This window comes from Pinus tabuliformis, chromosome 1_1, assembly GCF_031772625.1.
Source record: "Pinus tabuliformis cultivar Carrire ecotype Pingquan chromosome 1_1, CPIR1, whole genome shotgun sequence".
NCBI lineage: Eukaryota > Viridiplantae > Streptophyta > Pinopsida > Pinales > Pinaceae > Pinus > Pinus tabuliformis.
The window spans coordinates 846,867,538-846,939,626 of record NC_142297.1 but is presented as its reverse complement, the minus strand read 5'-3'; the positions used below and the strand labels follow the sequence as shown (position 1 = coordinate 846,939,626).

General features: G+C 35.2%; 2 protein-coding genes and 3 pseudogenes across 2 annotated transcripts; all 5 read right to left on the bottom strand.

The window, feature by feature from the left end:
* Nucleotides 1-1,233: 1,233 nt before the first annotated feature.
* On the bottom strand, nucleotides 1,234-2,654 carry LOC149216914 (protein LATERAL BRANCHING OXIDOREDUCTASE 1-like). Its single transcript, XM_089390080.1, has 4 exons — nucleotides 2,556-2,654; nucleotides 2,222-2,469; nucleotides 1,587-1,911; nucleotides 1,234-1,494 (listed from the first exon to the last, which is right to left on the bottom strand). Exons 1-4 carry the CDS (start codon nucleotides 2,637-2,639, stop codon nucleotides 1,234-1,236), a joined length of 918 nt encoding a protein of 305 aa, XP_089246206.1. The 5' UTR covers nucleotides 2,640-2,654.
* A 34,778-nt stretch (nucleotides 2,655-37,432) lies between these two features.
* LOC149216913 (ABC transporter B family member 25 pseudogene) lies at nucleotides 37,433-38,488 on the bottom strand (annotated as a pseudogene).
* Nucleotides 38,489-39,781: 1,293 nt separating this feature from the next.
* Nucleotides 39,782-41,510, bottom strand: LOC149216912 (ABC transporter B family member 25-like). The gene is made up of 5 exons (XM_089390079.1): nucleotides 41,493-41,510; nucleotides 41,304-41,409; nucleotides 40,331-40,509; nucleotides 39,960-40,157; nucleotides 39,782-39,850 (listed from the first exon to the last, which is right to left on the bottom strand). Exons 1-5 carry the CDS (start codon nucleotides 41,508-41,510, stop codon nucleotides 39,782-39,784), a joined length of 570 nt encoding a protein of 189 aa, XP_089246205.1.
* Nucleotides 41,511-43,149: 1,639 nt separating this feature from the next.
* Nucleotides 43,150-45,102, bottom strand: LOC149216911 (ABC transporter B family member 25-like; annotated as a pseudogene).
* Nucleotides 45,103-50,423: 5,321 nt separating this feature from the next.
* Nucleotides 50,424-51,768, bottom strand: LOC149216910 (protein LATERAL BRANCHING OXIDOREDUCTASE 1 pseudogene; annotated as a pseudogene).
* Nucleotides 51,769-72,089: the final 20,321 nt, after the last annotated feature.

The following is a 72,089-nucleotide window of genomic DNA, read 5'->3' as shown; positions in this document are numbered from 1 at the left end:
ATCGGCCATCATTAGAACTCATGTTCTCAAAAAACAGTCAAACAAAAGCCCACATCTAAAGCATGGAAGCCATGCAACCTGCCTCCTTGAGAAGAGGAAGATTCCTGATCCTCAGATCAGGAAGAGGACGAGTCTGAAGATGACATGCTCCCATGAGACAAGGCCCAAAATGTATATCTTCAAAATCCCTATGAATAAGGAAAGGAGTTCTGAGTTTTGCTAGTAAGAAGAGAAGAATTTTGTAAGAATGTTTCGGCGGGTGCCATGAAGAGTGCCGATGAATCAGCCTCCTCAGACTCTGACAAGTATGCCTCCTTATATTGTCATAACAATCTTAAGGTAGCTTTAGCAACCCCACCTTCAAAAGGTTGGGTCAAAGTAGCAAAAAGGAAAGGCAAGAAAAGACGTACCGGATGATTAGCCCCAAGTTGTGTGATTACAATGTCTTGATCTCTTAGTTTCAGTATGTGTTTTCAATTTTTGTTTGAGATATGTTTACATATGGAAAGATTCTGAATATGTCATACTTCGTTAGAGGTATATTCTTCCATGTCAAGTATTTTGGTTTGATGTTAAGTATATGTATTCAATCTCATCCTTTTTTGCTATTAATAAAAAAAATTTGTCTCCACCTTTAAAAAAGCATTTCTCATATTCATAAAAACTATAACAATATGTAATAGCTATGTTTAATATTTTTCGTAAGCTTTCCTTCACTCATACATTGCAGTTTATTTGACATTAGAATGGTAAAAAAAAAATTAAAATTTCCCCTTATATATTTCAATAAACTAATTTGATTATAATAAACTAATTTCATTATAAAATTCATGAAGATCATATTTTTATTTACCAATATTAATGTTAAACTAATTAGAATACAAAATACTATTAATCCGCTAACTTCATTAATTTTCTTTATTCCTTATTTCTCCAGGGTCTTTATTGGACCGAATTTATTTTCAAGTTTTGCCATGATACCAATAAGATATAATATTGAAATCTCAATATTACACCAACCGGTAAGAAGACTCGTTCTTCCCAATCTCGAAATTTTCATGAATAAAATTGTAATATCAGAAGCAATGATAAAATATTCAAAGATAACAAAACATTTTAGCGGTCGATGGACCCGTCATCAAGTACGATGAATAGGGACTTCAAAGTTCCCAAATACAACCCCCCATGGACATGGAAAACTACTGAAAAAAAACCTAAACTGCTCTTCTTTGATTATCCGTGTGAGCTTTTGATACCGGAAAACTCATATAATGAGTGCTTCCCCTCCACTTCGCGAGAGCAATACCATTTCATGTAATCTTCATGAATAAAATTTCTGAACAAGCGTGGATGAGTTTCATCAATCAGTTCTTGCGCTGGACCGATCTCTGCTTCGAATGCAGGAGCATAAAACGCTCCAATAGACATCCTAGACCTGTGACGGTCTGTCATTGCTCGATGCTCTATGCTCTTGTATCTTCCATTACTCATTACCTAGAAAACCAGCCACATAGTATTTCAGTGAAACGTTTATTAAACGAAGTTAGGATAACAGGCCGATCAATCTGTAAGGATCATAAGTTTACCTCTATCAAGTTTCCAACGTTGATGACCAGAGCATGAGGAATTGGTTGCACAGGTATCCATTGGTCATCCTTGCGAACATTTAATCCTACTACATCATCATCCTGCAACAAGAGTGTAATGGCAGTCATGTCTGCATGTGGGCTCAGCCCAAAAACATGGTCTGGAGTGGGGCACTGAGGATAGTAATTCATTCTCATTCTTTGGTATGGCTTTCCAAACTTCTTCTCAAAGAAATTGAGCTTCAACTGTAATGTCTCCGCAATTAAACTCAACAGCTTCCCAGCAAGCCTTTTAATTTCAGTATTGTATGAATCCGCAATTTCCCTGCCAAAAAAACCCACAATACCATCAGTACACTGAGCCTAGCTTACATTTTCAAAAATTCTTCTTGTTCGGTATTTTTATTTTATTTGATCGTCATTATTTTTTAGGTAACTTATATAATTACCTCCACGCAAGTTAATTTTCTTTTCAATATTTTTTAGATTTTTAATTGTAAAATAAGAATCTACACGCAGTAATAATAGATAATCTACACATGTATTAGAAATTGTATGAAAGAAAAAACCAAAGGTATTATAGAATTTAAGAAAAAATCAAAGGTATTATAGAATTTATTATGTTTGAAGTTGACCTGAAATCAGGAGGTTGAAGTGGCCACACATTCAAATCTCTATTGTCGGAAGGAAACATTAGCAACACCAATAAGTCACCCCAATCTAGTTTTTGATCTTCAGACACAACAAATCTTTGGCCATAGCCTTCAAGGGATCCTGCCTTCACTGCATACTTCTGTTTTTCCTCCAGAGGTAGCTGGAAAAACTCCTTTCCAACTCTCTTAACACCATCTATTAAGGAGTTTGGTATACCGTGATTCACAACCTATAAAACGCCCACCACAATATGTTTAGTTGTTTGTTCCAAAACAGATCATGAGACCAAGAAATAAGGGATTGACAAGATGATACCTGGAAGAAGCCCCAGTCTTCACAAGCCTTGGCAAGCTTCTTAATCTCTCTTTCTCTCTGCTGTCCTTCTGAAAGCTTGGCCATGTCAGTGATGGGGACGTCCACCTGATGATCAGACAATGAAGTTGGTGTTGGTTGTTCATCGTCTCTTCTAATATATCTCTCTGGCATTGTCTCCTGTCTTTTCACTAGTTCTTGAACGCTCTCGACTGTAAGAAAACACTTGCCACATTTGGGAAGGCTCCTGTCCTGAATCTCATAAACTGAAGCCATTCTTCCAAACATTCAAATGACAAATAAATTCAAACCTATTTGATGAAACGATAACGCAGCTTGCTGCAGTCAACATTGATTGAATGATGAACCTACAACATTTTCAATATATTTATAATGTGGTAGGAACTCAATCGGAGATGAACTCGTCCATAACCTGGAATTTGCGACGAAGCAATACAGTTGATCACAATCCATAACCTGGAATTTGCGATGAAGCACAACAGTTGATCACAATCTTATTTTACGTGTTAAAATTGGCTAATTTATCGCAATCTGTGCGCCTCGTGATCTGACCATATACATAAGACAAACAAAAGCGTGCTGCAGTACATTGGTCGCCGTGAGGGATGGACCGTTTCTTAAGACATGTTTGGAACCGTTCAAAACGTATTTTTGACGGTTAATATTTTGCTGAAAACGTCGTCAATACCCCTTCAAGAAAGCAGAAGCGAAGGTAGTAGACTAAGTTGCCAGGCGCTTGTTCTCCTCGATATGGCCACTTGTCCGCCTCCAGCAAGCCATCCTGTGTCTAGGAACATTGGTATGTTTTTGTCATAGTACTGTTGTAAGTGATAATTCTTATGTGTGGATAATTTTACATCCACCCCATGCTTCATTTTATGTTCACAACAATGAAATTTTGAAATCCTGGGAAAGGCATCCAGGAAAACCTGAAGTAAATCCGGCGTTTGCTTTTATCTTTGATTCTGCACATTATTTTGTTAGCCAAATCGCAGAACGGACTTTTGGTGGATGTTTGGTTGCAGATTCTCTGCCATTTTTGAGGGTGTAAACTCCGAGTTGAACCAAATAAATGATTCGCTGCCGTCGGTTAATTTAGTGGATCACTTGCAAAATTAAAGCGATGATATTGCTCTGTTTTGTGGAGACAGACAGAAGTATCCACCCTCTGTTTTGTGGAGACGGACAGAAGTAACCACCCTCTGGATTCATCTTGAACTTTATGGGAAGTGAATTCCAAGAGGCAATGCACTACCAACAATAGCACCAGTGACGGGTTTGAAGAAATCTTTCCTCTGCTGAAATGAATGGGGGCTTCAAAGGAGCACTGCTTCAGGAGACCCGGCGATAATTTTCAAGAGGTTTATGGGAAGTGAATTCCAGGAGACAATGCACTACCAACAACAGCACCAGTGACGGGTTTGAAGAAATCTTTCCTGTGCTGAAATGAATGGGGGCTTCAAAGGAGCACTGCTTCAGGAGACACGGGGATAATTTTCAAGAGGTCATTGCAAAATGCATTGAGGTTCAGGGGAGGAAGGAGAGTGATGCCAAAGTAGAGTGGTCAGACTTTTTCAAGCAGTGGGAATAGAACCTGTTACACCCATTGGAAGGCCAACGACAAACTCGAGGGAAAAAAGTAGGAGCAACTCTGACTAATAAAGAAGGCTATGGTCGGAGTTAACATCGCTGTGATTACTTACAATAAGTTTTAGTGGCTTAAAAAAAGTGTCGTGCCTAAACTGGAAGACTCACACATATTTTATTTATATATATATATATATATATATTCACCAGATAAATACAACTTTACAGTGGTCAATGTAAACAATTCACCTGAGCAATTCATTGAAAAAAAATTTAATGGGGGTGTTATTTTTTTTAAATGGTGTATCTTGGGTTTAAGATGAATGTGATTTATTTTAACAGTGTTATTTGCAAGTAGTAATGAATAATTGATTGTGTGGAGATGCATCTAAAGAAAGATTTTCATGTTTTTGTTACTATGGAAAATTTGGAGCATAACTTCAATGTTTAATACATTTAAACTAAAACATTTATATAAATAATGATGAAAATTAGTGTTTTTTAATTGCTATTATAAGGTTTATTTGTTTTAATTTGAAAATTTTAATATTTATATTAAAAAATTATGATTTTGATTGAATTTAATATAAGAGAAATTATTTTCTTTTAAATTGTAGATAAAAAAGCGCATTCTAATTTATATACAAAATAGTCTTTTTCACCATGTCATATAATTTCAAGCAAGGAATTGGTACTAAATGGTCAGTTGAATTTACTTTTGCCCAGATTCATGGATTTGCCAATGCGAGAGATGTACTCGAATTGGTTACTCAACCTCTTTGTTATTTAAAATAAATTTTGAATGCATAAGTAGATTTAGCACTCTAAAAATTAAAAATCCCTGCCATATTTTGATTAAAATTAACCCAAAAAACCATACAAAAAAATGTCATTTCATGAAAAAGAAATAATTTAATTAGTAATCACAATCATCTTAATATATTTAGATATACTTACCTAAATTAAATAATCAATAAAAAACACACATCAACAAAATAGGATTTTTTTTTTTAATATTGTATTTGAGTAATGATTTTTTCATTTAATAAATTTGTTTTGATGTAAATACTACTTTTTTGTTACAATGTATATTTTAAGATAATGAGGATTTCCTTCTTTTCTAAAATATTTGTAAGCAAACTACTCTCCAATATCATAGGGATGTTGTAATTTCTTTTATAACATTTGACTCAGTCAAAATAAAATTAGAAAAATAAATAAATAAAATCAAAAATCAAAAATCAAAAAAACAAAGTTAATAATTATAATGATAATGATAATTATAATTAATAATTAAGCTAACTTAGATCCATATTAAATGTGGATCTACCAAGTGGCCAGAAAGATCCAATCTTAAAAATTCCTTATTAAAATATTTGAAAAGAAGATTATTCAATTATAAAAACAATAATTACTTGTTATTTCGATATATTTATTTTTAAAGTAAATATTTATTTTAATCCCAAACCTATTAAACATAGATAAGGATTAAAAATATAAAGAATCCAAAGCATAAATATGTTTATGAAAAAACAAAATTGAACTCCAACATGATATATTTTTATCTAGTATAATTAAGGTCAAAGTATTGCATTTGTATGTCAAATTAATCTTAAAAGAATAAAGTTCTATAATATTGAAGGCCCCACTACACTACATATTGGAGAATGAGATGTTTATTATATTTTTTTGTCTATTTGAATTTCATATACCAAGGTGTCCCACATCTTACCAAATTTTTTTAAAAATGTAGTAAAATATGTGACACATTTAGATTGGGGCATTTTTCTACTATGGCATAGCATCTTTCTTTTTATGTTTCTCAAGATGCATTTAAATATGAGGAGATTCTTTTGCACATATATTCAATCTCCATCTATATTTGTATTTAATCAATAGCTTCCATGCAACTTTGACTCTTTTCTTTGCTTACATTATCATTGGAGCAATGAAATTTGGAAACTTGTAAGTTGTGACATCACTTTGAAACAACTAATAATTTGTTGTAAAATGAATTTCTCTTACTAGATGGATATGAAAACTAGACATTGATGGTATGTTCTTGTGCCCTTTTAGGGTGTCATATATTTATGTTTCGTATCAAATCTTATATTAGATAATGTAAATAACTATCTCTTAATTTGCATGGAACTTTGTCTTATTGGGAATCGAAACTTTCTGGTGGTATATTATAAATTGTTGTTTTTAAATGACACTTGAAATATATGCAATGGATAACCATGAAGTACTCTACCTAGGATTGATTATATACTTTCAATAAGAAAAATAAACATGTTTCAAATGTTCAATATTTTCTTTTGTTGAAATCTCCACAATTGTAGTTGTCAAAGTATTATAATTTAAATATATTTAATTTTTAGTTGATATGTATACAAGTTATATTAAAGGGTATAGTCTTTGAATAATACATCAAGGTGAAAATTATTTTGTCTAAAAAATAAACTAACTAGTTAGTTAGAGTGAGTTTTTTATCATTTTATTTAATGTTACTTTAATACACAATGGTTTTTTGTTTATATATATTGATTTTACTACAATTTGATGATAAAGAGAAGGAACGATTTTATGAGAGCATGTTTTTACCACATTTAGTATTATAAGTGTTTGTTCTCTAAGAATGTAATAGTGGAAGAAATCATAACATAATCCTATTACATGATGTTAAGAGATCTATAATGTCCATTTATTATAATTTTTATCTATTAATTTTTAAAAGGTTCAAATACTATACATTCATTGTTGTTAAAATTAGTGTATATCTCATTATCCAAAACAATGCTAAATAAGAACATAAACCATATTAATTAATCTACTTTTGAGTTATTGATAACATTCAATAGTCTTACTATGTTGGTCATCTTATATGTCCTATAAGATATCCTTAGTCATATCTGATATATACAAACTCTATGGCATATATGGGGCAAGGACAATTGATTTCAAATTCCAAAGACTTTATTGTGAGGTTCCATGCAATTTCAAACCAAGATTCGAGATTTAATAGGTCATTTGTGTGTTTTGGTCATTTGGTTTTTTTCCTTATGATAAATATGTGAAAATTTAACATAAGTATGTTATTGAAAAGTAATTTTATAACCAAACATTTATTGGTGAAAGCTTAATTTATTGTATAAATATTACTCTAGATTCGAGATTCAATAAGTCATTTGTGTGTTTTGGTCATTTGGTTTTTTTCCTTATGATAAATATGCAAAAATTTAATATAATTATGTTATTGAAAAGTAATTTTATGATCAAACATTTATTGGTGAATGGTTAATTTATTGTAAGAGCATTACTCTTGGTGTGTTTTGGTCATTTGGTTTTTTTCCTTATGATAAATATGAAAAAATTTAATATAATTATGTTATTGAAAAGTAATTTTATGATCAAACATTTATTGGTGAATGGTTAATTTATTGTAAGAACATTACTCTTGAAAGACAAAATTTTAAACATAACATTTTTTGACGGGGAATATAAAAACCCAAAACATCAAAAAAAAATATATGATAGGTAAAGAAAAATCCAAATTCCAACCGTGGTTCCATGACTAAATTTGAAATTCGGAATAAACCACCAAGAGAAAAAGACCATGACCAACAATTACGTGGGTAACACTTGAACGTGAAACTTTCCATTTATGCTGTTCGTGGTGTTCGAGATAAAGTGGTTTCATGGAGGACCGATGGCAAAGGATGATTGAGTCTTCGGAAAAGGTAATGTTCACACCGAGGACAATACGAGGGAATCTCAACTTTAGTGGATGACTTGTAATGTTTTTATTTTACTAATTTATAAGTGTAATTGTTATAAACATTATAATATCAACAATGACATAAATAAACTCTTGTACTGTGTGTTTGAAAAGATTGACAAGACAATTTGCATGCGACGGGAATTAGACAACTTTGTTAATGAATATGTACCACTACAAGCTCTCTTCATTACCCTCCATTCTATATATCATTTTAGTATTCTATTCTCAGGCTTAGGTCATAATTTAGATTAGCAAAGTAGGGAGCTTTAGTTTAATTGATGTAGGAGCATCTGGTTAACAGGGCAGAGATAGAAAGAAGGTTGGCATGGTTTCTGAGAAGGACAGGGAACATAGCTCGCAGAACGAACAACATGTCTATTTTGTCTTTACTTTTAATTATTTTTATTATTTGTTGTTTTTGGTTACTGTTTAAAAATGCCTAGAATACTGTAACGAGTTCTAATTAGGAACAGTAATATTAGTTAGAATCATTAGTTGCTGAACAGTTATATACTATTGTAAAAACAAACAAAGGGAAACAAGCTAGCCATGGATAAATGTCAAATATGAAATAACTGATGTAACTGATAATTGAACAACTGACAGCAGTTATCTAACTGCTTGAGAACGAAGTTACAAAAACGAGGGAAAGCAAGCCCATAGGGGTTCAGCAGTGAAAAGTGAAAAGAAAGAACAGAAATAAAGATATACATCTTGTTTTTTTCCCAGTGCACAAACAACTCTTACGTGCGTCCTCAAAAAGAAATAGAGACTGTACAATTCCATGCTGTGCCTACATTTTATTTTTCTTTCATGTACAAAACCTATTACATGTTCTTGACAGACTTCGAACCAGCAGAAGGACAAACAACCAAACGGGAGGTGACACCAACCAGCATCGGTCACGAGTTACAGCGCCCAGACAAACACACTTACAAGGTATGCAAACGAAACTGAAGGCGAAACAAGTTTTCTTTCCACATATAATTAACAATTCATCTCAGCATAAATACAATTATTAATAGTCCATCTCAGCATACAAATTAGTGTTCAACGCCGTTTCAAACCCTATCCACTTCCCAAGCCTAGGGTTTGACAGGGTCATGAGTAAAAGCCACGGCGAGAACTACTCACTACAGTAGCCAACAACCAAACCAACGACCCATACAAGAATCCATTACAGACAAGAAAAAAAACAAATCTACCCGGAAGATATCCAGAATGGCCGGAAGCCCAATGCATTCGACCCAGTGAACGGCTCCACCTGCATAGAGACGAAAGGAGGAAGGGTTAATTACCAACCCTTGAAGAAAAGCGGGAAACAGAGAAATTGAAAGGGAAAATGCAGAGAGCATGAACAAGAAATCATACCTGAAGGTGAGCCACGACTGCAAAGCAAAACCCTCGAACGGACAACCCCTGCTCACAGAGGAGCCGAGCTATTAGAGTCTAAATAAGCAGTGGAAAAGAAATCTGGCAGGGAACGAGAGCTTACCAGTTGAAATAGCCGAGAGCCGAACAGGGCAAGCCGCGAAATCCATCAAACTTGGAGGCTGACGAACCGAGAATGCAACCAGAATGCCATTAACTTATAATGCTCAAATAACCATGGACTCTTGAGAGAAACGAACAGACAACACCGTGACAAACAACAACACCAGTGGGAAGCGCCAAACGACAGAGGAACAAACATACAAACGATACAGTAGCGAACTTACCAAAGCGACACCAGACCGTCGAGGCATACAAGCCGGACCTGGAGCAACAGAACCGCAACCAAACGTTTGCCATATAGTTAACCGAGCAGGCAGAGACCGCATTGTGTTTTCACCGCAGACAATACAATGAATACAAAGGAAAAATCGCAAAGACTGTAGAGCTAAACTACCAAGTAACAATAATAACCCAAAGGGCGCGAACAGGGTAAAACCCAAGCGAGAACTTTCCAGGATCCCGAGGAGGGACAGTTGTCCACCGATAAGACCACCCCAGTACATGCCAAGTTGATTGTAAATCAAACTGAAATTAATACCAAATCAATCATATATTGTCTGGTTCATAGAAGTGTTACACATTATCTTAGGAGTGGCGGGACCACGTGGGCTGGCCCCATCAAGTCGTATCAGAGCAGCGTTTTGAGGAAGTAGAGGAAGATGGAAGTACAAAGACGAGGACGTGGAAGAGGTGCACGTAGAGGAGCAGATGAAGGATTGAGAGAACAGCTGAGAATCCTTACAGCTCGCTTAGAAGCAGTAGAGGCGGGTAGGCGACAAGACCCGGAACTTGGGGATGACAGTGAAGACGAGGCAGCAACTATTACAGATGGGTCATAGGAAGAAGCCCCAGAGTTGAGGCTGTTGCGTTCAGTTCTGTTAGCTAGCAGCAAGCCCAAACCGGAGATTCCTAACTATGATGGTAGTCTGTCCGCGGATGTCTTGCTGGATTGGGTGAGTGAATTAGACAAATATTTTGAAAATGAGGAGATCAGTGAGGACAAAAGAGTTAGATTTGTTGCGACCAAGTTAAAAGGACACGCTGCCCTATGGTGGGATAGTGTCCAAGCGGACAGAAGGCGAATGAACAAACTGCCGATAAGAAAATGGCCAAGGATGGTGGCAAAACTGAAGGGTAGATTTTTGCCTAAAGACTACCAGGTTGAACTTTATCGGCGAGTACAAAATTTAAGGCAGAAAGGTATGACTGTACAAGAATACACAGAAGAATTTTATCGTGTAAATTTACGTGCTGGTTATACAGAGGATACTCCCGAAAAAACAGCAAGGTACATGAATGGCTTGAGAATGGAAATATTGGACGAGATTAGCATTCTCTCTCCTCGAAGTGTTGAGGAAGCCTTCAAAGTGTTGTAAAGGCGGAGGAAAAAATCAACAGGAGACAGAACAACAGGAGAGGGAGAGGAAATGACAGAGGACGAGGACAGTCCTATGGCAGAGGGAGAACAGCCGCAAACAGCGAGGAAGGCAGCAGTTCCAGAGCTTCAGGGATAGCAGAGAAAGGAGAAAGCATCAGAGGAGGTCAGCCATACCAGCGGTGACGAGGAAATGGCCCCGGAAGAGGGATCAATATCCAGTGCTACAGGTGCCATAAGTGGGGGCATCGATCCTTCGAATGCCCGGAAGCTGAGCATGTGGGTCAGAGGGGAACACTTGTTGCACAGCCTGAGGAAGCTGAAGCACAACCCCGGGAGGTAGAAAACATGGCAGAAATAGGGGAAGCTTTGATTTTAAATAAAGTATTGTTAAAACCAGCCAAGGAGGTGGCTGAACAGACCCAGCGAAAAGCACTGTTCCGAACAGTTTGCAAATCACTTGGAAAGTGTTGTAAATTGATAATAGACAGCGGAAGTACAGACAATTTGGTTGCCACCGAAATGGTGGAAAAGCTGGGACTGAAGCGACTTAAACACCCCACACCTTACAGGGTGTCGTGGCTACAGAAAGGCCACCAGTTATTAGTTGATGAACAGTGTGAAGTTGAATTTCGCATTGGCAAATATCACGACACGGTGGTCTGTGATATTATGCCAATGGACGTGTGCCATATACTGTTGGGGAGACCGTGGCAGTATGATCGGAAGGTGACACATGATGGGAAGACAAATTGTTATAAATTTGTGAAAGATGGGATCAAACATACACTTGTACCCATCAGGGAAGAGGATGCAGTGGAACCAAGTGGAACAAAGGCACTATTAATTGGAGGAAAACAGTTTGTGAAGCAGATTGAAGAAAATGAGGTCAATTATGCAATTGTGAGGAGGACGAAACCGATGTTGCTGAACACAGAAAAATCAGAACTGCCTAAAGAAATTCAGGAGCTGTTGAAAGAATTCCAAGACATTATGGTTGATGATTTACCTGATAAATTGCCTCCCAAGAGGAGTATCAACCATCACATTGACTTTATACCGGGAGCAAGCTTGCCAAACAAGGCAGCGTACAGGATGACTCCGAAAGACAATGAAGAAGTTCGCAAACAAGTGCAGGAGTTGCTGGATAAGGGACTGATCAGAGAAAGTTTGAGCCCCTGTGCAGTACCAACAGTACTTGCACCTAAGAAGGGTGGAGAATGGAGAATGTGTACATATTCATGGGCTATTAACAAAATCACGATTCGATACAAATTTCCTTGCCCAGGATGGACGACATGATGGACTGTCTTAGTGGGGCAGCTTATTTTACAAAAATAGATCTCAAGAGTGGTTATCATCAGATCAGGATTAGGGAAGGAGATGAGTGGAAGGCAACATTTAAAACCAATGAGGGACTGTACGAATGGCTGGTCATTCCATTTGGATTAAGCAACACTCCTAGTACCTTCATGAGATTGATGAATGAGATGTTAAAGGAATTTATTGGCAAGTTCGTGATAGTTTATCTTGATGATATCTTGATTTTCAGCAAAACAAAGGGAGAACATCTTCAACATGTTCAAAGGGTGTTAGAGAAGCTACAACAGAACAAACTGCTGATAAACTTGAAGAAATGCACTTTCCTGCAGAAGGAGCTGGTCTATTTGGGATTTGTGGTTGCAGAAAATGAACTGAAAATGGACCCAGAAAAGATTGCAGCAATTATAAATTGGCCGTCACCAAAAAGCTTATTTGAGGTACGTAGTTTTCATGGACTGGCAAGTTTTTATCGGAAATTTATTAAAAATTTCAGTGAAATCTGCACACCAATGTTAGAGACCATCAAAAAGGCAAGTCAACCTTTTTGCTGGACCAAGGCGGCAGAAGACAGTTTTCAGCTTTTGAAGCGGAAGATCACAGAGAGGCCAATCTTGAGACTACCCGACTTTAATAAAATTTTTGAGGTTCGATGTGATGCAAGTGGAACAGCTATTGGCGCTGTGCTCAGTCAAGAAGACAGACCAATGGCGTTTTTTAGTGAAAAACTAAATGAGAGTCGACAGAAATATTCCTCATATGACAAGGAATTTTATGCAGTGGTCCAAGCTTTGAAACATTGGAGACACTACCTACTGGGCAATGAATTCATTTTGTTCTCTGATAATTTGGCATTACAATATGTAATGCAGCAGCACAAGTTAAACCATAAGCACGCCAAGTGGGTAGAATATTTGCAGAGTTTTACTTTTGTGTTAAAACACATAAGTGGGCAAGCCAACAAAGTGGCAGATGCTTTGAGCAGGAGAGCCTTGCTCCTACAGGAAAGCAGCATACAGGTGATGGGATTCGAACATCTAAAAGATTTGTATCAGACGGACACAGATTTCAAGGAAGCTTTTGAAGCCTGCCAAAATCCCGTATTGAGAAACGCAAGCCCATGGTTAGACTATAATTTACAGGAAGGATTATTGTTCCGAGGTGGGCAGTTATGTATCCCGGACTGTTCAATGAGGGAGAATATAGTACGGGAGAAGCATAGTGGTGGATTAGCGGGACATTTCGGGATCAACAAAACTTTGGAGCAACTCGGACATTTTTACTATTGGCCTAAAATGAGCAGGGATGTACAAAGATTGGTAAACAGGTGTAAAGTCTGCCAACTGTCAAAGGGATACAGTCAGAATACTGGACTTTACACACCACTACCCGTTCCAAGCAGGCCATGGGATTCGGTCAGCATTGACTTTGTTCTCGGACTGCCTAGAACACAGCGGGGGTATGATTCGGTAATGGTGGTGGTAGACAGATTTTCAAAAATGGCTCATTTTATTCCTTGCCGGAAAACTAGTGACGCCACGTATGTGGCACACCTGTTTTTCACGGAAGTTGTTAGATTACATGGCCTACCCAAAACTATCATTTCAGACAGGGACGTGAAGTTCACAGGACACTTTTGGTGCACCTTGTGGAAAAAGTTGGGCACGCAATTGAATTTCAGCTCTGCGTATCATCCACAGACTGATGGACAAACGGAGGTGGTGAACAGGAGCTTGGGGAATTTATTACGGAGTTTGACTGGAGAAAATTCACAATTATGGGATCGAGCTCTTGCCCAGGTGGAATTCGCTTATAACGATTCACCCAATCGTAGCACCGGACTTAGCCCATTCCAGATTTTGTATGGCATGCATCCTCGAGGAATACATGAACTGCGAGATTTGGGAAAGCTGGAACGGAGAAGCGCCGATGAGGAAGATTTTGCAGAAGCAATGAGCGAGCTTCACGAAAAAGTCAAACTAAGGTTGCAGGATAGCGTACAGAAATACAAATAGCAAGCAGATTCAAAACGATGAGAGGTGCATTTTAATGTTGGAGACAAGGTCCTTGCGCATCTGCGCCGGGAACGGTTTCCTAAAGGCACCTATAACAAGTTAAAATATAAGAAAATTGGTCCATGCAAGATCCTACGGAAATTTTCAGCCAATTCTTACGAGATTCAGCTGCCACCGGACATAGGCATATCACCTATTTTTAATGTGGAGGATCTGTTCCCATATAATGCCCAAGCAGAGGATGATAGTGCGGTACAGCCAGAACGGGACACCCAATTAGAAAGCAGTTCTTGGAAGAAACAGTTACCTTCGGCCCGGACCCATGAGATTGAAGGGATCCTCAGCACCCAGGTAGCCAAGAAGACACGCAGGAAGGAATATCTGCGTTACCTCGTCAAGTGGAGAGACCGTCCAATGGAGGACAGCTCGTGGCTCGACACGGCACAGATTCAGAAGGCTAGTTATTCGGTGGAGGAACTCATGGAACGGAGCCATGAAATTTCTTTTACCCTGGAAGCCTGATGCAGGAGCATCTGGTTAACAGGGCAGAGATAGAAAGAAGGTTGGCATGGTTTCTGAGAAGGACAGGGAACATAGCTCGCAGAACGGACAGCATGTCTGTTTCGTCTTTACTTTTAATTATTTTTATTATTTGTTGTTTTTGGTTACTGTTTAAAAATGCCTAGAATACTGTAACGAGTTCTAATTAGGAACAGTAATATTAGTTAGAAACATTAGTTGCTGAACAGTTATATACTATTGTAAAAACAAACAAAGGGAAACAAGCTAGCTACGGATAAATGTCAAATATGAAATAACTGATGTAACTGATAATTGAACAACTGACAGCAGTTATGTAACTGCTTGAGAACGAAGTTACAAAAATGAGGGAAAGCAAGCCCATAGGGGTTCAACAGTGAAAAGTGAAAAGAAAGAACAGAAATAAAGATATACATCTTGTTTTTTTCCCAGTGCACAAACAACTCTTACGTGCGTCCTCAAAAAGAAATAAAGACTGTACAATTCCATGCTATGCCTACATTTTATTTTTCTTTCATGTACAAAACCTATTACATGTTCTTGACAGACTTCGAACCAGCAGAAGAACAAACAACCAAGCGGGAGGTGACACCAACCAGCATCGGTCACGAGTTACAGCACCCAGACAAACACACTTACAAGGTATGCAAACGAAACTGAAGGCGAAACAAGTTTTCTTTCCACATATAATTAACAACTCATCTCAGCATAAATACAATTATTAATAGTCCATCTCAGCATACAAATTAGTGTTCAACGTCGTTTCAAACCCTATCCACTTCCCAAGCCTAGGGTTTGACAGGGTCATGAGTAAAAGCCACAGCGAGAACTACTCACTACAGTAGCCAACAACCAAACCAACGACCCATACAATAATCCATTACAGACAAGAAAAAAAACCAAATCTACCCGGAAGATATCCAGAATGGCCGGAAGCCCAATGCATTCGACCCAGTGAATGGCACCACCTGCATAGAGACGAAAGGAGGAAGGGTTAATTACCAACCCTTGAAGAAAAGCGAGAAACAGAGAAATTGAAAGGGAAAATGCAGAGAGCATGAACAAGAAATCATACCTGAAGGTGAGCCACGACTGCAAAGAAAAACCCTCGAACGGACAACCCCTGCTCATAGAGGAGCCGAGCTATTAGAGTCTAAATAAGTAGTGGAAAAGAAATCTGGCAGGGAACGAGAGCTTACTAGTTGAAATAGCCGAGAGCTGAACAGGGCAAGCCGCAAAATCCATCAAACTTGGAGGCTGACGAACCGAGAATGCAACCAGAATGCCATTAACTTATAATGCTCAAATAACCATGGACTCTTGAGAGAAACGAACAGACAACACCGTGACAAACAACAGCACCAGTGGGAAGCGCCAAACGACAGAGGAACAAACATACAAATGATACAGTAGCGAACTTACCAAAGTGACACCAGACCGTCGAGGCATACAAGCTGGACCTGGAGCAACAGAACCGCAACCAAACGTTTGCCATACAGTTAACCGAGCAGGCAGAGACCGCATTGTGTTTTCACCGCAGACAATACAACGAATACAAAGGAAAAATCGCAGAGACTGTAGAGCTAAACTACCAAGTAACAATAATAACCCAAAGGGCGCGAACAGGGTAAAACCCAAGCGAGAACTTTCCAGGATCCCGAGGAGGGACAGTTGTCCACCGATAAGACCACCCCAGTACATGCCAAGTTGATTGTAAATCAAACTGAAATTAATACCAAATCAATTGTATATTGTCCGGTTCATAGAAGTGTTACACATCAGCTTAGGAGTGGCGGGACCACGTGGGCTGGCCCCATCAGTAATGACGGAAGTTAGTGATATCATTAATTCACCCCCAAATCGAATGTGTATCTTTATCTCTATTGTTAAATCCGGTGGATTATTTGAGCCATTCTTTATCTATATTATGATTTATTATTTCCATTCTAGATCATTGTAATAATCTTATTCTATGTCTTCTTTTTGGTTATAGGTTTTATAGGTTGTTATGGCTCTATGGTCTTGTAACAATAGGAAGGTTCAATGTGTAAAACCAAGGGGGAGCTGGTAGACCACGATGTAATAAGGTCTTTATTTTCCTTTCCACCAACAATGAAATATCACTTTCTAGATTTGAGTGATGAAGTTAAAAGGGAGAGGGCTTATCAGTCTAAAAAGGAATCAATCTCATGGTCATAAATTTCATTATGAACCCAAAAATTCATTGTTGGGATACCAAGTCTTAGTGTGCATTGGAGCTCTACTACACATGGGCTCCATTTAGGGAGTAGCACCATACCACATGAGTTCATATTGGAGGATATATATTGAGGAAAAAATGACATAATATATTGAGTATATAATAGGGGGTATATGGTTTTTATATTGTTAGGTATAAAAAATGAAGATCAAAGTTATTGAATTTTTTTTAAAAAGTATACACAATGTTTGTTATTTGGAGAATTTTGTGGTTGAGATTTGAAGAGTGAGATTTCCGAATTGAATCCACATGTGTCACTTTTAAGGTCTATGTTTCGAATCATCAACTCGACTCATCATCAAGAGAGTCATGCAAATAGAAGAAGAGAAAAATGATGAGGGTATAAATAGGATAAGGTGTTGGCATTATGATACATATGTTGCACTTGATGGCAACCCACTCATCTCAGATAATAAATTATAGTGTAGAGAAAAGTTCACGCACTTATATGCAGAGAAAAGTTTATTTCATGTAGAGAAAAGTTCACGCACTTTTATGCAGAGAAAAGCTTATTACATGTAGAGAAAAGTTCACGCACTTTTATGCAGAGAAAAGTTTATTTCATGTAGAGAAAAGTTCACGCACTTTTATGCAGAGAAAAGTTTATTTCATGTAGAGAAAAATTTCACGCACTTTCATGCAAGGAAAAGTGCGTCTATGTTGGAGAACTTACCTTTGGTCCATGGTAGTTAGTCCTTGGTATTTGAACCTATGAGGAAAAGTGCGTATATGTTGGAGAACTTACCTTTGGTCCATGGTAGTTAGTCCTTGGTATTTGAACCTATGAGGAAAAGCGCGTATATGTTGGAGAACTTACCTTTGGTCCATGGTAGTTAGTCCTTGTTATTTGAACCTATGGTTTTGGACCATGGTACCTCGCCAAAAGTGTTGATCTCACGCAATTTCATGGTTGGTTCATGGTATTAGTCCGACAGTTTTTGATCCTATGGTTTTGGCCCATGGTATTGCATCCAAAAGTGTTGATCTCACGTACTTTCATGGTTGGTTCATGGTATTAGTCCAACAATTTTTTTATCCTATGGTTTTGGCTCGTGGTATTGATCCTTGATTTGAGGAAGAGCTTGCCTATATAAAGCAAAGGAGATCATTTGGCTTGTGTAGTTTTTGGGTTGAACATCTTATGGGAGCTAGATCTGAAATACTATGATCTCTTGGGAGTAATGTCTAGATCTAAATAAGGCGAATCTACTGATGGATTGAGATCACTTCGGCGCATGATCAGATCTGTAGATCTGATAGTTTGGGTTATTCTTGAAGTCTTGAAATTATCTATATCCACAGAAGGCGTAGTGTGGAGGCGCCACAGAAGGCGCAGTGCGGAGACGCCACAGAGGCGCCACAGAAGGCGCAGTGCGGAGGCGCCACAGAAGGCGCAGTGCGGAGACCTCACAGAGGCGCCACAGAAGGTGCAGTGCGGAGACGCCACAGAGGCACCACAGAAGGCGCAATGTAGAGACGCCACAGAAGGCGCAGTGCGGAGACGCCACAGAGGCGCCACAGAAGGCACAGTGCGGAGATGCCACAGAGGCGCCACAGAAGGCGCAGTGCAGAGGCGCCACAGAAGGCGCAGTGCGGAGGCGCCACAGAAGGTGTAGTGCGGAGACGCCATAGAGGCGCCATAGAAGGCGCAGTGCGCAGGCGCCACAGAAGGCGCAGTGCAGAGGCGCCACAGAAGGCGCAGTGCGGAGGCGCCACAGAAGGCGCAGTGCGGAGGCGCCACAGAAGGCGTAGGTGCGGTGGTCGCGGCGCCACAGAAGGCGCAAGTGCGGAGGTAGTACAGATATCCGCAGATCTATACCAGTGAAGTTGCGGTCCCTACTTGAAATTTGTTTTAACTGCCTTTGACTATTCTGCAGGGTTTTGGGTGCATAACTAATGTTTGGTTACTGGTGCTGAGTTCAGATAGTAGCATGATTAATGACTTATCTTTATGTACTAGATCTGGTTGATAACTCTCATAATATCATTGTATGTGTATGGATCTGGTGATTGGGTGATTCAGAAGATTGTTTGATTATGTGCTTCAATGTTGTTGTTGGGTCTAGTATGAAAATTGGATGAAACGTAGCCTTTCAGATTATGTGTTGTGCTTCAGTGTATCCAGTATGAAAATTGATGAAACGTGGTACCTGGAGGAGAGAAGATTGTAGGCCGGCGCCTACGTACTAGTATCTAAGCTAGTACAAGAGCTAAAGGAAATCTTTGGAGCATTGTAGCAGGTAGTAGCCTGCGTACTAGTAAATGGATCGGCTAGTACAAGAGCAAAGGGGGTTGTAGCTCCTGTACTGGTATAAGACTGCACCAGTACAAATATTGTAAAAGGATTTTCTTATTAAGAAGAAGATTGAGATGACTTGCATCAGGTGGTTTTCCCCGCATTGGGTTTCCACCTTATATCATGGTGTTCATGTGTGTGCCTTATGTGTGATGATCTATTCTATGTTACTGCATCTGTTAATTGATAATATGGTTGATAATGTTCTAATGCACTCATTGAAGATCAATTAACTTAATCATAAGAATTTGTGGAAGTAGCATGTATGAATCTAATTATGGAAATGGAAAAAGTTTTATTAATGTGATAATACTGATTCACCCCCCCCTCTCAGTATTATTTCCAACAATTGGTATCAGAGCAGGTCCTTTGATAGAAGCTTGATCGCTTGAAGGAGATCCGTGGAACAATGGGAAAGAAGCTTTAGAAGAAAGCATCTAGGAAAAAGAAGTCATCTCAGAAGAACTATGACAGTGGAAGAATCGATTGGGGATTAGGCATAAGAAGCTCTTCAGATTCAAAATCAGATTCAAAATCATTATCAGGTATGAATGTGTTATCCTCTGATGTTCCAGCTATATTTCCTTGTGAAAGAGATGGAAGTGATAATGAAACTACTGAACTTGCTCTTATGGGTGAACAAGAAAGATATCAAATAGAGGCAGAATTTAAAAGGCTGACAGACAAAATTAGAGATCAACAAGATCTATTGAACAAAAGGGAATGTGACTTCAAAGAAGAAGCTACCAAACTAAAGGCCCAACTAGAAGAAGGAAACAAGGTAAGAAAACTACTCAAGGACAAGGAAGACCAATGTCAAAAATTGCAGCATGAAGTGACATCATTAAGAAAAGAAGTCAACGAAAGAAGCACAACCATCAAGAAACTCAAAGATAGATCCAGCTACTATGAAACTCTTGAAGCTACATTCCTCTCACTAAAGGGAGATCTTGAAGAATCAAAGAAGCAGAATGAAGATCTACATCAAGCAATTGAAAAACAAGACAACGAAGTCATCAGCTTAAAATCCCAGCTGGAATATGCCTTCCAAGTTCGTCAAATGCAACAGGATCTGAATGAAGAACAAGAAAAGGAGATTCTCAATCTAAGGGAACAAATGGAAGAAGGAAGAAAAGCTGAAGAAGATTTGAAAAAGCAATCTCTTGAAAAGGAAGAACAGCTTCAGGTTGAGGTAAATATCTTGAAAGGTAAAATAGAAGAAAAGGATAAGATTTTACAATTTCAAGATAGCTCTAAAGTCTTGGATGATATTCTTAGTAGTCAAAGGTCTCCTGCTATAAAGACTGGTCTTGGTTTCCATGAATCGGTTGAAGGTGAATCTAGTTCACAAGGTGAAGCAAGGAACTCTAAAGAGAAATCTAAAGTGATCAACGAAGAAATGAAAGATCCATCTCATCATCAACCAAGGAAAGAGATTCCTCAAAGAAAATCCTTTACTCCTCCTATGAATAATGTTGAATGTTATATATGTCATAATCTTGGACATGTTGCAACTAGATGTAGAAGAAGAAGAGTTAAAGACCATTATGCAGAAAGGTCATCTCAATCAAGGTACTTTTATGGATATTGCTTTTCTTGCAATATGCTTGGTCACAAAGCTGCTGATTGTTACAGGAGGAATATGAAACATGTAAGATGTTATGCATGTGACAAGCTTGGACATATAGCTAAGGAATGCAGCAACAAAGTGTGGGCACCATATCAAAAGGAGAAAATGTCATCATCACGCTTGAAGATATGGAGGAAAAAGGAAGTACAGTCAGAAAAAGGCATCACAGCACAACGTACAGACAAACTAGAATCAGAGGGAGCTGAAAGTACGAAACTTCAGTGTCCTGAATCTCATATGCAAACTCCATGAAGGAAAGTCGCGTATATACGCGAGTTGGATACTGCACAATCGCGTATATGATTGTTTGAAGAAAGGCAGTAAGAAAAGTGAAGTTGATCTATGAAGTATGATCTCTCGAGCATAAAATCAGATCTGAGTATCTGATAGATGGCACCAGTTTAGGGGGAGCATATGTTCTTAATGCATTGTTGGCATTATGATCCTTGGTGACAATGCTTATGATTCATCTTGCTATGGTTATGAGTTGTTCACATGGTCCTTGGATCAGATTTGTGGTTGATTCTCTAATGATGCTTGCATGGAGTCTTTATTGTTCTTGGCACATATATGGATGAGGATTGTTGGCTGGATTCATGATTGACTACTCAAAGTTGCATTGTTGGAGACATGATGATGATGAGATCTTACCTATATGATGATAGGTTGTTTCGTACATCTGTTGATTGATGCAGATGCTTCCATTTGATGACTCTTGGTTCATGTAGATCTGGATGGTTATGAATGAGTTGATGCAAACGTACCTTGTTGTTGACAGATACTATGAAGCAGATCATACAGTGTTGTTGCTGATATTTATCTTAGGTGATTGGTCTTTATGTAATAGTGTGTCTCTTTTGTAGTTATCTCTTCAGGTCATGTAACGGCCTATGTTTCCCCACTATGCCTGGGATGAATGATGTTATCTTATGTAAACTTTTGATGTATCACCATTGTGATGAATGTATGTATTGAGTCTTTTGGTGATAGGAAGGTCATTTATGATATATAGAGTCATGTTCTTCTTGTAGAACATCTTTTTGCAGTCAGGGGGAGCTTGAGCATGAACAACACTGTATAGCAAAGCAAACATCTCAGCTTGTTCTCAGAAAGAGCATTATCAGATTGGAGCACCATGGCATATACAAAGGGGGAGCTCATTCAGAGATTTCAGCAGGTTCTCAGGGGGAGCATGTTCTTAGGGGGAGCATAACCCTTTGCCCTTGATGTCAAAGGGGGAGAGTGATTGGTTGTTGTTGCCATCAAGTCCAAAGGGGGAGATTGTTGGCATTATGATACATATGTTGTACTTGATGGCAACCCACTCATCTCAGATAATAAATTATAGTGTAGAGAAAAGTTCACGCACTTATATGCAGAGAAAAGTTTATTTCATGTAGAGAAAAGTTCACGCACTTTTATGCAGAGAAAAGCTTATTTCATGTCGAGAAAAGTTCACGCACTTTTATGCAGAGAAAAGTTTATTTCATGTAGAGAAAAGTTCACGCACTTTTATGCAGAGAAAAGTTTATTTCATGTAGAGAAAAAGTTCACGCACTTTCATGCAAGGAAAAGCGCGTATATGTTGGAGAACTTACCTTTGGTCCATGGTAGTTAGTCCTTGGTATTTGAACCTATGAGGAAAAGCGCGTATATGTTGGAGAACTTACCTTTGGTCCATGGTAGTTAGTCCTTGGTATTTGAACCTATGAGGAAAAGCGCGTATATGTTGGAGAACTTACCTTTGGTCCATGGTAGTTAGTCCTTGGTATTTGAACCTATGGTTTTGGACCATGGTACCTCGTCAAAAGTGTTGATCTCACACAATTTCATGGTTGGTTCATGGTATTAGTCCGACAGTTTTTGATCCTATGGTTTTGGCCCGTGGTATTTCATCCAAAAGTGTTGATCTCACGTATTTTCATGGTTGGTTCATGGTATTAGTCCAACAGTTTTTTGATCCTATTGTTTTGGCTCGTGGTATTGATCCATGATTTGAGGAAGAGCTTGCCTATATAAAGCAAAGGAGATCATTTGGCTTGTGTAGTTTTTGGGTTGAACATCTTATGGGAGCTAGATCTGAAATACTATGATCTCTTGGGAGTAATGTCTAAATCTAAATAAGGCGAATCTACTGATGGATTGAGATCACTTCGGCGCATGATTAGATCTGTAGATCTGATAGCCTGGGTTATTCTTAAAGTCTTGAAATTATCTATATCCACAGAAGGCGCAGTGCGGAGGCGCCACAGAAGGCACAGTGCGGAGACACCACAGAGGCGCCACAGAAGGCGCAGTGCGGAGGCGCCACAGAAGGCGCAATGCGGAGACGCCATAGAGGCGCCACAGAAGGCGCAGTGCGGAGACGCCACAGAGGCGCCACAGAAGGCGCAGTGCGGAGACGCCACAGAGGCGCCACAGAAGGCGCAGTGCGGAGACACCATAGAGGCGCCACAGAAGGTGTAGTGCGGAGACGCCACAGAGGCGCCACAGAAGGCGCAGTGCAGAGGCGCCACAGAAGGCGCAGTGCGGAGACGCCACAGAGGCGCCACAGAAGGCGCAGTGCAGAGGCGCCACAGAAGGCGCAGTGCGGAGGCGCCACAGAAGGCGCAGTGCGGAGACGCCACAGAGGCGCCACAGAAGGCGCAGTGCGGAGGCGCCACAGAAGGCGCAGTGCAGAGGTGCCACAGAAGGCGCAGTGCAGAGGCGCCATAGAAGGCGCAGTGCGGAGGCGCCACAGAAGGCGCAGGTGCGGTGGTCGCGGCGCCACAGAAGGCGCAGGTGCGGAGGTAGTACAGATATCCGCAGATCTATACCAGTGAAGTTGCGGTCCCTGCTTGAAATTTGTTTTAACTGCCTTTGACTATTCTGCAGGGTTTTGGGTGCATAACTGATGTTTGGTTACTGGTATTGAGTTCAGATAGCAGCATGATTAATGACTTATCTTTATGTACTAGATCTGGTTGATAACTCTCATAATATCATTGTATGTGTATGGATCTAGTGATTGGGTGATTCAGAAGATTGTTTGATTATATGCTTCAATGTTGTTGTTGGGTCCAGTATGAAAATTGGATGAAACGTAACCTTTCAGATTATGTGTTGTGCTTCAGTGTATCCAGCATGAAAATTGATGAAGCGTGGTACCTGGAGGAGAGAAGATTGTAGGCTGGCGCCTACGTACTAGTATCTAAGCTAGTACAAGAGCTAAAGGAAATCTTTGGAGCATTGTAGCAGGTAGTAGCCTGCATACTAGTAAATGGATCGGCTAGTACAAGAGCAAAGGGGGTTGTAGCTCCCGTACTGGTATAAGACTGCACCAGTACAAATATTGTAAAAGGATTTTCTTATTAAGAAGAAGATTGAGATGACTTGCAGCAGGTGGTTTTCTCCCGCATTGGGTTTCCACCTTATATCATGGTGTTCATGTGTGTGCCTTATGTGTGATGATCTATTCTATGTTACTGCATCTATTAATTGATAATATGGTTGATAATGTTCTAATGCACTCATTGAAGATCAATTAACTTAATCATAAGAAGTTGTGGAAGTATCTTGTATGAATCTGATTATGGAAATGGAAAAAGTTTTATTAATGTGATAATATTGATTCACCCCCCCCCTCTCAGTATTATTTCCAACATAAGGGAGGGAAGAGAGATACAAATGAGAGTCTACTTTATAATAAATGAGGAATAGAAACAAAAAATCAAAGGATAATAAACAATAATTAAAAACATTGGGAAAGTAGGAGTTTTTTTATATTGGGAAGGTGTATTAGGTTCTTATTGGTAGGCGGTTAAATAATGTGATTTTTAGAAATATTTTCTAATATGTAGTCAAAATAAGTGTATTGTTTAGTATGTCACGAATGCACACGTTATGTCAAAGATTCATTAAGTGAATCCCAGTGCTCTACTAAGACGCTAAAAAATTTGTAGCTCGTATCCTCCTTTCCTAAGATATAGATTAGTTGGAAGTTAAAACTTTTTTGAGAAACTAAGAAAACAATGTTGTGAGATGGTTACATTCTACACCTAGTTAACTAAACATGGTGGTGTCTTTGTCTACAAAAGACTTAGATCCTTTAAAGACAACCCATTGATGTCTCAACAACCCCTTATACTTATGCAACCTTACCCTATTTCCTTTTTAAAGACACATGGCTTCTTCTATTAAGAATATTTGTCGTTTTTGTTTTTAGTCATGTTAATAATTTTTTAAACCTTTTTCTGTTAATAATTCCCAATTTTAGAATGTTTTCCTTTTTCTTTTTATTTTATATAAATATTATTTAAACTGAATATTAAAATTAAATCTTTCAAAATAAACTAACCTTATTTTATTTTATATATATATATATATATTTCAAAAATAATAATTAAAAAAAAAACTAAAATATTATTTTTTATGGTTGTTATTAAACTTAAAAATTTAAACTATTACAATGAAATAAGTTAATGCACATATTGTAATAAGTTAATATACATGTATTAAATATTGGATGAGATTATTTTGAGTATGTAATACTAAGAAGATAAAATGTATAAGTAATAGTATAACAAGTAATTTTTAAAATTATATATATAACAAAACTAAAACATTATTTTTTATGGTTGTTATTAAACTTAAAAATTTAAACTATTACAATGAAATAAGTTAATGCACATATTGTAATAAGTTAATGTACATGTACTAAATAGCGGATGAGATATTATTGAGTATGTAATATTAAAAAATATGTTTAAGTAATCTAGTATAACAGGTTGTGTTTTACATGTAGATTAATTAATATTTATATTAATTTTATTTAAATGGGTAGAGAAGATAAGCATTAAGATTAGAATAAAATGATGAAGATATAAATATATCTGAAGGATGGAAATATTTATAATGAGTTAAATATATTTGAAAATAATTTTATGTATGATTTGGATAGAGTGATGAGTATGTGTATTATGATAGAAGGATTAGAGGTTATTGTTTTCAACGTAAATTATTGTGCATGTAAACTTAGATAACTTCAAATATGTTGGATAATTCTAGATTTCATATATCTACATGGATTAAAACACTATTCATTAGTATTTTATTTTTTCTTGTTAAGGATATTTTTTAAAATTATTTTTGTTTGCTATTTTGAAAAGGGGTCATTTTATTAGGGAATTGAAAAGTATAAAAACAATTAGGAAAGAAAAATGTGTGGATTATCTATCTACCACTATTTCCTTTACTAAGACATTTAGAATATCCTTTGGTCCACTTCTTATTCAAATTTATTCATTTTTCTCTCCGGTAACTTCTATCTCGAGACACCTTGGTCTCTTGAAAATAGAGTTGCCTATGGTTATTGATTTTTTCTATCTTTGGGTTGATGTATTCATGTGTATTTGTTATTGAGTTTGACCCCTCTAGATGGTTCTTGCAACGTCCTTCTATAATCTAGCATAGCTCTATGGGGCACTCCCAAAACTCCCTTGAAGGCTTACCCATTGGATTTCACCTACCATACAGGCTTACCCTTCTTTTCAATCACAAATTTTATGTCCCTAGTCCTTACACCTCCTAGTTGGCATTGTTAAACTTTTATCAATAGTAAATGACTGCCAATGAGGACAACAAGTAGAAGGGCCAACCCTAATTCTAACAAACGAGGGTGCAATTAAAGTAGTACATCCTCTATCAAACATTTTCCTCTCCTAAAAACTTCACAAGAATTAACCAAAGCCCAAATTCACACCATGAGAGTGGCCATATACTTACATTATAGATTATTTATGGAAATTAGAGCTAAGGTGGTCAACATAGAGTAGGCCATTAAGAGGAAAACATGAAATATTTTCAATAGTGAGTTCATGGTTGAATTTAAAGAATGGGTCCTAAACTTAGGCTACGCTAGAACTAGAGATACAAAGATATTAAAATTTATTGAGTTTTATTTGATAAATAAATCCTTCATAGTAGGGGTGGTAGAGGAGAAATATAATCAATAACAAACCATTATGTAAAAGTTGAACATAATGGACCAAAATTTTAATGACCTATACAAAATCTTTCACATTGAGATCAATATCAACAACTATACCATGCTCAAAACAATACAATGATAAACACATACCAAGAGACGTTTCCTTAAATCTCACTCTATTAGATGAAGAACTTGATGATCAAAGAAACTTATACAAATGAAAAAAAATAAGAACCTGGAATACAAATTCAACCTTTATTATTTATATTTAACACATAAGATATAATCCAACCGTATGATTTATCTTTAAAAACATGGGATACAAAATTTAATCTTATTATTTATCTTACATATGTGAATAATATGTGAATAGTGTGATAGCAAGCTTTTAAAACATTTATCATATGTTTTTTTCTTTTTCCCATATTGATAAGATAATAAATCATAAATTTAAGCGCAAACATTGAATAATTAAATATAAATTTAAAATTTTTAACATTTTATATATTACAAACAACTTTATTTTTTAACGTAATAATACTAAGACCATATAAAACAAATAAATAATTATGTTAATTTTAATAAAAATATAAAAAAAAACTTAAATGTATACATTTTTATAATCAACCATATAAAATTAATATTTTTAAATTTTATTAATATAAATATTTTATTATAATCATGTATATTTACGATATTTAATTTGGTATACTAACATAATAATTTTTTTTCTAAATAATCATAATTTAAATATGTACGATTTGGTCGTAAAAAAAATAGCATTACCATTATTCATTTACACATTAAAGATCTTGTTTGCTATTACAAACAACCTTATTTATAGATTTAAGAGATCTATGGTTTGTATTTTTTGAATCAGTTACCAGAGAATCCACAGTATGAACATTTTTATGCCAACGTTTCAAATCCCAACTGGGATCCATCATCAGGACTTATGAATGATGATAAAAGAAGAGTTGCTTAGAAGGAAATAAATAATAATGAGGATAATAAATTTTCAGGATCAGACATAATGATAATGATACTAACACCGTATAGGGCGAAGGAGACATTCAATTAAGAATTGGTGAGCAGGGATGAACAACTACGGTTTACTAGCTTTAGCAGGATTTGAACTCCATAAAAGGGCGCAAAGGAGGGAGCTCCACTCCCTCCTACTGGTAGGCCATGGCCAGCCGAGGTAAGAAACCAATAGAAAATGTCAGAGGTCTTGCAGAAGAAGGGAAAATGAGCATGGAAGAGGAGCAAGAGGGAAATAAATCAAGGGATAATAACAACACAAAATAAAAGGAGGAAGAAGACAAGGAATAGGGAGAAAAAAAAAAGCACAAAAGGGACCATGTAAACCCAAAGCTGAGGTCACACCCAAAGTAGTTCTGAATGATCCTGCTCTGCAGGCACACAAGGACCACATGCAGACATATGCTATCATTTGTAAATTCATGGGTTTATGGCCCACTGAAAAGGCATTACAAACATGGATTAAATAACAATTGAAACCAAAAGGAAGCATTGACCTAAATCTTGGTTCAAAGGGATTCCTTATTGTGGTCTTCACAAATATTGAGGATAAAGATAGGGTGTTTGAAGGAGGGCCCTACTTCTACACAGCAGCAGGCCTCTACATGTGGCTGTGGATGATGAACTTTGTCCCGGAGCATGAGACTTTCACTTCGGTTCCAGTCTAGGTGAGACTCTACTCCTTCTCTCTTGATTATTGGCAAAGAGAATCATTAACTACCATAGGAAATAATTTAGGGTGTTTTGTTAAAGCTTTTGAGGCCACCAAAGGGGAAAATACACTTCCTTTGCATGAATTTGTGTGGAGATGGAGCTCTCCGGAGCTCTACCGGATGAGGTTATCTTGGAAGTTTTTGATGAAGAATGGGTGCAAACAGTAGATTATGAACATATTCCATTCATATGTCACAGATGCCATGAGCATGGGAACCTATTCAGGGACTGCCCTCTCAGTAAAATAGAGAACAAGAGTAAAGCTACCACAGTGAAATATACCGAAAGCTTTCACAAAGTGAGTCATAGAGGAAAAGGGGGTAAAAGGGGAATAAAGCAACATAAAATAGAAGGGCTACAGGCCAGTCTGAATAGGTACCAAGTACTCGATGAAGAAGAAGAAATAATGAAAGTAGATCAGGGAATGGAGGGAAGTCCAGTGGAGAAGGAGAAAGAAGAAGACAATGATCAAACAAAGGATATTAATAAACATAAAGAGACTATGATGAGTGATGTAGAACTGGATATGGACCAAGAAATGACCCAGAGTAAGATGGAAATGGAGGACCATGAACTACAGGAGATTCTTGATAGAGAACACCTAGATCTGGAAGGGTTCTTAAAACAGGGAACCATAGGAGGGGTAGACTCATTACCTCAAGAATAGTTCACTAGAGTACAACAATTATTCATATGGAAAACTCAGTCTAAAGGGCTGGATAGGCAAAGAAACAATGAAAGGTAGGGTAATGAAGGTGTGAAAACTATGAAAAACACACCAGGATTAGCACCTAGAAACCCAGGAAAGAAAAGAGGCATGGAAAAGCAGAATGAGCTATTGATGGAATGTGGAAAGCTAATGATACATTTAGGTAAGATGAAAGACCTAACCAACTACTCCTTTACAAATCTTTAATGATGAAGTTCACTTCATGAAATATTAGGGGTCTAGGTAGTAAAAGAAAACAAAGGTTACTTAGTAATAGAATGAAACAAGAAGCTCTGTATATGATCTTCATCCAGGAAACTAAATGTTCCATTCAAAAAATAAAAGAAATATATAGCAAATGGCTCAATTGATTTGAGTTTCTAGAAGTCAAAGCAGAGAATACAGCAGGAGGCACACTAACTCTTTGGAACCCCCAAAAGATTAGCATAATAGATGTTGAGGCTTCTAGGAATTATTTATCAGTGGTTATTTAGCCTGTGGGGGATAGGGAGCCCTATCTGGTCACAAATGTTTATGGCCCTCATATAATGGATGATAAACTCAGGTTTCTAGATTCTCTTGTGGATCTCAGAGAGAGACATGTAGGAATACCATGTATCATGGGCGGGGACTTCAACATGATCAAATCACTTTCGGAGAAAAAAGGGGGAACCAGAACTCTAAACAAAGACGCTTTAGCTTTCCAAACTTTTATTGATAATATGAAGCTAGTTGACATTGATTCGAGTAATGGTCTCTTTACTTGGAACAATAAAAGAGGAGGAGAGTCTCAAGTAGTCTCAAAATTAGATAGATTCATCATCTCAGAGGACCTTATGCTCATAGATAAGGAAATGGTAGCAAGAATTCTCCCCTTTGGATGTTCAGATCACTAGTTAGTTCAACTGGAGGTTCAGGGCATTCATACTCCGAGGAATAAACCTTTTATATTTGAGAATATCTAGCTCACCCATCTAGATTTTATCAGCAAGATTGCAAATTGGTGGTCTAAAGATTTTCATATTCAGGGTACAAGAATGTTCCTTCTACACAAAAGACTAAAGCACATCAAGCTCAGGCTTAAAGATTGGAACAAGAATGAATTTGGCAACATTTTTGAGGGAAAAAGATATGTTGAAGACAAATTGCAGGAACTCAACCAAGCCCTTATCATTGTTGGCTTTGATAAAGTCAGAAATGATCAAGCCACCAAATATCCGCAAGACTAGGAGAATTTATGTAAACAAGAGGAAATATTTTGGAGACAAAAATATAGTGTTCAATGGCTAAAATAAGGAGAGCGAAACACTAGATTTTTCCATAGATCCATCTTGGCAAACAGAGCTCATAACATAATCTCATTAATCAAGGATGAGGGAGGGCAACTTTTTAATTCCCACGAAGACATAGAAGTTGTGTTAGTTCAACACTTTCATGGTATAGCAAAGGAAACCATTTCAGATAGACAACATTCCATCAAGGACTTAACAAGACACATACCTAGGTTGGTGTCTATAGAGGATAATTTCAACCTTAATAGGTCAGTGACTGAAGAGGAGGTTAGTGAGGTCCTCAAGGAAATGCAGAATGGTAAATCGCCTGGCCCTAATGGGTTCAATGTGGATTTCTTTAGAGCTTGCTGGAATATTGTTAAACATGATATTCTGAATGTAGCAGAAGATTTCAGGATGAATAGAACTATTTTGAAGGTGCTCAACACCTCCTTTATCTCCGTGATCCTGAAACAGGACATTGCTCAAACTCTAGATAAGTTTAGACTAATAGGTTTGTGCAATGTGGTTTACAAGATAATATCTAAGTTTGTTTCCAATAGACTCAAACCTCTTCTTCCTACTCTAGTGTCTGGGGAACAATCTGGTTATGTGGAAGGCAGGAAAATTCTCAATAATATCATTCAAGTGCATGAGGTGGTGCACTCACTGACTAGCAATAGGAAGGCTGGAATGATCATGCAACTGGACCTAGCCAAAGCTTATGATAAGTTGAATTGGACCTATATCAGGAGGGTTCTTATTACTTTTGGGTTTGATCATAACTAGGTTAGATGGGTCATGGCTGTGGTAACTTCTTCCAGCTTTTCAATTTTGGTTAACGGTTCTCCCTCTGAGACTTTTATTCCTTCAAGAGGCGTTAGGCAGGAAGATCCGCTCTCTCCATTTCTCTTCATCCTCATGATGGAAGGACTTGGTCAATCTATCAAGCATGCAAAAGAAGTTGGCAAAATCAAGGGTCTCCAACTCTCTAAGAATGGACAAGCCTTGACTCATCAACAATTTGTTGATGATACCATGTTGCAGGAAATCCCCACGGTCAAAGAAGCTCTTGCATACAAACAAATCCTGACTGACTTTGTCATGGCTACAGGTATGGAGGTTAATCTTTCCAAATCTAAGTTTTTTTTCTTTAATACCAATATTGCTATTCAAAGGAATATCTCTAGAATTCTGGGCTTTCAAAGGGATGTCCTCCCTTCAAAATATTTGGGAGTTCCTCTAACTGCTAATCCTTTACACAAGAGCATTTGGGAGTCGGTGATTAATAAGATGTAGGATAAAATCAGGAACTGGACTATTAGATCTTTAAACTTGGCTAGTAGGTTGGTGCTTACAAAGGTTGTTCTTCAATCAATCCCAGTTTTCATGCTTTTAGCACTCCCGGTACCAAAAGGAGTCTTACAACAATTCAGAACCATTCAAAGAGACTTTCTTTGGGGTAAGGGGGAGGAAAGAAAGAAATGGGCCTTGGTAGCCCGGGAAAAAAATTGCAAACCTAAAAAGCATGGGGGTCTTGGATTGGATGATCCAGAGGTTCTAAGCAGGGCTTTAGGGGAAAAATTATGGTGGTGTTGGGTAAAAGACCCAAAGGCTTAGTGGGCTAGTATCTGGAAAGAAAAATATGCCAGCACTTGGCAAATTAATGATCACATAATTATGTCTAGAAGTATAAAAGGCTCACATATCTGGAATAAGGCCTGGGAGAACAGAGGCTTAGTACAAAAGAACAACTTCTGGGAAATTAGAGAGGGAGATCTTGCCTTATTTTGGGAGGATAGATGGGAACAATAACCTATACTGTTAAAAGAGGATTTTTTGGACCTCAAGAAAGAAACAGACACCATAGGATTATCTAAGGTAAAAGATTTTTGGGATCAAACCAATAGTGAAGGAAAATGGAGAACCTAGAGGAACATTGACTACAGGGATGACAGTCCCTTGAAAGAAAAAGAAGAGGTTCTTGTGAAAATGTTGGAACAAAGGAAGATTCTAGTAACAGGGGGCATGACCAACTTAGATGGGGCAACAATAATGAGGGTACCTTTAATATTAAGGAGGAAAAACACATACTCCTTGAGTTGGATTCTCATGCTCCAGATAGGATTTGGTAGAACCTATGGAGGCATCAAGGCTAGATGAAGATTAAACTTTTCACGTGGCTGGTTCAACATAAGAAAATTCTGACTTGGGATGACATTCAGAATAGGGGTGTTTTGGGGCCTTCCAGATGCTAGCTCTGTGAGGCCCAAGAGGAAACTATGGAGCACCTTCTCAATAATTACATCTTCACCTCCAGGTTGTGGGATTCTTTCGCCACCATTTTCCTACAAACCGACAGGGATAGAGGGAGTATTATCAATACCCTAAACAATTGGAGGCGGAATTTTTCTGGTAATCAATTTCTTGGCTCAACTTGGGCTCTTATGCCAAGCTTCATTATATGGAATGTCTGGAAAGAAAGGAACAATAGAATCTTCAACAATGAAAGAGGCCCTCTCAATGTCTTTTTTACTAGATCTTAAAACAACTTAAGGAGACAGTTGGCACTTTAGTACGAAATCCCCCTAAGAATCCACCTTCAGATGCTGAAATGAGGATAATCCGATAGTTGGGTATGAATGGGCTTATTCCTCAGGGCCTGGACAGGAAGGTAAGGAAAATGGATACTGAGCAGGATTATTGGTTTCCTCCCCCTTAGGGTTTTTTGAAATATAACATTGATGGGGCTTCAAAAGGCAACCCGGGCAGTGCTAGATTTGGACGGGTATTAAGGGATGAAAATGGAAATATCCTTTTCATCTTCCATTTCCATTTAGGTAGAGCCACTAACAATATGGCAGAATTAATGGCTGTCGAGCAATGTTTGGAACTCCTAGAGCAGGATAATCGCCAAAATGTGATTATCGAAGCTGATTTTGAGTTAGTCATTAACTCGGTCAAACTAATTAGTTGTGGCATGGAGCCGGAGAAGGTCTCAAAACACTAGAGGCTAATCTAGGTCTTTCAACAAATCCAGCTCCACCTCCTTGGCCTTCGCACAGTAAGTTTTACCCATGTGCGAAGGATGGCTAACAAACTAGCGGATATTATGGCCAACCAAGGAGTGCATTGTACCATTAGCAAGGTCGTGATGGGTTGGCAAGGGCTACCTCATAATAGACTTAAGGCACATTTTCACGACCAGGTGAATGAAGACATGATGGTGTTTCGAAACAAGAGCCCTGGAGGCGGGGTCTAGATGATTTGGAATCGTTATGATTTGCTATTTTTTCCACAGTCTAGTCCTTCAGGGGTTCCTCGATAGACTCTGCTTCTCGGGTAGTTAGCCAAAGGGTTGGCGCTTCATTTTACATGGGTTCATGAACTGGCACAGAGGGGATGGAGCGAGAGGCCGGAATTTGGGCTTTCTCGGCGGCTGGAATACCCCATATTTTCTTCATATGGAAACAATACCGCTCACGGGGTGGTATTTGGTTTATCGCGAGCCTTTCAAGCTGGAAGCTGTTTTTATCAAATGGGAGCAATTCCATTCACCATGCTACATGTGGCCAAGGGGAGGGAATGAATACTGCCCTCATTGTGCGCTAATTATCGGTGTTTTAGAACTGTGCGATATGATCCTCAGCCGTCGGATTAGGCATGGAGGATCTACGATCAGGAATAAACGAGCATGTAAGTGGGTCCAAGCAGTTAATCGTCAGGCTTCTAGGTATTGCAATGTTTTCCTCAGCCGTTGGATCGGGCGAGGAGTTTTGACGGTTGAGATTAAGGATGCAAGTCCGAATGATGATTTTTTGTCTGTTTCTTGGAGGGATTTGATGATTTTGAGTTTTCCATATGTTCGTCATTTATTCCCCCATTCAAACCCAATTTCTTGTAATTTTGGTCCCTTATTTGGATTTCTGTGGGTTGACCGTATGGCCTCAACACTGTCTATCTTTTAAGGGTCTTGCAGTTTGGTTAGTAGGGTTCGGGGATTTTGGACTATTGTATTCTATGTAATTTAATTTCCGATCTAATGGTAAAGAAAGTACAACTCCTGCATTAGCCAAAAAAAATACTAAGACCGTATAAAACAAATAAATAATTACCTTAATTTTAATAAAATATAAAAACAAACTGAAACGTATACAATTGTTATAATCAATCTTATAAGATTAATAATCTTTAAATTTTATCAATATAAATATTTTATTATAATCATAATATTTACGTAACATGATAATTTTAAGGAAAGTTATAAACAATCACAATTTAAATAGGTATGGTTTGGTCGTAAAAACTAGCATCCCCATTATATATTTACACATTAGAGATCATGTTCTCTATTAGTTCTTTTTAACAACTAAAAGGTTTGGACTTTTTAACAATTAAGATTTTATCATAAGATTTTTGACTAATATTCAATTTTCTTAACCACTAAAAATTACTTTTAACAACTTCCTTTTTTATAATTACGCCGTAAGGCGTTCCTCTATGAAATCAACTCTCCTCTCAATATACGTGTACATTTGTGGGCCTTTGATTTTAGTGTTAGACGATTAAAATAATGTGAGCCATTCGATTAATTTGACCCTTGCCCTTCTCGGCATTATCTGGATCGCTCTTGTTCACCTCTACTTCCAGGTGCTTGACCACAGGAGCGGAGCGGAAAGGCAGAGCCCTGTACCCTCTACGATTGGTATTGTTCCTCTCTTCATTCATGTCGAGGCTGCAGAGTCATTGCCCATCATATCCTTCTTCCATGGTGGAGGGTTTGCTGCCCATGGCACGAAATCAGAAAACCTTTTGCGTCTCCATGGCAGAGCATTTTCTACCCTGTCTTCCGATTTCGTGTTCTACGACATTTTCTGCAGACAAATGGGGCCATTCACTGCCATATAAATGCTCTGTAAGAGTTTTCAGTTAACCCTAAGTTGTTTTTCTTACCAACAACAGAGCCCTGTACCCTCTACAATTGGTATTGGATATGCGTTGAGTAGTGTTATATTTCTCCTCCATGCCCCAACGGGAGTGCAGGTTCCTCTCTTCATTCCTGTCGAGACTGCAGAGTCATTGCCCATTGTCTCTTTCTTCCATGGTGGAGGGTTTGCTACCCATGGCATGAAATTTGAAAACCCTTTGCATCTCCATGGCAGAGCATTTGCTACCCTGTCTTCTGATTTCGTGTTCTACGACATTTTTTGCACATGGCTAACCACGAGACGCAGTGTTAGTGATCCTTAAGTATTCCAACTACGTGAGGCTTTAACATAGTGCTTAGTCTTTACAGGTTCACCTCTTCCTCTGGACCCTGACATAGTTATCTTGATATGGATTTTCCCTAAACTTCATCAAGCTCAAAAAATTTAGTTAATATTTAATTGCTTTCTCCAAAATCTCTGAAACATACCTTTCAAAATTATTGGGAGTTTGATTTCAATGGTGGCATTCCTCCCATAGACTCGTTCTGGAAACCCATATAATTTTTGTTTTACATGTTTTTTTCTGTTCTATTTTGATTTACTTAACTGCTTCTGGGGATCCTAGTTATAAATACTAAATAGTGCTTGGTATTATGTTGTTTTGAAGCTGATTGTGGTTCAATGAAGTGCAGCGAATAACATCAGAAGAAGCCCTCAGGCATGAATGGTTTAGGGAGGCTCCATTGCCAAAATCAAAAGAGTTTATGCCAACATATCTAGCTCGACATGATCATGATAGGTACGATGCTTTAATTGTTAATGGCTGTGTCATTTGTTAGCATTATTAAGGAAATTGCTATTGGATCAATATGCAGATCATGAACATACTGTGTAGCTACATGGATAATCAGATATGCTTTTGGTTTTAGGCGAATGCGGCGGATTATTTAGAGTCCAGATCCTTTAGAAGAGTAGCGGAGAAAGGAGCTGCGACAAGGTGAACTAGGTGCTGGCGGGTTATTTTGTTGATATTACCAACATAGACATTTATGGGAGAAATTGGCATGCATTTTGGCAGGGTGTTGATTCCTGAGGTATAAATGGACATCATTCTGATTAAACTCTTCAAGGCCAGATATTATCAGCACTGGGAGTAGGAAAAACTGTCTTCGAGTGTTCAATAGTTCATAATGTTGATGAGCAAGCTTACGAGATCAGATTTGTAAGTGGAGGAAGTCAATCACAAAAATGCCTTGGTTTATCATGTTGTTATTCCACGAAGTGTTCATCCATTTATTTTACTTGGATATTCAGAGTGAATCCTTGTCAATAACACGCTTTTAGAGGATTTCAGACTACTTTACTGTTAGTTTCAGTGACTACATTGTAATGAATTCAACAATTTAAAAGCAATTAGCAACATGCTCTTCAGCCAAGATAGTTATTCTCTCGTGATACTTTCTCTTACCCTTGATTCCATCAGCCTTTCACTGGGTGGCACTGTAAACAAGTTTTGGTAACTTTTTCCTCAGATATTTTGGAATGCAGTGTGATGGGTTAAAGAATATGGAGAAGTTGAGAGTCTGAATTAACCATATATTACATCTCTTACTAGTCCATGCATAAGAAGATCAATTTATGTTTCCCGTGATTTTTAAGAGCATTATCTTCTTTAAGAAGTATAAAATAAACAGTAAGCAGGATTTGCAATAAGTCCAGGAGACAACCACAAACACATGAAATATTCAACAAGATTTCCTTCCATAAAATTATAAGCAAGGATCATCTAACAATTGTTAATCGTCAAATTTCTGTGTTAGTGACTCTGGTATCAGAGATTCAGACTAGATGTAATTAGCCATCAATGTAGTATGGATTTATGAAACGCAACTCGGGTAGTTTGCTCCATGTTCGTTCGGGCTAAGAAAACTTAATTTTTAGTTTTGGATCCTTGCAGTTGCCTTCGAATTAGAGATGCATAGATACCATTCTTTTTCAACAATTCCTCATGAGTACCACTTTCAACTATCTGACCGCCTGACACAACTGCCACGGTAGTTGCACTTTAGACTGCTGAAAGTCTATGTGCTATAACTAAAACCGTCTGTCCTTTTATCAATTGGTCCATGGCATCCTGATTAAATACAAGCAAGGGCATTGTTAAGGAAGAAAATAAGATCACACGAAAAATCAAGAGTAATAGAAGAACAAAGAGGCTATCATGGTTTGGGTCATGGTATCACCTGAACCAGGTATTCACTCTTTACATCCAAAGCACTCATAGCTTCATCCAAAAGAAGTACACGAGGATTCCTCAGTAATGCCCTTGCTATTCCAATCCGCTGTTTTTGACCCCCTGACAACTTCACACCATGCTCTCCAACAAGTGTATTGTACCCTTCCAGAAAATTTGATACAAACTCATGGGCATTGGCCATTCTCTGTATTTGTTGAGTCAGAAGTGGACAATGTTTCAAATTTAGGAGAATTCCATATTCATTGAAATAGTCAAATGAAGCAACTAATTTTACTCTCAATTTGACAATACAAGTCGCATGTTTCTACTTCAAATCAAACGAGATTTAAAACATGTCTAAAGGTTTTTGAAATGTACGGCAGCATTTTCAATGTCAACAGTGCTGGCTCTGCCTTTCAGTCCATATAGAATATTGTCTACTACTGAGCAGTTGAAAAGAACAGGTTCGTGGCTCACAATACTTACTTGCAAAATTTGCCAGTTGGTTTTAAATGAGTGCATGAAAATCAATTTTGCTTCCATGTTGGTACTTTCCCCTGAAAAATCGAGTATAGCAAACATGAAAATAGATTGCCCCTTGTTTATATCATCTAAAAATGTCTGATTATAGTAGGCACCAGCATTAACAGGTGTAATAGATGAACAAATATTAGATAATATCGACACATCGTTCACTGTTGATTCGAAACATGGTGCAACTCCTAGCTCATCAAACAAGTCTATAGTCATTGCCTGCAACCCAGCAGTGCCTCCACACACTCGTGGTTGATGCCTAGACGACAAAAACAATACATTCTTTAAACTCTTTATACCATAGAACGAAAGGAAGGCAAAATATTGCATACAAGGTAATGATGCTTATGCAACCTTTCTGGAACCTCCACAATGAAGTTCCAGATGGTTTTTCTTTCCATCACTGATGGATTATTATTGGTGGCAGGCAGAAGGAATAGGGGAATAACTACTCTATTATGATTATCTTGTTTTATGTAAAAAGTAGTACTTTTACAGAGTATGTTACATGACTGGACGATTAAACAATTTAATGATATCAAGAAGTTAAGGCATGGAAGTTTGGAGGGTTTTGTTCGAATCATTGTGTTAGTCATCTTTGGGATTATAGCTACACAAAAATGCCTTGGTTTATCATGTTGTTATTCCACGAAGTGTTCATCCATTTATTTTACTTGGATATTCAGAGTGAATCCTTGTCAATAACACGCTTTTAGAGGATTTCAGACTACTTTACTGTTAGTTTCAGTGACTACATTGTAATGAATTCAACAATTTAAAAGGAATTTGTTAGGCCCCTACACTAGTAGTATAGGGGCCTAACATGCCTATACTAGTAGTATAGGGGCCTAACAGAATTAGCAACATGCTCTTTAGCCAAGATAGTTATTCTCTCGTGATACTTTCTCTTACCCTTGATTCCATCAGCCTTTCACTAGGTGGCACTGTAAACAAGTTTTGGTAACTTTTTCCTCAGATATTTTGGAATGCAGTGTGATGGGTTAAAGAATATGGAGAAGCTGAGAGTATGAATTAACCATATATTACATCTCTTACTATTCCATGCATAAGAAGATCAATTTATGTTTCCCGTGATTTTTAAGAGAATTATCTTCTTTAAGAAGTATAAAACAAATAGTAAGCAGGATTTGCAATAAGTCCAGGAGACAACCACAAACACATGAAATACTCAACAAGATTTCCTTCCATAAAATTATAAGCAAGGATCATCTAACAATTGTTAATCGTCAAATTTCTGTGTGAGTGACTCTGGTATCAGAGATTCAAACTAGATGTAATTAGCCATCAATGTAGTATGGATTTATGAAATGCAACTCGGGTAGTTTGCTCCATGTTCGTTCAGGCTAAGAAAACTTAAATTTTAGTTTTGGATCCTTGCAGTTGCCTTCAAATTAGAGATGCATAGATACCATTCTTTTTCAACATTTCCTCATGAGTACCACTTTCAACTATCTGACCGCCTGACACAACTGCCACGGTAGTTGCACTTTAGACTGCTGAAAGTCTATGTGCTATAACTAAAACCGTCTGTCCTTTTATCAATTGGTCCATGGCAACCTGATTAAATACAAGCAAGGGCATTGTTAAGGAAGAAAATAAGATCACACGAAAAATCAAGAGTAATAGAAGAACAAAGAGGATATCATGGTTTGGGTCATGGTATCACCTGAACCAGGTATTCACTCTTTGCATCCAAAGCACTCGTAGCTTCATCCAAAAGAAGTACACGAGGATTCCTCAGTAATTCCCTTGCTATTCCAATCCGCTGTTTTTGACCCCCTGACAACTTCACACCATGCTGTCCAACAAGTGTATTGTACCCTTCCAGAAAATTTGATACAAACTCATGGGCATTGGCCATTCTCTGTATTTGTTGAGTCAGAAGTGGACAATGTTTCAAATTTAGGAGAATTCCATATTCATTGAAATAGTCAAATGAAGCAACTAATTGTACTCTCAATTTGACAATACAAGTCGCATGTTTCTAGTTCAAATCAAACGAGATTTAAAACATGTCTAAAGGTTTTTGAAATGTACGACAGCATTTTCAATGTCAACAGTGCTGGCTCTGCCTTTCAGTCCATATAGAATATTGTCTACTACTGAGCAGTTGAAAAGAACAGGTTCGTGGCTCACAATACTTACTTGCAAAATTTGCCAGTTGGTTTTAAATGAGTGCATGAAAATCAATTTTGCTTCCAGGTTGGTACTTTCCCCTGAAAAATCGAGTATAGTAAACATGAAAATAGATTGCCCCTTGTTTATATCTTCTAAAAATGTCTGATTATAGTAGGCACCCACATTAACAGGTGTAATAGATGAACAAATATTAGATAATATCGACACATCGTTCACTGTTGATTCGAAACATGGTGCAATGCCTAGCTAATCAAACAAATCTATAGTCATTGCTTGCAACCCAGCAGTGCCTCCACACACTCGTGGTTGATGCCTAGACGACAAAAACAATACATTCTTTAAACTTGTGTACTCTCAAACATTTCGAATACTCCATTGGACCCAAATTTAACAGAACCCCAAATCGGAATTACCTGTACTCCCATGGACCCAAATTTAGCAAATTCCCAAAACAAAATCAGATTATATGCATGGCTCATCCAAGGAGAGTCAAGATGGTTGCACAGTAAATCAGGAGGGAGATAACAGATATGCTTTTGAGGGACAAGATATTACAACAGGCCATTCTTTCAGAGACTGCACTAGGAGCAGACAAGTACTTATCTTCACTAAAAACAATCAGTGATGTTGAAGTGTGAGTCTGCCAAAAAGGTACATTTATATTCTGTAATGTTCTCAATCTTATCTTGCCAGCGTTCTGCATAATCAAAACTAAATTCTCTCTCATTTGATGTCAAACATCTCTCCATTGAAAAATATGTGACTTGAAATTGTTGATTAAGGCCATTCTTAGCATGTACCATATGTTGATGCTACTTGTATAATGATGGCATTTCAGCGAAACTAGAAAAAGCATTGTTGAGGCATTCACTGGACACTTTTGAAGCCAATTCTGAGATTTCTGCACTGGCAGCTTCTAGTCGAATAAAACCCAAATTGTGGCCAGCAACAGTTTCCCTGGCCTTCTCCAGCACAAACTACAAGTGAAAGAAATTGTAAGAGAGACGTGTGTGAGTTTGAGAGAGTGTGACAACGATGATGAAGATAGAGAGATACATACCAAGGTATTGTTAGGCATTTCGTAATACCATCCATTAACAAATGTTGGGAATATAGCCTAGGCTGCCCTGACAAAAATAAGCATCGCTTTCATTCCCATCCTTTCAAAGGACAAAAAATGGTCTCCTTAAACCCCAAACATCAATCTAAAAATCAACAAAATCAACAAACACCGTAAGGGAGAAATTCAGTGTTATTGCAAAATTGGATATTCATTTCAATAAATTTATTTTGCAATGGGGATTCATCTACACTTCAGGTCAGGTTTATCAAATAGGGCTTATATATCTACTATTTAAAAATATACCTTGCCTATTAGTTATCCAACCTGGCAGTCATATGAAGTTATTCAGAAGAATGCTAGAACACATCCATCTTAACATTGAAATTGTTGCATCAAGGAATTTGATAGCGTTAACCACATCATAGATCATGCATTAATATGGATTTGAGTAATTATACTAAATTATTCACTGCTAGATACATGCCATCTTAGTATTTCCACGAGTGCTGAGAAATACCAGAAGATAAAAGGCCAAGAAAACAAGCCCTGCTGCTCCTGCTATGAGGCAAACATATTATTTTTTAATCTTGCCTTGTGTGTGCAATAGAACGCCTGGTGATAAGTGGAGGACAAGTTCTTTGATCTTTATACCATAGAACGGAAGGAAGGCAAAATACTGCATACAAGGTAATGATGCTTATGCAATCTTTCTGGAACCTCCACAATGAAGTTCCAGATGGTTTTTCTTTCCATCACTGATGGATTATTATTGGTGGCAGGCAGAAGGAATAGGGGAATAACTACTCTATTATGATTATCTTGTTTTATGTAAAAAGTAGTACTTTTACAGAGTATGTTACATGACTGGACGATTAAACAATTTAATGATATCAAGAAGTTAAGGCATGGAAGTTTGGAGGGTTTTGTTCGAATCATTGTGTTAGTCATCTTTGGGATTATAGCTACAAAAAAATGCCTTGGTTTATCATGTTGTTATTCCACGAAGTGTTCATCCATTTATTTTACTTGGATATTCAGAGTGAATCCTTGTCAATAACACGCTTTTAGAGGATTTCAGACTACTTTACTGTTAGTTTCAGTGACTACATTGTAATGAATTCAACAATTTAAAAGCAATTAGCAACATGCTCTTCAGCCAAGATAGTTATTCTCTCGTGATACTTTCTCTTACCCTTGAGTCCATCAGCCTTTCACTGGGTGGCACTGTAAACAAGTTTTGGTAACTTTTTCCTCAGATATTTTGGAATGCAGTGTGATGGGTTATAGAATATGGAGAAGTTGAGAGCCTAAATTAACCATATATTACATCTCTTACTAGTCCATGCATAAGAAGATCAATTTATGTTTCCCATGATTTTTAAGAGCATTATCTTCTTTAAGAAGTATAAAATAAACAGTAAGCAGGATTTGCAATAAGTCCAGGAGACAACCACAAACACATGAAATACTCAACAAGATTTCCTTCCATAAAATTATAAGCAAGGATCATCTAACAATTGTTAATCGTCAAATTTCTGTGTTAGTGACTCTGGTATCAGAGATTCAGACTAGATGTAATTGGCGATCAATGTAGTATGGATTTATGAAACGCAACTCAGGTAGTTTGCTCAATGTTCGTTCGGGCTAAGAAAACTTAATTTTTAGTTTTGGATCCTTGCAGTTGCCTTCGAATTAGAGATGCATAGATACCATTCTTTTTCAACAATTCCTCATGAGTACCACTTTCAACTATCTGACCGCCTGACACAACTGCCACGGTAGTTGCACTTTACACTGCTGAAAGTCTATGTGCTATAACTAAAATCGTCTGTCCTTTTATCAATTGGTCCATGGCATCCTGATTAAATACAAGCAAGGGCATTTTTAAGGAAGAAAATAAGATCACACGAAAAATCAAGAGTAATAGAAGAACAAAGAGGCTATCATGGTTTGGGTCATGGTATCACCTGAACCAGGTATTCACTCTTTGCATCCAAAGCACTCGTAGCTTCATCCAAAAGAAGTACACGAGGATTCCTCAGTAATGCCCTTGCTATTCCAATCCGCTGTTTTTGACCCCCTGACAACTTCACACCATGCTGTCCAACAAGTGTATTGTACCCTTCCAGAAAATTTGATACAAACTCATGGGCAATGGCCATTCTCTGTATTTGTTGAGTGAGAAGTGGAAAATGTTTCAAATTTAGGAGAATTCCATATTCATTGAAATAGTCAAATGAAGCAACTAATTGTACTCTCAATTTGACAATACAAGTCGCATGTTTCTAGTTCAAATCAAATGAGATTTAAAACATGTCTAAAGGTTTTTGAAATGTACGGCAGCATTTTCAATGTCAACAGTGTTGGCTCTGCCTTTCAGTCCATATAGAATATTGTCTACTACTGAGCAGTTGAAAAGAACAGGTTCGTGGCTCACAATACTTACTTGCAAAATTTGCCAGTTGGTTTTAAATGAGTTCATGAAAATCAATTTTGCTTCCAGGTTGGTACTTTCCCCTGAAAAATCGAGTATAGTAAACATGAAAATAGATTGCCCCTTGTTTATATCTTCTAAAAATGTCTGATTATAGTAGGCACCCGCATTAACAGGTGTAATAGATGAACAAATATTAGATAATATCGACACATCGTTCACTGTTGATTCGAAACATGGTGCAACTCCTAGCTCATCAAACAAGTCTATAGTCATTGCCTGCAACCCAACAGTGCCTCCACACACTCGTGGTTGATGCCTAGATGACAAAAACAATACATTCTTTAAACTTGTGTACTCTCAAACATTTCGAATACTCCATTGGACCCAAATTTAACAGAACCCCAAATCGGAATTACCTGTACTCCCATGGACCCAAATTTAGCAAATTCCCAAAACAAAATCAGATTATATGCATGGCTCATCTAAGGAGAGTCAAGATGGTTGCACAGTAAATCAGGAGGGAGATAACAGATATGCTTTTGAGGGACAAGATATTACAACAGGCCATTCTTTCAGAGACTGCACTAGGAGCAGACAAGTACTTATCTTCACTAAAAACAATCAGTGATGTTGAAGTGTCAGTCTGCCAAAAAGGTACATTTATATTCTGTAATGTTCTCAATCTTATCTTGCCAGCATTCTGCATAATCGGAACTAAATTCTTTTCAGAACTCTCATTTGATGTCAAACAACTCTCCATTGAAAAATATGTGACTTGAAATTGCTGATTAAGGCTATGCATAGCATGTACCATATGTTGATGCTACTTGTATAATGATGGCATTTCAGGGAAACTAGAAAAAGCATTGTTGAGGCATTCACTGGACACTTTTGAAGCCAATTCTGAGATTTCTGCACTGGCAGCTTCTAGTCCAACAGAACCCAAATTTTGGCCAGCAACAGTTTCCCTGGCCTTCTCCAGCACAAACTACAAGTGAAAGAAATTGTAAGAGAGACGTGTGTGAGTTTGAGAGAGTGTGACAACGATGATGAAGATAGAGAGATACATACCAAGGTATTGTTAGGCATTTCGTAATACCATCCATTAACAAATGCTGGGAATATAGCCTGGGCTGCCCTGACAAAAATAAGCATCGCTTTCATTCCCATCCATTCAAAGGAGAAAAAATGGTCTCCTTAAACCCCAATATCAATCTAAAAAATCAACAAAATCAACAAACACCGTAAGGGAGAAATTCAGTGTCATTGCAAAATTGGATATTCATTTCAATAAATTTATTTTGCAATGGGGATTCATCTACACTTCAGGTCAGGTTTATCAAATAGGGCTTATATATCTACTATTTAAAAATATACCTTGCCTATTAGTTATCCAACCTGGCAGTCATATGAAGTTATTCAGAAGAATGCTAGAACACATCCATCTTAACATTGAAATTGTTGCATCAAGGAATTTGATAGCGTTAACCACATCATAGATCATGCATTAATATGGATTTGAGTAATTATACTAAATTATTCACTGCTAGATACATGCCATCTTAGTATTTCCACGAGTGCTGAGAAATACCAGAAGATAAAAGGCCAAGAAAACAAGCCCTGCTGCTCCTGCTGTGAGGCAAACATAACTCAAGTTGTACAATTGTTTGTTCAGTGGAATACAATTATAATCTATATAAGCTATTTGAAACATAGGCCTTATGACTGGCAAGGTCAATACAAATTAAAATCTGATTCTATTCTGCATTTGCATATGATGCAACATAGGTATTAGGCCTTATATCACCCTGGAGATCATGGTTTATTGCATCATCAATGTAAATAAGACATCGATTTGAAGAACAAGGTACTTAATTTTTAACAGCATGTTGTTCTCGACAACGTCATGGCTTATTCTGTGTGCCAATTTGCATACAATCTCTTTGCTTTTTCCAAGGAGTGATGTTCTTCACAACATATCTCCCTGTGGGTGTCCTTAGTTCAAGTTTGGTGTCATTGGTGCACACAAAAACAAGTTTTCACCAAAGTAATTATATAGTGAGCTAGTGGTAACAAGGATCTTCATATATGATACATGGAATTAACAAAGAGATTTTTTCCAAGATTTTGATACTCAATGGAGACGTAGTGGGTGCATATCGTTCTACAACATTCCCATCTTTGTCCACCAGAAACTTAGTGAAGTTCCACTTTATTCCATTACCAAAAAGCCCACCTTTGCCTAACTTCAAGAACTTGTAGAGAGGAGCTGCATTGCTACTATTAACTTTGACCTACATCACAGAATTTCTACTTAACACCAAGGATCCAATGAAGCAACCACATGGACTGGTTAAGTTTAAACTTTAAATGAATCCTATAGCATAAAGAGAGAAGAAATCCAAGATGGTATAAAGATCAGAAGAGGCTGTCAGATTAATAGTTAATAGTTAAGAAAAAATTAATAGTTAGAGTTTCTTGTTGCTAAACAATTTCTTGATGGCTTAAGGGTTTCTCAATGGTTTCTCCAAAAGAGAATTTATCTTATAGACATTTTGAGTGTTGAACGTGAAATATCATTTTTGGTAGATGGACCCTTTAAGGAAACCAACAATATTTACTATAGGGCAAGTTCTTGCGTGTTCTTTCAGAGGATTCATGTTCATTTCTATGTGGGAGAGACCACTGGTGGATTCTAACATTCTGGCTGCCCTCGGCTGTGAATGTTTTATATGAAGGAAAAATACTGCATACAAGGTAATGATGCTGATGCAATCTTTCTGGAACCTCCACAACGAAGTTCTAGATGGTTTTTCTTTCCATCACTGATGGATTATTATTGGTGGCAGGCAGAAGGAATAGGGAAATAACTACTCTATTATGATTATCTTGTTTTATGTAAGAAGTAGTACTTTTACAGATTATGTTACATGACTGGACACTTCCTTTTAACCTAATGATGCCTTCTATATGCCCTAATAACCGATAAACCTCCTTACCTAATGCCCCTAATTGAAGGTAAGCTTGCCAAGAAAAGAGCTAGCTCTCTTGACTTTAATGGGTTGAAAGGCTTTTTTTTTAACAATTTAATGATATCAAGGACGAAGTTAAGGCATGGAAGTTTGGAGGGTTTTGTTCAAATCATTGTGTTAGTCATCTTTGGGATTATAGCTACACAAAAATGCCTTGGTTTATCATGTTGTTATCCCACGAAGTGTTCATCTATTTATTTTACTTGGATATTCAGAGTGAATCCTTGTCAATAACAAACAAGAGGTGACATGTATTTCTGGTAGAGAATCTGGGTCACCAAGATATTATTCGGACTGCCAGTCTTTTTGTACACTGATATTATGAATAATATTTGGCCTTGCTTAAAGCAATGACATATTTCTCCCCTGAAATATGAATGTACAGAATTCTTATCTCTATTGTTCAAAATTTTTAAATTTGTTTGGAGAAAAAAATGTATATTTTACTTGTCAAGTTTTTCAAAAAGTTGAATTTTGAAAGATTTATGGGAAATAGTTGAACTTTTTACAACTGTTATCTCCTATTTACTATTTACTTCTCGTCATATTGTTCTGCCTTTTCTCTCTCTTTTTCTGTTCCCCATTTCATTCTCCTCTGTTTTCTATTTGCTTCTCGTCATATTGTTCTGCCTTCTCTCTCTATTTTTCTTTTCCCCCATTTCATTCTCCTCTGTTTTCTATTTTCTTTGTGACGAAATTCTTAGAATATTTTGAAATATTATATATTTAGAAAAATAAATTCCTCACTGCGTTTACGAATTCCAAATTCTTAGAATATTTTGAAATATTATATATTTAGAAAAATAAATTCCTCATTGCGTTTACGAATTCCAAATTCTTAGAATATTTTGAAATATTATATATTTTAAAAAAATAATTCCATGCCGGAAACTATTATATAAACCGCCCATTTCCGCGGATACATAGATGACCAAATTTTTAAAATATTTGTGCAGATTAGATATCTCAAATTCTGAAAAGTTGTCCTAGAAGCTCTCTCCCGAGGAAGGAGATAGTTTCGGATTTGTTGATAGGAATAAAATTTGATCTTAGGAGAGATTATATCATAAATATTCATGCGACACTAAAAATATCCAAAATATAATTAATACAACCGATCAAAACTCCATGCTCTGCTAAAATCGAGTTATGGAACACTTACAGGTACTAAGATTGTTGACCATGTTGATTCTCATTGTCATAGTTATAAAAAAAAACCAGCTACATCAAACCTATAAAGCAGAGTGCCCTTCATTAACCAACCATTTTTGTCATGTCTTAGCCTTGCCAGTACAACATTTGAGCGAATCTATTCACTAGCTCACTAGCTTATTGCGCAATATCACAGCTTGTACCGAATACGCTGCCACCTTTTTTGGTTTCGTGTCAAAACTGTCATCCTCTTTAAACCTTCCTCTCGATATATAAGAATCTGTCTAACAAAGGTGGGAAAATTTCCATTCATTAACAATTAAAGAGCATTACTTTATGCATTATTTATTACATTTTAGTAGAAAAAATTTATAGGAAAAAATTTAAATTATTGTTTCTGAGGTGGACTTTTTTGCTTTGACACATTTCTATTTTATGATACTAGGCTATTTTTTGAAAATCTAAAAAGGAAAATTACATTATATTCATTGAAATTGATATCTACATCTTTTGAATTCAAAAGTTTAAGGAATTTGTTTGAATTTAACACGTTTTATCGAATTATATCATTTCAATTAAAAGAAAAGTATTTGTTTGCATTTGTTAATTTCTTTATTTTTCAACCTCTTTTAACCCTCATAACATACTTTAACATTCTTGACCCAAGAATGTATTTAAAGTCTCACTTCGTTATTATTAACTAATTACGGGTTGGTATAATGTAAGTAATTTCTCTTTATCTTCAAACTTTGAATGAAATTTTGTCTATTAATTTTTATTTAGTAATTTTCTATATCTCATGATTCTTCTCGAATGTATAAAAGTATAATGTAAGTGATTTCTCTTTATCATCAAGCTTTGAATGAAATTTTGTTTACTAAATTTTATTCAGTGATTTTCTTTATCTCATGATTCTTCTCAAATTTATGCCTTACGGCGTTTCCTTTGCAACATCTGGTGCAAATGCTAGTTTTAATAAGATGAAATTTTCTATTATACTTTTATTTATTGATCTTTGGACAGAATGGCACTTTCCAACTTACTAGAGAAGAAATATAGTAACGTCATGTAATCTTATTGTTATTTTATACCATGTTTAAAAAATAGATATTCGAAAAGAAATGGCGTTGCAATTATCTAATCGGTATTGTGCAGGCCACTGGTGCTCACGAGTAGCACTTCCAGCGTTCCGGTAGGCATTTCTTGATCTTGATCTTATGTTTTACAAAGCCAGGCGCACTTTTTGGATTGTCTGATCCAATTCTCAAGTGTATACAGAGCACAAATCTTCTGTGAAGATTTATAGGTAAAATAAAATATATTATTATTATTATTATTAATATTATTATTTAATTCTAAGATTAAAGTTAAAATATTTTGATTTTATATTTTATAAAGCTAAGTGTATTTTTAATTCTTTCTGATCTAATTTTCAAGTGTATACAGAATAAAATAAAATTTATTATTATTATTATTATTATTTAATTTTAAGATTACAGTCAAGATATCAAATTGGTGTATGAGACTTTTTTGTTTATGGGCCAAGGGATCCACATCCCTCTAGTTATTTGGTTACTAAGTTTATGAAATCATAAATATTTTACATTTCTAATTTTGAACCTGTAAGCTCTTAAAAAGGAAACACAAACACACTCTCTTAATTATTATAAATAGTTTTAAACCTGTAACCTCTTAACAGAAAATACATGTTCTTAACTATAACTATAATGAATGAGAAAAATTAAACTATAACCTAATTCCACCTAAATTATGTGCGGGCAAGTTGAACATTTTTGTATTCTAATAAACTAATTTCATTATAAAATTCATGTGCGGGCAAGTTGAACATTTTTGTATTCTAATAAACTAATTTCATTATAAAATTCATGAAGGTTATATTTTTATTTACCAATATTAAAGTTAAACTAATTAGAATACAAAATACTATTAATCCGCTAACTTCATTAATTTTCTTTATTCCTTATTTCTCCAGGGTCTTTATTGGACCGAATTTATCTTCAAGTTTTGCCATGATACGAATAAAATATAATATTGAAATTTAAAAACGGCTTATACAACCAACCGGTAAGAAGACTCGTTCTTCCCAATCTCAAATTTTTCATGAATAAAAATGTGATATCAGAAGCAATGATAAAATATTCAAAGATAACAAAACAATTTAGCGGTCGATGGATCCGTCATCAACCCGTCATCAAGTACGATGATTAGGGACTTCAATGTTCCCAAATACAACCCCCCATGAACATGGAAAACCACTGAAAAAAAACCTAAACTGCTCTTCTTTGATTATCTGTGTGAGCTTCTGATACCGGCAAATTCATATAATGAGTGCTTCCCCTCCACTCCGCGAGAGAAATACCATTTCATGTAATCTTCATGAATAAAATTTCTGAACAAGCGTGGATGAGTTTCATCAATCAGTTCTTGCGCTGGACCGATCTCTGCTTCGAATGCAGGAGCATAACACGCTCCAATAGACATCCTAGACCTGTGACGGTCTGTCATTGCTCGATGCTCTATGCTCTTGTATCTTCCATTACTCATTACCTAGAAAACCAGTCACATAGCATTTCAGTGAAACATTTATTAAACGAAGTTAGGATAACAGGCCGATCAATCTGTAAGGATCATAAGTTTACCTCTATCAAGTTTCCAACGTTGATGACCAGAGCATGAGGAATTGGTTGCACAGGTATCCATTGGTCATCCTTGCGAACATTTAATCCTACTACATCATCATCCTGCAAAAAGAGTGTAATGGCAGTCATGTCTGCATGTGGGCTCAGCCCAAAAACATGGTCTGGAGTGGGGCACTGAGGATAGTAATTCATTCTCATTCTTTGGTATGGCTTTCCAAACTTCTTCTCAAAGATATTGAGCTTCAACTGTAATGTCTCCACAATTAAACTCAACAGCTTCCCAGCCAGCCTTTTAATTTCAGTATTGTATGAATCCGCAATTTCCCTGCCAAAAAAACCCACAATACCATCAGTACACTGAACCTAGCTTACTTTTTAAAAAATTCTTATTGTTGGGTATTTTTTATTTTATTTGATCGTTATTATTTTTTAGGTAAATTATATAATTACCTCCACGCAAGTTAATTTTCTTTTCAATATTTTTTAGATTTTTAACTGTAAAATAAGAATCTACACGCAGCAATAATAGATAATCTACACATGTATTAAAAATTGTATGGAAGAAAAAGCCAAAGGTATTATAGAATTTAAGAAAAAATTAAAGGTATTATAGAAATTATTATGTTTCATTTCATAGAATTTATTATGTTTCATTTCATTGGCACGAAATGAAACATAATAAATTCTTATTTTTTCGTACATTAAAAAATTGTAAATTTTTTAATAAACCCAAGGGAATAATAAACCCAAGGGATTAATGTTATAAACAAAAGGTATATAAGCCCTCACATAAATATTCTAAACCCATTCATACAAAATAAAATGAAATGAAATAAGCATTTGCAAATTCATAAATTCATTTGCTATAATCTCATTTGAACATATATATATCTTTTTTAATATATCATGCTAAACATTATTGAAGGAATTCAAAACTATAAATTTACAATTTTTTAATGTATGATATACCATTTTATATGGTTGATATCCATATTGAGACAATCTTTGTCACAATGTGATGTACCATGGTCGACCATGGATGACCATTGTTATGACATTGTGACATTGAACCAAGAGATAGTCTTTCTCACAATGTGATGATGGTTGACCATGGTTGACCATAATTGAACCCAAAGGTATTATAAAACCAAGAGAATAATATTAAACCCACGCGATTAATATTATATATGCAAGATATATAAGCCCAAAAGGGATTGATATTATAAACCCAAGGGATTAATACTAAATACCTGAGGGATAAAAAATGCAACGGATTCATAATATAAACACAAGGGATTTCTATTAAACCCAAGGGATTAATATTATAAAAAAAAGGTATATAAGCCCTCACATAAATATTCTAAACCCATTCATGCAAAATAAAATGAAATGAAATAAGATTAATTTTTTTAAAAATGAAATGAAACGAAACATAATAAATTCTATAATACCTTTGATTTTTTCTTAAATTCTATAATACCTTTGGTTTTTTCTTTCATGTTTTTTCTTTCATACAATTTTTAATACATGTGTAGATTATCTATTATTACTGCCTGTAGATTCTTATTTTGCAATTAAAAATCTAAAAAATATTGAAAAGAAAATTAACTTGCGTGGAGGTAATTATATAAGTTACCTAAAAAATAATAACGAAACATTTGAAGTATATCATACATTAAAAAATTGTAAATTTATAGTTTTGAATTCCATCAATAATGTTTAGCATGATATATTAAAAAGAATAATATGTTCAAATGAGATTATAGCAAATGAATTTATGAATTTGCAAATGCTTATTTCATTTCATTTTATTTTGTATGAATTTAGGAATTTACAAATTCTTATTTCATTTCATTTTATTTTGTATGAATTTATTTTGAAAAATTCATTATCTATTATTCATTTGTTTTTAAGATTTTGCACTATTTTTTTTCGTTAAAAAAGTCTATAAAATAATAATTTATATAGTTTATCAATCTAAGGTTGCATATTCCTAGGGTATAATATTATTGATAAGATTTAAAATATACTCTTTAGGTTTAATATAAATCCATTGGGTTTATAATCATGGTCAACCATGTTCCAATGTTGCATTGTGACAAAGGTTGTCTCAACCATGGTCAACCATGGTCACATTGTGACAAACACTGTCTCTTGATCCAATGTCACATTGTCACTACCATGGTCAACCATGGTTTAACATGGCATGTGACACAAATTGTCTCAACATGGAGATCAACCATGGTCAATGACGGTAAAACATTGTCCAACATCGCATTGTGACAAATATTTATCTTAGGGTTTATATTTAAAAAAAAAAATAATGTTACATATTAATTTTTAAAAAAATATATATTATTTATAAATCCTATAAATAATATTATACCCTAGGAATATGCAACCTTAGATTGATAAACCATATAAATTATTATTTTATAGACTTTTTTAACGAAAAAAAATAGTGCAAAATCTTAAAAACAAATTCATAAATTCATACAAAATAAAATGAAATGAAATAAGCATTTGTAAATTCATAAATTCATTTACTATAATCTCATTTGTAGCTCGGGAGGCTTCTCTCCAAGCTTTTTGAGCTTAGGAATAAAATCTTAAATCAAAATAGATAACTTGTTTCTTTAGGTTTGATAGACCATTATTTGGTCTTAGTGGACGTTAACCACCACCATCATCATCATCATCATCATCATATTAATTTTTTTAAAAATATATCATGCTAAACATTATTGATGGAATTCAAAACTATAAATTTACAATTTTTTAATGTATGATATACTTCAAAAATTGATAATTAAAAGAAAAGAAAACAACTAAATTTTCTATTTTTACTTCATCTATTTTACTTATAATCAATTTACAATATAATGCATTTCAAATTTTAAAAACAGAAATACATGTAAAAAAGTCAACCATAATTTCTAAATTTGCATTTCAAATTTAAAAAATTAAAATACATTTCAAAAAATCAACCATAATTTCTAAGTTGATAATTTATTAGTCATGGAGGAACTTGTCATGGAACTTATAAATATAAACAATGTACTTCATAAGTAAAATATTTCAATGAAATATTAAGTAAAATATTTCAATGTCAACTAATATGTACAATGAAAATAAATAAATTTTCATGGTTAAAATATTTTTAAGCATTTCAAGTAATGTTATTATTTTATATTTGGGCTATATTTTTTGGGCAATTTTATGTTTGAGATGCAAACATATTTTTTTTCAAATTTAGTGTTTTAAAAATTATTACAAAAGAAGAAATTATATCACTCTAAACACTTCCTAGATTTGTGATTAAGATCGTTAAACAAAAAACTAATAAGATCATCTTGCAATTTGAAAATTTGTTATTGAATGATTGCTAATTAAATTTAGAGCACAAATTCTTTCATGCTACTATACCTAATTCTACATTAATCATACATTAAAAACGTAGGATAGACCAAATTCATAGTTGAGCTACTTTTATACATTTTTATTTGAAAAGTAAATAAATCTTCTATAGGAAACTCCTTCAAATCATTAACATCTAAACCACGCTCAATTACTAATTTTATAGCAGACACAATTGATCTTGTGGAAATTTGTGGCATAAGATGGTCAAACCTTGTACTCCACATTTGTGTAGTGAGACATATTCCTCTCGAAATTCAGGGTCCCATAAGACGGCCTCGTGATCCAATACCAAGTGCCCAAACTTCTCAAAGAGGTTTTCCACGTTAAATTTTCCACTATCAGACATCGGTTGCAATGTACAAATATGTGTGTGTTCATATACTGGTAAAGAAAACGTGGATGTAAGTTGTTGCCATGATTAGAGGAAAATGCCTTGTTATAGATGGTATGGAAAAAAAAATTATTAATCGAAGAAGACATAGCATTCACAACTTGTAACCCACATTCTTCTAGCGTGAGCAAAATATTCGAGTAAACAATATGATCCTCAAACAGGGACATCTTAACAGCAGAATGGATGAAATTTATTTGCACCATAGTGAAGACATAGGAAAATACCTTGTTATATATTTGCTTATATATAAATGAATGTTATAAATCATAATGATGAACTTATCATGGAGGAACTTATTAGAATTAGAATAATCTCAAATCCCTAGGAAGTTGGTGGGTGGGGAGCCTTATGGCATGAATCTAATTTTTTTAATTTATTAAATGTAGCAGACGATTTTGCTAAATATTTTTTTCTTATATATAAATGAATGTTATAAATAATAATGAGGAACTTATTATAATTTGAATAATTTCAACATGGAGGAACATATTAAAATTTGAATAATATCAAATCCCTAGGAAGTTGGTGGGTAATCTAATTTTTAAAATTAATTAAAAGTAATCGACTATTTCGTTAAATAAATTTTTCTTATATATAAATGAATTTTATACAAATATTGAGGAACATCTTAGAATTGAAATAATCTCAACATGGAGGAACTTATTAGAATTGGAATAATATTAAATCCCTAGAAAATTGGTGGGTGTGGAGTCACATGGCATGAATCTAAAATTTTAAATTTATTGACAGTAATGGACCATTTTGCTAAATAAAATTTTCTTATAAATAAATGAATGTTATAAATAATAATAATGAAATTATTACAATTGGAATTATCTCAAAATGGAGGAACTTATTAGAATTGGAATTATCTGAAATCCCTAGGAAATTGGTGGGTGGGGAGCCACATGGCACAAATATAATTTTTAAATTTATTAAAAGTAATGGACCATTTTTTTAATAAAATTTGTGTATATATAAATTAATGTTATAAATAATAATGAGAAAATTATTAGGATTATAATAATATCAACTTAGAGGAACATAATAGAATTGGAATAATCTCAAATCCCTAGGAAATTTGTGGATGGGGAGCCACTTGGCACCGAATGTAATTTTTTTATTTATCAACAGCAATGGACCATTTTGCATAATAATTTTTTCTTATAAATAAATGAATGTTATAAATAATAACGAGGAACTTATTAGAATTGAAATAATATGAACATGTAGGAACTTATTAGAATTGGAATAATCTCAAATCCATAGGAAATTGGTGAGTGGGGAGCCACATGGCATGAATCTAATTTTTTTAATTTATTAAAAGAAATGGACCATTTTTTCTAAATAAAATTTTCTTTTATATAAATGAATGTTATAAATAATAATGAGACTTATTAGAATTGAAATAATATGAACATGGATGAACTTATTAGAATTGGAATAATCTCAAATCCCTAGGAAATTGGTAGGTGGGGAGCCACATGGCATGAATATAATTTATTAAATTTATTAAAAGTTAATGCAACCTAAAAAACTCTCTAATACAATACAACCATTGATAAACATTAAGAAGAATCATATATTGAGCATGTTCCCTTGAGAATCAATCAGGCCCTCAGTTAAAAAAAAAAAATCAACAAGCCTCCTTCCATCTAAAGTTCTTATATATAGGCCTATGGGCGAATTATTCTTAATTATTAATTCTTCTTATAATTAGTATGAGTTAAATATATACATTTCGAAAAGCATGTAATAACATTCTTAATCATGAATATTGACCCTCATTTAATCATGGATATTCTTAACCTATAGATAGTTTTTGTTACAAAACCATGGGTCAATACCATAGTTACTAATACCACATATCCAACAAAACCATAACTCATGTTCATATGGAATTTTTTTAATTAACAAATCTAATCAAAAGATGAAAAAGGACATAACTACTTTTTGACATAAATATCAACCTTTGATTTGTAACTATTACTAAAAATAGTTTAGAACATTCCATGGAGATTAAATCCATACCATCTTATTTCTAATTAATATAAAATTCTAAAAGTCTTATTCTAAAATACAACACATAGATGTAAATGTTTCAATGATTTTTAATTTCATGTATAACTACATATTATAAGGTTGAAATACACTCTACAAAATACTATAGGAGATTTGGTATCATAACTTTACACTAGCCTAGATCCATCTTAATTTAGGTTCTACCAAGCAGAGGGATCAAATTTATTGAGGTGCAAATCTCTTTGAGAGTAAAAAGAGATTTTCACCTCAATAGATTTAATCCCTCTCAACTCTTGGTAAATCCAAAATTAAAGTGAGCCTATAATAATTAATAACTAATACAAAAATTTCTACCAATAATCTTATTATAATTTATTAAACAATTATACACTATCTTTGAGCAGAAATCCATTTCTAAAACTTAAAATAACATCTAAAATCTTAAAATCTTAAATTAACACAAATAAAACACCACGTTCTTAACTACTCAAGAGTATCTTTATTTAATACTTTGATCTTTTTCTAAAAAGTAAAATGACATTTGGAATAGAAGTAAAGCGCCATGTTATGGAGAAAGAAAACAAATAAGACGATGTAGAACAATGTATGTATGTGAAATATAGAAAGAGACACCTCAAAATGTTTTTTATTAGTTTGGAAATGGTTTTTTAATGATGTGTAATTTTAATTATTACGTGGTAGTTATTGTATTAAAGGTGTGGTATTAAGTATTTTATTTTTTTTATTTTATGTAGTTTTGTTTTTTATAAAAAAATTAGAGTTTTATTTATAATTTAATATTATGGAATGAATTTTATTATTTTTATTAATATTTAAAGTTATTTATTTGTAATATGATTAGTTTAGGGCTTTTTTATAATGATTTTATTTTATCCTTCCATAACACAATGCTATGTGGATAATTGCTTAAGATTTTTTCCCTATAATTTTTTAATGTGGTTGCAATATTTATACCATGTTTTTTAGATACTTTTATATTTTTCATTGTTAAGCTTCATACGAGACTAGCAAAATGTAAAATACTTTAAAATAGCTTATATTCATGTCAATAACATATTTAGTATCAATTACTACCCACCATAATTTAAGAAAATATTTGCATAGAAAATATATATGAACAACATGTAAATAAATTACCATTTCTAAACACCTAAAAAAATTAATATAAATACATTTAATTATTATATAATTATTTTAAAATTAAAAATCCCTTATTTATATTACCTACTTAGGTATATATTGTTTATTATAAAATTTTGATTGAACGCATGAAAATTAAATGATTTTTAACAAATAAATTAAATTATAGCAAAAAAAATTATGTAAGATTAGTTAATATCAATAAGAAATTAGTAAAAAAATATTAATAATTGATTAAAATGATTATCAATTCAAAATATAAATAATTAAGTAAATAACACAACTCCATTTTAATATTTATCTTTCTTTTAAATAATATATTCAACTTACCTTTCACACATATATGTGGCAAGAACAACTACCCTTTAAAATATATCTATCAATACCATATAAAAACCCTTTAAAATGTTTATATCTATACCATATGAATATGTAAAATAGTGTAGACAACCTTTTCAACAAAAACATTATCACTACAATAAGGCATTGGTTTTTCACTAGGTAGAATTCAATTGTCCACCGCCATAATGTATAATAATTTTGTTAGACCTTTTAAGAGAAACATGGATTTGTTGGCAGAAAAAAATAATTATTATGTTAGACCTTGAAAAGAAAATAACTTATTGCATGTAATAAATGCATTAGATTTCCTTTGGGAAAAAATATATATACACATGCAACAAATAATAACTAAACACATTAGTTTTCTTTTAGAATGCAACATGTATTTTCATGTACAATAGACTTTGTAAATAGCTCTATCTTAGAAAAGATGTTTTTCAAAAAGGGATTTACATTTCCATGAGCGATTATAGTATATTTTATATTAAGCTTTCCCTTAGAATGGGACATGTATTTGCATGCATAATGATAATAATATTAATATGTTATAGACCTAACCCGGAAATATTATAGATCTGATATGAAAATGTAAGATAATGCAAATGAACCCAGAAAGTATATGAAATGATTCTTTATTGATCAAACCCTTAAGGTAGGGCAACACCATACATTCACTCCTTAAGGAAGGAGAAAAACTCCACAAGCCATATGCCTATTCATACAATAATCCTTGACAATATTCCTTGACTATTTGACATGGAGTCTCTAGCCTCTATATAGGCCTCATACATACAATACCATGGGTCATTACCATGGTTCCCCCATACCATCAAACTAATACCATGGGCCCATTACATTATTATTAACTACTTGTGGTCCCTTACATGATATGGGTTAACCACCTTATTTATTACTATGGCCCATCCCATTATTACATTATTACCTTGGGTACCTCCCTTGGTACCCCATATTATCCCCCCTAGGTATATAACATTCCACCCCGCTAAGCATGTTTCATCCCCGAAACATGGGAAGAACACAAATAATAAGATCTACTCAAAAGAGTAGTCCACTGGTACCATGAACGTGCATCTAGCCATCCAAGAGAAAGGTGAACCCTTGATCTCGCTAGTGCCTCACTCGCTTGAGATGGAAGTTGACCGTGGCAGCTCTTCTGTGTGTAGTAGGTGGATTGTTGCTCCTCGCTATTCTTCATACGGGGGTTGTCGTCCTTGTGGCTAATTGGTTGCCATCTTGTTGGTTGTTTTCTTGCGGGGTGATGTGGGTGATGATATGTTGAAGTTTTAACCCACAGTGTATTTTTATTTAATTCACCCTGCTGTGGTGCCTGTTGTGGTGTCTTCTTTTCCAATATGACTTCAACCACTGAACCCTCATCAGATGTGTCAGCACCTGTTACCTTTTCGGCTTCAGCCTCTGTTTGTGTTTGATTGTCAACCATCAACTGCTCATCATCTGATATGTCAGTCCTTGGAACATCTTCTGCGTCAACCTCTGTGGACTCTACCTGTTTATTGACGGAAATATCCTGTAATGTAATTTTCTTCTTTTTATACCAGAGCTTCGGGAATTTCTTCTGCACATTAATATTGATAGTACCCGCAGATTCCATCCAAGGATATCCCAAAACAACATCCATATTATTCATCTCTGAAGTATAAAAATAACCATGCAACACATACTTATCCATAGAAATCTTCAAATCCTTATACACTTGAACATCCTCATCATCCACCTATGTGTTTTCAATGTGTTTTGCAGGAACTTGCAATGTTTTTGCCAAATTAGCATTAATGAAATTATGCTTGCAACTAGGATTTATAGAAACAATGATCTTCTCTTTCTGAATCAATCCATGAACCTGCAATAAGGATATACCAGTAGGAAATAGCCCCACATGTTTCTCTTTATCTTGTTTTCTAGCATGAGACCATCTGTCTAAAAGTAATTTTTCAAATTCTTCATCGGACATGTTGGAACACTTCTTTTGGTTAAGTAATCCCCACCATGTGGCTGTCTCATCTTCAAAATTAAGCACTACAAAAGTTCTCCAATGATGTGTCCATAATAACTTGTGTGTTTTTATGTATTCTTCAATAGTAGGACCATTATCTTTTCCTGTAAAAAATAGAACCGCCATGAAGAGGGTTCTGAAAAATTCACTTACTTGGCGAAAATTTGAAATTGTCACAGCTTAGTCAATATTGCTCAGAATCCCTATTATGACCTGTTTTCAGAAATGGAATAGTCATTCTGCATCTACCCATGTGATAGAAATTTTGATCCCGGCACTAAAATCTCAAATCTGTGCTGCAACTCTCCCGCCGTCACCAAAATTTCTACAAAAATAGTTGATTTTAAATCAGCGATATCTCCCTCATCCGGACTCCGATTCGACTGATTTTCTTTTTGAAATTGAGTGTTTTTTCACACAAAATCTAGATCTACAATTAGATTTTGCAGATCTTGCACCAAGACTTCCAGATCTTTGCCGCAACTTCGCTATCCCGAAAAATTGTCTACAACCCCACTGATTTTTAAATCAGCGATATCTCCTTCATCTGGACTCCGATTCAACTGATTTTTTTTTTTTGAAATCGGGTATTTTTTCACATAGAATCAAGATCTGCAATTAGATTTTGCAGATCTTATGCTAGGATGTTCAGATCTGCGCCGCAAATTCGCTGCCCCGAAAAATTGTCTGCAACCCCACTGATTTTTAAATCAGCGATATCTCCTTCATCCGGACTCCGATTCGACCGATTTTTTTTTGAAATCGGGTATTTTTTCACATAGAATCCAGATCTGCAATTAGATTTTGTAGATCTTGCACCAAAACATATAGATCTGATCTACAAACTCGCCGCCCAAAAATCCCTGCAAAAAATATAAAAAAAATTCTCCACTTTTGTGCCCAAGAAAGTGCTCTGATACCACTTGTTATAGACCTAACCTGGAAATATTATAGATCTGATATGAAAATGTAAGATAATGCAAATGAACCCAGAAAGTATATGAAATGATTCTTTATTGATCAAACCCTTAAGGTAGGGTAACACCATACATTCACTCCTTAAGGAAGGAGAACACTCGACAAGCCATATGCATGTTCATACAATAATCCTTGACAATATTCCTTGACTATTTGACATGGAGTCTCTAGCCTCTATATAGGCCTCATACATACAATACCATGGGTCATTACCATGGTTCCCTCATACCATCAAACTAATACCATGGGCCCATTACATTATTATTAACTACTTGTGGTCCCTTACATGATATGGGTTAACCACCTTATTTATTACTATGGCCCATCCCATTATTACATTATTACCTTGGGTACCTCCCTTGGTACCCCATATTATCCCCCCTAGGTATATAATAGGCATATGGCTTGTCGAGTGTTCTCCTTCCTTAAGGAGTGAATGTATGGTGTTGCCCTACCTTAATGGTTTGATCAATAAAGAAGCATTTCTATTTCTATCTTGTTATTCTTGGGTTATTTCTATTATCATCATATGTTTGGGTTAGATCTACAACAAGTGGTATCAGAGCTATAACAAGTGGTATCAGAGCACTTTCTTGGGCACAAAAGTGGAGAATTTTTTTTAATTTCTTGCAGGATTTCGGGGGCGGCAAGTTTGTGGATCAGATCTGTATGTTTTGGTGCAAGATTTGTAAAATCTAATTGCAGATCTGTATTCTTTGTGAAAAAATAGTCGATTTCAAAAAAAAAATCGAATGAATCGAAGTTTGGATGAAGGAGAGATCGCTGATCTAAAAATCAATGGGGTTGCAGACAATTTTTCACTCCTTAAGGAAGGAGAACACTCCACAAACCATATGCCTGTTCATACAATAATCCTTCAAAAAATTAAAGGATTCTGTTGTTTTCTTGCGGGGTGATGTGGGTGATGATATGTTGAAGTTTTAACCCACGGTGTCTTCTTCTTTAATTCACCCTGCTGTGGTGCCTGTTGTCGTGTCTTCTTTTCCAATATGACTTCAACCTCTGAGCCCTTCTCTGATGTATCAGCGCCTGTAACATTTTCTGCTTCAGCTTCTGTTTGTGTTTGATTATCTATCAGCACTAGCTCATCATCTAATATGTCAGACTCTGGAACATCTTCTGCTTCAGCCTCCTTGCACTCTACCTGTTTATTAATGGAAATATCCTGTAATGTAATTTTCTTCCTTTTATACCAGAGCTTCAGGAATTTCTTCTGTACATTAATATTGATAGTATACACTGATTCCATCCAACGGTATTCCAAAACAACATCCATGTTATCCATATCTGAAGCATAAAAATCACCATGCAACACATACTTATCCATAGAAATCTTCAAATCCTTATACAATTGAACATCCTCATCATCCACCTATGTGTTTTCAATGTGTTTTTCTGGAACTTGCAATTTTTTTACCAAATTAACATTGATAAAATTATGCTTGCAACTAGGATTTATAGAAACAATGATCTTCTCTTTCTGAATCAATCCATGAACCTGCAATAAGGATATACCAGTAGGAAATAGCCCCACATGTTTCTCCTTATCTTGTTTTCTGGCATGAGACCATCTGTCTAAAAGTAATTTTTCAAATTTTTCATCGGACAGGTTGGAACACTTCTTTTGGTTAAGTAATCCCCACCATGTGGCTGCCTCGTCTTCAAAATTACACACTACAAAAGTTCTCCAATGATTTTTCCATAATAACTTGTATTTTTGTATGTATTCTTCAATAGTAAGACCATTATCTTTTCCTGTAAATAATAGAATCTTGCTAGAAGCCATGAAGAGAGTTTTGAAAAAAATTCACTTACTTAGCGAAAATTTGAAATTGTCACAGTTTAGTCAATATTGCTCAGAATTCCTATTATGACCTGTTTTTGGAAATGGAACAACCATTCTGCATCTGCCCATGTGATAGATATTTTGATCCAGACAATGAAATTTCAAGTCTGCACTGCAACTCTCCCACCGTCACCAAAATTTCTGCAAAAAAGAGCTGATTTTAAATCAGCGATATCTCCCTCATCCGGACGCCGATTCAACTGATTTTTTTTTTAATTTGGGTATTTTTCACAAGAATCCAGATCTACAATTAGATTTTTCAGATCGTGCACCAGGACGTCTAGATATATGCCGCAAACTCGCTGCCCTGAAAAATTGTCTGCAACCCCACTGATTTTTAAATCAGCGATATCTCCTTCATCCGGACTCCGATTCAACTGATTTTTTTTTTTGGAATTGAGTGTTTTTTCGCGCAGAATCCAGATCTAGAATTAGATTTTGCATATCTTGCACCAATACGTCTATCTCTGTGCCGCAAAATCGCTGCCCTGAAAAATTGTCTGCAACCCCACTGATTTTTAGATCAATGATATCTCCTTCATCCAGATTCCGATTCAACTGATTTTTTTTTTGAAATCGGCTATTTTTTCACAAGGAATACAGATATGCAATTAGATTGTACAAATCTTGCACCAAAACATACATATCTGATCTGCAAACTCGCTGCCCCCGAAATCCTACAAAAAATTAAAAAAAATTCTCCACTTTTGTGCCCAAGAAAGTGCTCTGATACCACTTGTTACAGACCTAACCCGGAAATATTATAGATCTGATATGAAAATATAAGATAATGCAAATGGACCCAGAAAGTATATGAAATGATTCTTTCTTGATCAAACCCTTAAGGTAGGGCAACACCATACATTCACTCCTTAAGGAAGGAGAACACTCCACAAGCCATATGCCTGTTCATACAATAATCCTTGACAATATTCCTTGACTTTTTGACATGGAGTCTCTAGCCTCTATATAGGCCTCATACACACAATACCATGGGTCATTACCATGGTTCCCTCATACCATCAAACTAATACCATGGGCCCATTACATTATTATTAACTATTTGTGGTCCCTTACAAGATATGGGTTAACCACCTTATTTATTACTATGGCTCATCTCATTATTACATTATTACCTTGGGTACCTCCCTTGGTACCCCATATTATCCCCCCTAGGTATGTAACATAATATCTATTGTATTATAAACATTACTTGGTTACATGCACAAATAAAAAGTTGAGTGGGTGACTTTCTTTGGATAAGTTTTATCTAATTACATGCATGGAAAACGAAGCTATTAGGTTAGTATCCTTTAAATAAAAATGGATGGTTACAGTGGTTTTCCTTTGAAAAATATCGTGTTCTTGTGCGAAAAGAATCATAGTAATGTGGTATTTATTTTGACATGCTTTGTTAATTATTTGCTTATAATTAATGCATGAGCAATGTTGTCAAAAGAAGCATGTTGCGATACTTTATTTACATTTCATGTATGAACATGAATAGATGTTAAGAAATCACTATTAATATTGATTGGTGGTTTATTAATACTTTATCTAACCATGATATCAAATTTTGATGACGACAATAATAGCAGGAAAGGATGGCGACTTGTGAAAATGATATATTATGTTTAACAATGTGTTAGGTAAAGAAATAATGGTCCATGTAGATGAGTGTGAGCTATAGGATGGTCCACTGATGGAACCACGAGGCCACAAAGATATTGAAGATTTGTGGGTAAATGATATCATGATGATTGTAACCAGATATGTTGTATTTAAATGACATTTCTTTGTAATATTTTATGACAATGGTTAAGGTATGGACTCTATTATAATCCATTAAGTGAGGGGTGAACACCCTCACAAGAGTTTAGTAATAAAATTCAATGTTTGTTGGATTTCACCCTATGGGGTTTCTAGGCTATATCAGTATTTAATGATGTGGTTTCTTGTTGTGCTACTTTTATGATGTATATTCCTTGCATGAGATGATGTTTATAATATCAAATATGTGATTAAATAATTAAGTTAAAGGAATCATGAGAATGATGCAAGGTTACATCAGAAGGTTTATGTTAATATGCTACAACAAAAGTTGTTAATGGTTATGTAACTTACTATTCCTTTTCTAAAGTTATTATATGTAATGATGAAGATTTTATATAATGGTTAATGAGGAATCTAGAATAGTAATTTGGATACTTACATGTGGGTAAAACATGTAAAAAAAAATTCTAACTCCATGCATTTTCATGTGAGATTACCGAGGCATGTTACAAGTGGTATCATAGCTAAAGGTTGCAAAAATAACACCTTTGGGAATTGTTAAGAAGAAAATAAATTGAGGTATGCTACTAGTGGGCATTAGCTCAGGTGTGAGTCTAACAATCTACTTACTCATATATTCAATAGACTACTTTTGACATGAGATGTGTGATGCATGTCTATAACCACATTGAGGAGTAATAAGTAATCAAGTTTGTTGTAAAATTGTGTTCATAACATTTGAATATAGATGAGGATAAAATGAAATAAACTTGTGTTACACCTATGAACAATCCTGAGAACTCACCACTAAAAGTGACAATTGACTACCAGCCTTTGCATATGTGACAACATTAATAATACATGTAATGAACATAACTAAAGTTTCCATGCACTAATTATAAAGGATGAATGCATATTATAGTAATTTTGTGTGAAACAAATGCATGAGTATAAAAGGTGATATGGGTTCCTTGAAGAAGACAATACAATAGGATGTTTTAAAAGATATTGAAAGAACCCCTTTAGATGTTAAAAATAAACAATGAGTCAAGTAGTGAGACTTGACTGTAATAGCTAGTTGTTGATTGAGTCTTGTCATGGCTGCATTAAGATGGTTGGTAGCATTGATTAGTTAGTGATGCATGACTAAATATTAAAACTTTTATGCATTAATTGGTTTTGTTTTAATCTTATTTAAAGTTCTGAACAAGTGATTATAGTAGTTACTTCATGTACCGGTATGTTGGTAAAAATACATTGTGGGAATTGGAAATGTTTGGATTATTACTCTAATAGTAATTGACATTTACACGCTAATGAATATTTGTATATAATATTATGCATGATAGTATTGTATGCATGAAACTAAAATGGTTGTGAAAGTGAATACTTGTTTAAACAATGCATATTTATGACTAATGTTGTTGATGAGATTAAGTAGAGGTAGCTTAATGGAAACATGAGAACTTGTAAAGGTAAAACATTGCAATGAAAATCACTACAGTAAATGAGAAAGTATAATGTTATTATATTCATGATTGTGTTAGTTATAAAATCATAATGTATACCACATGTATGTCAGTTATGTTTCTTATCAATCTAGACATTGTGGACCCATGCTGAGGGTCAAGTATGAATGCATGATGCACATAAATGTTTCTTTTGTTTTAATGATAATGTGTATATGGTTCGTCATGTAAATTTTAGTGGGAAAGAGTGCTAAAAGATCATTTTACATATCAGATAGTTGTCGATAATTGTGAAAGGCTAGGAGGCCTTGGGTTGACGGTGGTTGTCTACCCAAAGGTGTTGATGGTGCTTCCCTACCCAAATTTCCTCTCCCTGGAGATAAGATGATCTCAGTAAGGGAAAAGAGTTGGCCAAGATGGTAAGAGGGGAAAAATCCTAAGGAAACTCTGTTGATTTGGAGCTTGTTGGAGGAGGCCCATAATTCCTCATAAACGAGACACTGTTGGAGGAATAAGGAGAAAACTCCCAAGAGGAATACTATATTCGACCATGTGTCATCATTAGAATTCTTGAGCTTGTTGGCCAATGGAATTCCAAACTAGATCTGGTGTGGTCTCTGTGAGAGATCTATCTGGATGTGAAAATGCCACAATCTGGTTATGGAAACCAGTTTGCATTGGTTGGTAGGAGAATTATTTTTCCACTATGGTTCTCATAGAAGAAAAAAATTAACTAATCAATTACGTGTTATGTTAAAAATGAATTTTCTATATAATTGTGTAAATATTTTATGTACATCTTCACAGGAAAGGAGCCTAGTGCTTGGAAAGGAATTACTAGAAGTATAAATTCCTTTATTGTATTACTAATCATTTGAATGTCTTAGAAGGGGCTAGGAAAGTATGCACTTGGTGTATTTATTGATCATTTTGATGATTAAAGAGCTAAGTGATCTCTGATTACTTTTAGATGTACTTTGTGGACGTTTTTAGTGAGATGTAACACAATGTACAAATGGTGCAATGATTTATCATTTTGATGATTAAATGGTTGGTCCTCTATGATTACTTGTGAAAGTACCATGGTTAAAGTATTATTTGAAATTTCATAAATAAGTGATAGTTAAAAGTATTTCATTTGATTAAAAATGTTGTGAATAATGTGATTGAATTTGTTAGTCATACATTATAGGGTACTTTCCATGGAGTGGTGATGGGTTGTCCAACCATTCTTTGACTACTTGTGTAAAAGTGATCGTGACTTCCAAGAGTAATTGGTAGGTAATGGTAAGTTGGTATAGAAATTGTGTTTTGTTTCTATGAATTTAAATAATGGAAATGTGATGAAAAGTAGAACCTGCATATTTTTGCAGCTATAAATGCTTATGATTGTTGATCAAAACATTATTGTTTCATTTAATGGTATTTTTGGAAATTAAATTCATTCATTATAAAGGGGAAGGATCCCCTTTTGGGTTGTTTAGGTTTCTAATTATGAGTAAACGTTAATGATAAACATTGGGGAAGGTGTTTACTTCAAGGGGGAATATGTAACATCTCTATCCTTAAATACTGTAAAAAAATATTCTTGTAAAACTCAGTTTCCCATATTGTGAAATGTTATTAAATTCCTTTAACTATTTCATTAATGTTTAGTTAGGATTAGATTTGGTATGATTGAAACTACCAAAGAGTTACCTTATCTTGTTCATCATTTTCTTAGTCGATAAAGGGAACTACTCGGGGGGATGCATTTCATTTCAAAATAGGGGAGGAGAGCATTCATGGTTGGTGAACAAGTGAAATTCCAAACAAGATGATGTAAAACAATATTTCCAATATTTTTACTATAACACAATGGAGTGAAAAATGAACCCAAATGCTGGTGGGTCATATTTCAATGGAACATCTATTCTATACTATGTAGAATCATCTTGAAACCATTTTGGGAAACAATTACTTTCTTATACACAATAGTTATCAATGTGTATTTGATTGGTGGTGCAAATTGAATGTGACCACTTTCTCCTCATCATGCAAAGTGAGGCCACATTACACCAAAGAGATGAGGAACCATATCATTTTCGTTTTGGTTAAAATAGTAAGTTGTAGGTGTTTTTGTTAATCTCTTTGGAAAGTCTTACAAATTATTTGTTGCATAAAAAGAGTAAGTGCTTTTATTAATTTCCTTGGAAAGTCTTGCAAAGTTTTTGTGCATTAAAAGAATATATGCACATATGTGTATATCTTGCTAAGTTCATCAAAATGTTTTCTTAGTTTATGCACACTAAAATATAAGTTAGGGATGTTTTTTTCTTGGAAAGAAAACAACATGTAAAACTTGCATAGAAAAGATTAAAGAAATCATGATAATTTACATGAAAAAAATGTAAGTAAACTTTTCCTATGAAAAGAGAGAAAATAAGTTATTTAAATAAAAAAAAATTCCAAAAAATTATGAGAGAAAATTGGATTATTAATTTCCTTGGACATATTAGCATGATTCATGTAAACACTTAATGAGAATATCTGCACAGTAATAATATCCATTAAATTTGAATTCTTGAAATAAATTTCTATGTTAATTTTTGGAAAGGAAATATTATTTGTATGCATCATTGTATTAGATTCCAAAGTGAAATGGATTTGCATACATTATCGTATTACATTCTTGGAAAAGAGAAAATATTTTACATGCATTATTTGTATTAAATTCTTGGAAAAGAGAAATGTGTGGGTGTGCATGAAAGAATGGTGCTATGCATTAGACCTTTGGAAAAAAATATTTTTTAGTGCATACACAAAGAACAATCCATGTGTTATAGAAATATATATTTATATGCAAGAAAAATATTAATTGTGTGTTAGAATTCTTGAAACTAAAACACATTTTTAATGGATATTATGTTTAAAGTCTCCTTTTGAGAACATGGACGTGTAGTTGCATGTATGAAAAACAATAGTTAATGAATACGAATTCTTGAAAAAAATATGTTATTTGCTTGCATGAAAAATATAAATATTGTGTTTCATCTCTTGAAAGGAAATATGATCTTTTCATGCATGAAAAGTACATCTATGATGTTGGATCCTTTGAAAATAAATATGCATGGAAAGAATATAAGTATATTGTTGTACCTTTTAAAGAGAAACATGGATTTTCATGCAGAAAAGAATAATTATTATGTTAGACCTTGGAAAAGAAAACAAGTTATTGCATGTAATAAATGCATTAGCTTTCCTTGATATATATATATATATATATATATATATATATATATATATGCACGCAAGAAATAATAACTGAACATGTTAGTTTTATTTTAGAATGGAGCATGTATTTTCATATACAATAGACTTTGCAAATAGCTATACCTTGGAAAAGATGTTTTTCAAAAAGGGATCTGCATTTGCATGCATGATAATAGTATTTGTTATGTTAATTTTTCCCTTAGAAGGGGACATGAATTTGCATGCATAATGATAATAATATTAATATCTATTGTATTGGAAAGATTGCTTAGTTACATGTGAAAAGAAAAAGATGAGGGATTTCCTTTATTTGAATAAGTTTTATCTAATTACATGCACAAAAAACAAAGCTAAGAGGCTCGTATCATTTAAATGAAAATGGATGGTTACAGTGGTTTTACTTTGAAAAATATTGCATTCTTATGCAAGAAGAATCATAGTAATGTTGTGTTTATTTTGACATGCTCTCCTAGTTATTTATTTATAATTAATGCATGAGAAGTGTTGTAGAAGAATGTTGTGATATTTTATTTACATTTCATGTATGCACATGAATAGATGTTGATGAATCACTATTAATATTGATTAGTGGTTTATTAATACTTTATTTAATCATGATATCAAAGTTCGACAATGACAAAAATGACAAGAAAGGATGGAGACTTGTGCAAAGGATATATTATGTTTAACATTATGGCATGTAAAGAACTAATGGTCCATGCATATGGGTGCAAGCTATAGGATGGTCCACTGATGGAACCACGAGGCCACAAAGATATTGAGGATTTGTGGGTAAATGATAATATGATTATTGTAACTAGATATGTTGTATTTAAATGATATTTCATTGTAAAATTTTATGACAATGGTTGAGGGATAGACTCCCTTATAAGCCATTAAGTGAGGGCTGAACACTCTCATGAGTGTTTAATAATAAAATTAAACGATTGTTGGTTTTCACCTTACAGGGTTTATAGGGTATATTGATGTCTAATGATGTGGTTTCCTATTGTGCTACTTTTATGATGTGGATTCTTTGCATGAGATGATGTTTATAATATTAAGTATGTGATTAACTAATCAAGTTAAAGGAATCATGAAAATTATGCAATGTTACATCAGAAATTTTATGTTAATATGCTACAACAATGATTTTTAATGGTTGTGTAATTTATTATCCCTTTACTGAAGTTACTATATGTAATGATGAAAATTCTATCTAATGGTTAATGAGGAATATGGAATAGTAATTTGGATAGTTATCCGTGGGTAAAACATGTAAAAAAATTCTAACCCCATGCATTTTCATGTGAGGTTACCAGGGGATGTTACAAGAGGGTAAGGAATTAGTTGCACAACCATCCATTGTTCATCCTTTGTGAACATTTACTCCTACTACTCCATCATCTTGCAACAAGAGTGTAATGTTACCGATAGAGAGAGTAAGGAATGATTATAAAAATAAGTTGGACAAATCATTAAGGGGTTCTTGGTTCTTATTTCCTCCTTAGGTTTTATCTCATTCTCTCTCACTTATAAATTTTATTTGGAAAAAGAGAACGGCAGAGACTAAGTTTTTCTTGTGTGTGAAGGAGAGTGGGCTTAAATTTTTGTGTTAAATCTGGTTTGAATTTTTTTTCAAATCCTTTAGTTTAGTTTCCCCTCATGCCATCAATATATATCATGGTTGTGCCCATGTATGGGAAAAATTGTAACACATATGAGCCTAAGCTAGGGTGGAATGTGGATCACCCTACTACAGTTTCAATATTTTATAGTTACAATTGAGTGTTATAGGGGGCAGAGAGTGGGAAGGAGGGATAGGGGGTAGAGAAGGAACTGAAGGGAGAGAGTTAGGTAGAGAGAGGAAGTAGTGAAGAGAGAGGGATAGGGACAAAGAAGGGGGAAGGGAGAGAGGGTGTAAGGATGGGGAATGAGAGGGGCTAAAGGATAATGGAGAGTGAGAGATAGAGGTGTAGATGAAACATGAGACAAAGGGATGGTAGATAGAGAGATCAAGTGTGAGGTAGAAAGTAAGAGTGAAATAGAGAAACGGGCATAGAGAGAAGTGAGTCAACATAGATAGAGAGAGAGAGAGAGAGAGAGTAGGAAAGATAGTGGGAGGTAGAGAGGAATAGAGAAAGATAGGGGTAGGGAGTTTATGAGAGAGGGACAATAGGAAATATAGTGGGAGGGTGATGGAGGAAGAAAGCTAGAGAGAGTGTGTAAAGAGGGCAAGAAGAAGGAGTGCTAAGGATATGGAGAGAGAGGGACAGGTGGAGTGGGATAGGGAGGGAGAGTGAGAGGGAGGGACAGGGAGAGAAGGGTGCATTAGTAAGAGGGAGATGGTACTATAAACAAGGAAAAATAAGGAGATGATACTATAAACAATGGTACTATTAAAAAAATTGTTCAACACAATCTTGATGGTACTATGAACAAGGAAAATTACATGGTCATTAATATTCCACATTTTTGTGTCTTTTGGTAGAACAAATTTTTCAAATCAAATTCAAATGATTAGCATCTTTGAAAGGCTCATCGTCCTTCTATTATATCCACTTCTCATTCTTAAAGAAACATTAACTCGGACAACCATA

What these genes read in the sequence shown, in the direction of transcription:
- LOC149216914 (XM_089390080.1), bottom strand. Translation starts at nt 2,639, where the DNA reads ATGGCCAAGCTTTCAGAAGGACAGCAGAGAGAAAGAGAGATTAAGAAG. An exon ending in AAGACTGGGGCTTCTTCCAG is followed by an intron (nt 2,470 to 2,555) that starts GTATCATCTTGT and finishes GGCGTTTTATAG; the next exon opens with GTTGTGAATCACGGTATACC. An exon ending in CTTCAACCTCCTGATTTCAG is followed by an intron (nt 1,912 to 2,221) that starts GTCAACTTCAAA and finishes TTTTTTTGGCAG; the next exon opens with GGAAATTGCGGATTCATACA.
- LOC149216912 (XM_089390079.1), bottom strand. An exon ending in ATTGGCTTCAAAAGTGTCCA is followed by an intron (nt 40,510 to 41,303) that starts GTGAATGCCTCA and finishes TCGATTTTTCAG; the next exon opens with GGGAAAGTACCAACCTGGAA. An exon ending in AGAGTGAATACCTGGTTCAG is followed by an intron (nt 39,851 to 39,959) that starts GTGATACCATGA and finishes GTATTTAATCAG; the next exon opens with GTTGCCATGGACCAATTGAT.